Here is a 72089-nt window from a genome sequence, read left to right as displayed (position 1 = left end):
CAAATTGTAACATGATGGTGTTATCAATATTTTTGGTTGCATTTTGGAAGCCCCGAGTAAACAGGCAACATAACAAACGAATCGTCAAATTGCACCGTTTCAATGAATAAGTGGATATCATGCACCCATATCTCGCGAGATCGAAAATGCACGAACTGTCACGAACTGTAGTGGGTATAAAATTGTGGCCAATTCTTGGTCAACAATGCCACACCTAACTCAAATGCAGAAAAACCAGGCTATCGGACGTTTGGAAGCTGGAGAGTCTGTCCAAGATGTTGCCCGTCATTTCAACTTTAACATAACCACAATTTACCGTCTCCTGCATCGATACAATGCTACACAGACCATATATGACCTTCGTCGGAGTGGGCGACCTTGGGTCACCACACCTCGACAAGATGGGCAGATTACCTAACGTTCCTAACTGCAAGTGAAAGTGCTCGACAGACCATAGGAACACATAATCGACACATTAGCCGGGACACTGTGATCCGACGTCTCCGTTCCAACAACCTCAGATGTCGCCGACCAGCACGTCGTCCTGTTACCAACCACGACATCGACAAGCACGACTTCAGTGGGCACAGGGTCATCGCAATTGGCGTCATCATGAGTGGAGGTGTGTCATCTTCTCTGATGAAAGTCGCTTTTGTGTCTCCCATGCAGACGGAAGAGTCAAAATTTCGCGGCGTCGAGGTGATCGTTTCACTGACAGAAACGTTGTGGAAAGGGATCCACTGGGTGGACCTAGCCTCATGATATGGGCAGGGATTGGACTTAATGCGAGACTTGGACACATGTGCTTTCTGATTGTTGGTCAAGGTCGGGGACACGGCGTCAATGCTCAGCGGTATATCGACCAAGTGATCAGACCCAACGTTGTTCCATTTTTGCACAACATCAACAACACATTTTCCAGCAGGACAACGCTTGTCCCCATGTTGCCAGAGCTTCCATGGCCTTTCTGCAAGAACACAACATCCGTGTTCTACAGCGGCCAGCCCTCAGCCCTGATCTGAACCCCATCGAGCACTTGTAGGATGAGGTTCAAAGGCGTCTTAACAATGTGCGCCCAGTATCTACAACTGCCGATGAACTACGCACAGCTGCTCTGGATGTGTGCAGGAGGATCCCTAGGGCCTTCACAAATCGGCTGATCCACTCAATGTACAGAAGATGTGTGGCAGTGATCAATGCTAATGGTGGTCATACCAGGTATTGACTGACATTTTGGGTATTGAACCGAAACTGTGTAAGCCCTTAACATTCAAACAAAAACAATTAAGTCATCTTCCTATTAATCAATTAAACTGTCTTCAGTAAAAGTTTTGTCAATCTTGCTCTATTAGTATTTCTTGTCTTTACTGTTGAAAATAAATAACATGTATACTGCATACTCGACTTGCGTTTCTTTTGCGTGTGAGTATATAATTACTTCTCTCTTCCAGGACCTAGAGCCACGCTAGGATCTTCAGTATTGGTCAGGCAGGGTGTTATACATAGCCCTGTTCCTCTAAATACACCCCTAAAAGCTGTTGCTGTCCGGTTAACTCTCATTATTGAATTTACAAATGCTCATTTTCTGTTCCTCCATCTTCTGTTCAACAAACTGACCTTCAAGCACTCTATGACCAGCTCCCCAAGCCCTGTATCATTATGGGCGACTGAAATGAACATAATCCACTTTGGGGAAGTGTTGATTCAAACCGGAAATGGAAGATACTGGAAGATTTAATTTTCCATTGACCATTGTCCAACTATTCTTAAAACAAAAGCCCCTACTGATGTTCCTCCATCATCAAGATCGAATTTCACAAAAGCTAACTGGTCTTTGTTCGAGCAAATGAAATCCTGATCGTTTTGTTGATGTTTCTGATTCAATAAAAGTGCTCTCTGGTGAACTAAACAAAATATACTGAACCGCAAAAGAAACGTCTCCATGGATAGATATATGAGAAATATTATTTTTCCAAACACTGTAAATATACTTTGAGACATATTTAAAAGATGAAACTTAGCAAAACTGATCCTCAAGGTTGCAATGAAAGTGTCAAATGTTCTTAAAGTGAAATGCACTACGAGTCTCTGAGAAAATGGTATCACAAGTCAGTATCTCGTGTGTCCGCCATGTGCATTGATGACTGCCGTGCCGTGCAACGTCGATACATGGAATGGATGAGGTGGCTGATGAAGGCCATAGGCACTTGAGCCCACACTCTGAGGAACGCTTGACGCAGTTCAGCTGCAGTTGTCGGCCTTGGTCGGACGTCATTCAGCCGTCTTTGAATCTCGTCCCACAGGTGCTCAATGGGATTTAAATCGGGACTGAGGCAGGCCACTGCATGGTTTTGATGCCATTCTTCTGGAGGAAGTCTCTTGTTGCTCTCGCAGTGTGGGCACGGGCGTTATCATGCTGAAACTCGTGGTTGCGGCGACGTGCCAAATGAGGCATGGCGTGTGGTCTCAAGACTTGATCAATGTATCGAGCTGGTGTGACACCATTGCCTCTCCCAGGACCGATGTTCTGAAAGATCATAGGGCCGACCCTCCCTTGCAAGACCAATTCCACCCCACACCATGATGCTCGGACTACCCCACGAGTCTCTCTCAACAACACACGGCGTCGCCAGACTCCCTCGCTGCCATCTGCTGTTAAGATACAGTAACGGCCCTCGTCTGAGAAAAAGACTGGTGCTGTGCTGCCCACTAAAGACTGTACCCACGATGACGTTGTGATAGAATGGGTCCTCGGTGAGGCCTGTGACAGTGGAGGTGTCACCTCGTCAATCGTCGACGCACATCAAAGATCTTATACAAAAGAAGTGGGACACCCAAGTAGGTATCAATAAATTGCATGAAATAAAACCAAATATTGGTTACACCTACAAGTTTGTGGCCCAGTCCACTCAATTTCATTTCCCGACCTGAGATCGTTTTGATTTGAGAGCATTATATTTAAAACGGTTTTCCTATTGGCTCGCGCGATGGCTTCTAGACGTCAACAGTGTTCGTTTTGAATAAGTAGGTTTACCTGGGCTTGAGATCCGATTTATGGCCAAAAATCAACTTCCCGACCAAGTTGATCGGTTATTTACTATTCCACCTTTGACGTCTAATCCTGAAGATACGAGGATTTGTCGTTGTGTCCGTATGTGCCCTTTGGATTTATCCTGATGCAGCAAAACCTCTTTGGCATGCCCGAAAGAGCCTTTTCACCCTGCTCTCCATGGCAGCGGGAATGGAAGCATCCCCTCACACGATTCGTTTGGAATTTGCTCGGTCATAATTTGAACTTACACTTATGCTGGCCTCCATGCTCCAGTTGCTTCCAACTATCACGAAACTCGTGCTGTCGCATCTACGATGGCTTTATATAGTAACTGTTTCTTGGCTACAATTATTGCGGAATGTTACTGAAAATCGGATACTGTTTTCGCGTCTTATTATCGCCGAGACATTTCTGTGACGGACGTCCACCGTCTACACCAATTTGGACCTTGGTACATGTACTTGCACAGCAGGTCTCCAGGACACACCTGTGCAGATAGAAGTTGGAGAATATTTGAGTGTTCCGCGTCTTTTGTTAAGTTTTTTTCTTCTTAAATAAACCTTTAACTATTTCAATGTGTTTATTAAATTTTCGGATTTTTCCCAAAGTATCCGGTTGGAGGATGTTTCACTCGTCTGTGGAGGCCTTCATCACAAATCGCCATATGGTGCGTCCAGTTTAACGATGTCCCAATCCTTATTCCACTCACCCCTGCCTTGAGTATCTGTGTTGTTGAGTACCGGATCGTTTCCGCTTCTCGTCGAACCTAGTAATGCGAATTCGTGCATAGTTCTAGGGTTCGTCAAGCGTTAAAAGGGATGACAAGCAGGTTACCTCGAATTAACGCTGCTTTTAGCAGTATTACAGTTACATCGTGGCGTATCAGCTTAATGTGGGAGGTAAGCCCGAAGTGATGCAGGTTTCAGACGTTTACCACTTCGGTGAAACCATCGAGCACGGGTATGGTGCTGACAAACCTAGAAACATAATGGGGGCGAACCGTGATTCGAAACCACAATCATAGGTTTCCGGCGTGCCCAAGGGACGCAACTCTGCACAGCGAATCGCGGCGCCTTAGTCGACTGAACCAGCCGTGCCCCCATGTGGAAAATAAGATACCCTGATCTTGAAGAAGTGATTGGCTGGATTTAATTCCGAGTCAATTTACTCTTATTTTCGTTTAGCTTTACGACTCTGTTACCCTCCATTGAACATGATTTACATATAAGTACTAAACTTCATTGAATTCTTGTAAAATATAATTATAACTGTTGAGACAAAAAAGAAATTGCCTGCCACAATATTTACATTTTTGCAATGTGTATTTCTGAAGAATGAAGAAATTCAAGCCCATAGTTTCGAACAAACATAATATATTTGGTTTTGTGGCTGCAGCTGAAAAAAATCGGATCTTGATAGTTACAAAATCCCAACCCAAACCTCCTTTCTTTTGTTGTCGTTAATGCGTGACAGATTCTGATTCACTATTATCCAGCAACCTCCGATTAACACAAGCCTGTTTTTTATCGCTTTGATCAATATGTCTCATCTTCGAGTGAGTGAGTGAGTTGGGTTTAACGCCGCTTTTAACAATATTCTAGTTATATGTGCTTGTCAGCGTGTAAGCTTAATGTGGGAGGAAAGCCCGAAGTGATGCAGGTCTCAGACGTGTATCACTTCGGTGAAACCCACGAGCACTGGTATGGTGCTAACAAACCTGAAAACAAAATCGGGCGAACCGGGATCCGAACCAACAATCACAGATTTCTGGCGTGACCAAGGGACGCAACTCTGCACAGCGAATCGCGGCACCTTAGACGACTGGGCCACCCGTGCCCCCTCTCATCTTCGACATTGACCTGCCTATGGTGAGGAGGAGAGGAACTAACTACACACAGCTTTAGTGTGTGAAAGTCGTAATATTTCTCCAGATCATAATCTCCCATGAGCCAAAGTAGTGATTTAACAAAAAAACGGACAATGGGACCGACGGAATTTGAACTTTATACTTACAATATTCCATCGGTACATTTTGGAATCAGCATGGATTACAAATATTATTTGCACCAGTTAACATCAACCAGTTTATAATTCTTCACCGTGATTTAAACGTAAACATGATTATTCTACAACATTTGGACAGTTTTCTCAATGCGGACTCGGCGCCAAAGTATAATCACTGCTGGCTGATCATATTAGAATATATATAACTGAAAGGAGTGTAATAATGAACGTCTTCTCAAGAAGTCAATCATGGAAGGATGGTGCAGTGTGGTAATAATGACTTTCTATAATGGAATCTGTAGGGAATTGTAATTGTAGAAGTGTAAAGATGCTGGTCACATAATAATAATAATTAAAGGCACATGAAGATCGGCATCATTCTCCACGTATAACCGTCTTCAAGGTACAGAAAACAGACATGCGTGTCTGACTAATTTGCTCACTCGTACAGGAGAATTTAGAAACATCGACGCTGATTAGAAAGTTCACATGACGCGACCTCCTTTGGAGGTATCGTATCGGAGTATAACAAGAAAATCCGAATTTAATGACATTGCATCCTTGTGCGCTTTCCACCAACATTAAGCTGACACCTCATGATATGACTGAAACACTGTGCAAACATGCATTTCCAAGCTTTCCTAACTCACTTTCTTTTGGCATGGATGCTATGGCGCTGGATATTCAGTGAGTGTTAAGCCATGTAAGCTGTTGATCAGGTAAATCCACACAATGTATATGGATATGTTTGTGGTACATTCGATGTGTACATTCAGTGAGAAAGATTCATTCAAAATCGATAGGGTCGTAAGATTCAGTGGCGTTGTTAATTGCATGTCACGCCCAAAGACATCGAACGTTGCCAATGCTTTGGGTCTTCATTTTCCTTGTCCTGACTGGATTATTAACAGGCAGCCATGCTGTAGCTGGAATATTGCTGACTGCTGTGTCAAGCAACATTCACTCCATATGCACTCTATCAATGTCTTTGCCTAACAACAAAATGGGTTATCTTTTTAAACCATACCTTTACAAATCCTTCTTCAACATTGCCATAAGTGTTACATTTGTTTTAATGGTATTCAGAGAGTGTCGCCAACCGTAAAGTGAGATCTCAGCGAATATAAAGATGTTATCTAAACTGCAACAAGAGGGCTTCTGGCCATGCCATTTGTTCAACAAATACGTCTTGGGAATAAGAGCAAAAGGGCAAATAAAATTACATGTACCCGAGTCGTATCGGAACGGCAGAAATCATGATCCAAACCAGACTGTTGTTATTTGAGAGCAGACATTGAGACCATGTGTCGTCACTGAATCTGTAGACATTTTGCAGGCAAGTTATGTTCATATATAATACCAGTAATAAAGGGTAAATCACGCATAAACAACCCAGACTTACTGAGATTCTTTTATAAGTAAATGAGTTGGGAAGATAACATGCTTACCGAAACAGCCTAGTGGCAATTATTTACACACATTATACCTATTGATGGACTCAGGGAATATTTTAGGCGACTGTATCGCCACTGAATTCAATGTATGGCATTATTCCGAGTGACACTTCTACAGAAAGTGATCTCTTGGACTCGGATATGTCTTGGGGATACTGTATAGTTACATCGACATTGACTCGCGATAGTTATGATAGGACAGGCAAACACCTACTGTTCTTCCTTGTGAATAAAAACTTATTCGTGAATGCATGTCTGTATGTCTCCATTGTGATTGGTCTCCGTGAGACAGACAAATGAATGTTCTCGAAAAGCGATATTTAGTTTACATTTATTCTAGGTATAATTGTATATCCTTGTACACTATACGACTGTGTTTCAGTTTACGCATTATATGTTTGTTTTTAATGCCGCATTCAACCATATCCCTGCTATATAACGGTATTTGTAAATAATCGAGCCTTGACAAGACAATCATGTGATTGACATCATGAGCGTCGATCTACACAATACGATGACATGCATCAACCAAGTCAGCAAATCTGACTACCAGATCCCGTTAACCGACTCTTACAAGCAAGGTTGAAGTCCAATTCAAACCCGGGGTTTCAACGGTGTTACGCATTATAAAACGCACAACAGTGTTCAGTCCATCCCCGACAAATATTCCATGCACCTTATGCTAGCAAAATTCCTCACATTCCCTTTTATCTGAAGACAAGAGTTACTTTTATTTGCCAGAAGAAACAGCTTTTATCTGTCAAGGAATACATGATTGACTTGATAGGTTGGCGTTGTTATTGAATGTTTCACCTTGACGTCCTGTACAGGCTCTAGTGCCTTCACGGTTTAACGCCAATAAAGTCTATTTCATTTATATCATGGTCGGTCATTTTAATGTTGGGGTGCGTGTTTTTGACCTTTCCAAAATAGGTGAAACCCACGATCACGGGTTAGGTAAGAACACGGAGAGAGTTACTTTGGGATTCGGACCGATGGTTACTCGATCCTGTCATGCCCTGGGACGCACATCTGCAGAGTGACGAGCGAAGGCTAGACAACTTGACCACTCGTGCGCTCTAAACAAGTGAGTTATATTGTAAGTAATATTGTAACACGGATAGTGTAAAATACGTAACGCAACTGGAAGGGATTATTATGTCCGGGAAAGAACGAAAGTACACTGCCAGACCATACGCGATGTCAGCTGCGGTACAATGTAGAATACATAGATAAATTCCGATGAATACAACTATTAGTAGTATAGAACACGACGGTGCTAGCTTCCTCTCTTCCTTTACAAAATACACTCTTTAATAACAATAATATAGTTTTTCAATCGCTCATTAAACGTTTCAACGCACATAATGTAATCATGTTCCAGGCTTTGTTCAGAAATGCTTATTTGCAAAATAAGTATGACATTCGTAATGTAAATGATTATATATTTATATATATGTTTTGCTCATTCATCATCAAATATATTTCCTGAAGTGTACATTGTATATCATATTACCAGTGAAATGTGCTGGCGGAAGATGAGTTGATAAACAAATGGTATATTGAGTGAATGGCATTTAAAATTCAAGTGAGTGGGGAGGTGGGTGGGGAGGTGGGTGGGGGCGGGTATTGGAGCACACGGGAAGAAAAACAAAGGCTTAACATTTCTGTGAAACCTCGAAAAACACCCATTCAGGTAGTGCACTTAAAATCGAGCCACACATGCTTTTATTCATACGATAAGCGGATCCTGTCACGGCAAGGGTATCAAATCTGCACAGAAGTTCTGGCGCCTTGGACGACAAATTTTCAAGAAGTTGCCTTAGTGTTTATATGGTTCCTTAGTCCCTCGCCGTTTTATACAATACTCAAATTGACATTGAGTAACGGAAACATTTCACATAATTTGAGTCACATATCAACATTAAAAGTAAGAAGAGATTTTCATCGCCCTACTGTACAGTTCCCCACCGGTCCTGTAAATGTGATATGCTTTTTAAGGCAATATTTTTAGAATACGAATTGACCCCCCTTTAAAAATGATCATGACTCACTAGGAATACCGATTTAAAGTTTCTTAATTCTTTTGAAGTGTCTTATATATGAAGTAAAAGATAAAAGTGGTAACCTTCTAAAACAGAGAGTATAGCGTTACACAATGTTTGGTGTCGAAATTACTCGTACAACCATATTCTAATCGCAAGACAATACTATACATCGCAAAATGCTGGAAAAACTTTATTGTTAGAAAGTCCTTAATTTGAAGAATAACACATTCACCATCTAATCAATACATTGGTAAATCAGTTCAGGAAGTAATAGAGTTATGCCATTCAAAGGAATGAACTTGACAGCAGAAGTAGCAAAAAAGAACATGAATATATGTAAAAAGGTTCCGTTCTTTTGAACATGGAGGTACAGAACGCATCATATTGTGCTATGTACTTACATGGCGATACCTGTCCCTGCCTTCTAACAGAAAGCTGCGGCGGTTCTGTCAACCAGCGATCGTTCCATCAGACTAATAGAACACTTCTGCCGACTGCCCCGATGTGCAGTGAGAACATCCCTGCAGCGTGTAAAGGGTTCGCGAGTCATTAGTGTTGTCCTGAGTTTTATGTGCCTCAGAGCCACGTGGAAGGACCGTATTAATGTTTTTGTTATTTTGTTATTGGGGATAGTGCTAATGAAAACTTTCCATTAATTGCCAATCTACATAATAATCGTACTTGCATAGTTTTACTTTCAGAAAAGTGATCGATATTTTTTATGGTAATGACCATTCTGATATAGTTAGCTGTTCTCTGCTCCCAGGATTAAGGCTATCGCTGAGTATTCGGAGTAGGATTAACGTGATCAAATATTCCCATTAAGCGCTTTCTTAGAAATTGAACTAATTGTAGTGTTCTTGTTAACCCCGTAAAAAATGCTTTAAAGAAACAACGTTCATACAGTTTGTTCCCGAAATCCGTGCTTGACAGACAAAAAATTGAAAATCATTAATAGTTCTCTTGGTGAACATTATTGAATTACCCATCGCGTTACATTTATAACCATTAGGGATCATGCTTTACTCCCTCTAATGTCATGAGCTCTGCCGCACTTCGGAGCTAATCTTGATTGGATAAAAACAAAGAACAGGAAACTGAAAAAACGTCACTGTAACATCTGTTTCTTTCATGTTATTGATCGAAAATTTAAGTCAACTTGAACGGTGAATGTTTATTTTTTTATGTTTCTGCATTCGTACTTTTCCGAAATTGATTCGTTTTAGTTGGAGCTATTGCCACAATAGTGTTATTCATTAAGTCACATTGTTCGCCATGGTGAAAATGTTTTAGAAATTGAATTTTCCTTTTTGCTGGTAACGGTTGATTCAATGGACAAGTTTATGTAACAAGTATGCCAGTATGCAACCTATTGAACCAGTGCTGTTGTTACATATACAAACTTATTACCACAGTGTGGGACTTGTATATAGGGAACATAAAAAAATAATGAAAGTCGTTAAATGTTAAGCAATTGTCCCTTTTGGGAACAGCGGCAAGTGGCCATGACCACATATTGAAACATGAGATGAGTGATAGGCAAACGAGGTGCAGTGTGTATTGGACATGAAGCCATAGCTCAAAGATGTAAAGCCGGGTTGAAAGAGCAGTGTCACTGACTTGACACATCTTTGAATTCGGATTTTGTGAGTCCTGTGAATGTGCCTTGGTTGAATACGGATCCTACGTGTGTTGACATCAGCATCTTATGACTCCAAAACTTAAACCTCAACACTGGCCTTAGAAAAAAAAAATCTCCTCTGTTTATCAATAATTACCTTAGACTTACCGACATCCGAGACCCTTGGCAAATGCTGTGCCAATAATACCCTTGTATGAATACAATATGAAACAGATATATGGCAGACATACATTGTTTACTCAATAAAGGTTCCTTAAGCACATTTATGTATTCCCCTGTGGGCTCCCGTGGGTCAATTATTTGAAACTGTCGCCATTAGACAGCCCATTAGGCACAACATGACTTTCCCGTGGGAGGTTTCAATCCATCACAAAGCCCTTTGTAATCCATCAACAGTCTCTGTGTGATTTCTATTGGCAAGTGAGAACAGACACTATTACGGTATTGAGTACACAGTTGACATAGTTTACCTTTATCTCTTGACACAGTTGAACTTCATCTCTTGCCAAAGTTGAAACAGTTGAGCTTCACCTCTTGACACGTTTGATACAGTTGTGCTTAATCTCTTGACACAGCGGACACAGTTGAGCTTCATCTCTTGACACAGATGACATAGTTTAGCTTTATCTCTTGACACAGATGACCCAGTTGAGCTTCATCTCTCAACACAGTTCATACAATTGAGCTTCATATCTTGACACAGTTCATAGAGTTGAGCTTCATCTCTTGACACAGCAGACACAGTTGAGCTCCATCTCTTGACACAGATGACACAGTTGAGCTTCATCTCTTGACACAGTTGATACAGTTGCGCTTCATCGCTTGACACAGTTGATACAGTTGAGCTTCATCTCTTAACAAAGATGACACAGTTGAGCTTCATCTCTTGACACAATTGAAACAGCTGAGCTTCATCACTTTGGCACAGTTAAGCTTCATCTCTTGACACATCAGACACAGTTGAGCTTCATCTCTTGACACAGATGACACAGTTGAGGTTCATCTCTTGAAACAGAGCACACAGCTGAGCTTCATCTCTTGACAGAGTTGACACAGTTGAGCTTCATCTCTTGACACAGTTGATACAGTTGAGCTTCATCCCTTGACAAAGCAGATACAGTTGAGCTTCATCTCTTGACATAGTTGAGCTTTATATCTTGACATAGTTGAGCTTCATCTCTTGACACAGTTGACACATTTGACACAGTTAGGCTTCATCTCTTGACACAGATGACACAGCTGAGCTTCATCACTTTGGCACAGTTGATACAGTTGAGCTTCATCCCTTGACAAAGCAGACACAGTTGAACTTCATCTCTTGACACAGTTGACACAATTGAACTTCATCTCATAAAACAGTTGAGCTTCATCTCTTGACACAGTTGACATAGTTTAGCTGCATCTATTGACATAGTTGAGCTTCATCTCTTGACACATTTGACACAGTTGAGCTTCATCTCTTGACACAGGTGCCACAGCTGAGCTTCATCTCTTGACACAGATGACACAGTTGAGCTTCATCTCTTGACACATTTGACACAGTTGAGCTTCATCTCTTGACACAGTTGACACAGTAGAGCTTCATCTCTTGACACAGCAGATACAGGTGAGCTTCATATCTTGACACAGTTGAGCTTCATCTCTTGACACAGTCGACACAGTTGACACAGTTAGGGTTCATATCTTGACACAGTTGACATAGTTTAGCTGCATCTCTTGACACAGCAGACACAGTTGAGCTTCATCTCTTGAAACAGATGACACAGCAGAGCTTCACCTCTTGACACAGTGGACACAGCTGAGCTTCATCTCTTGAACATTTGACACAGCTGAGCTTCATCTCTTGACACAGATGACACAGTTGAGCTTCATCTTTTGACACAGATGATACAGCTGAGCTTCATCTCTTGACACATTTGACACAGCTGAGCTTCATCTCTTGACACAGTTGACACAGTTGAGCTTCATCTCTTGACACAGTTGACATAGTTAAGGTTCATCTTTTGACACAGATGACACAGTTGAGTTTCGTCTCTCGACACAATTGATACAGTTGAGCTTCATTTCTTGACACAGTAGACTCAGTTGAGCTTCATCTCTTGACACAGTTGATACAGTTGAGCTTCATTTCTTTAGACAGTTGAAACAGTTGAGCTTCATCTCTCGACACAGCAGACACAGATGAGCTTCACCTCTTGACACAGCAGACCCAGTTGAGCTTCATCTCTTGACACAATTGACACAGCTATGCTTCATCACTTTGGCACAGTTGAGCTTCATATCTTGACACAGCTGAGCTTCGTCTCTTGACACAGTTGACACTGTTGAGCTTCATCTCTTGACATAATTGACATAGTTTAGCTGCCTCTCTTGACACGGATGACCCAGTTGAGCTTCATCTCTTGACACAATTGACACAGCTATGCTTCATCACTTTGGCACAGTTGAGCTTCATATCTTGACACAGCTGAGCTTCGTCTCTTGACACAGTTGACACTGTTGAGCTTCATCTCTTGACACAATTGACATAGTTAAGCTGCATCTCTTGACACAGATGACACAGTTGAGCTTCATCTCTCGACACAGATGACACAGTTGAGCTTCATCTCTTGACACATTTGACACAGTTGATCTTCATCTCTTGACACAGTTGATACAGTTGAGCTTCATCTCTTGACACAGTTGACATAGTTAAGGTTCATCTCTTGACACAGATGACACAGTTGAGTTTCGTCTCTCGACACAATTGATACAGTTGAGCTTCATTTCTTGACACAGTAGACTCAGTTGAGCTTCATCTCTTGACACAGTTGATACAGTTGAGCTTCATGTCTTTAGACAGTTGAAACAGTTGAGCTTCATCTCTCGACACAGCAGACACAGATGAGCTTCACCTCTTGACACAGCAGACCCAGTTGAGCTTCATCTCTTGACACAATTGACACAGCTATGCTTCATCACTTTGGCACAGTTGAGCTTCATATCTTGACACAGCTGAGCTTCGTCTCTTGACACAGTTGACACTGTTGAGCTTCATCTCTTGACATAATTGACATAGTTTAGCTGCCTCTCTTGACACGGATGACACAGTTGAGCTTCATCTCTTGACATAATTGGCATAGTTTAGCTTCATCTCTTGACACAGATGACACAGTTGAGCTTCATCTCTCGACACAGATGACACAGCTGAGCTTTATCTCTTGACACATTTGACACAGTTGATCTTCATCTCTTGACACAGTTGATACAGTTGAGCTTCATCTCTTGACACAGTTGACATAGTTAAGGTTCATCTCTTGACACAGATGACACAGTTGAGCTTCGTCTCTCGACACAATTGATACAGTTGAGCTTCATTTCTTGACACAGCAGACTCAGTTGAGCTTCATCTCTTGACACAGTTGATACAGTTGAGCTTCATTTCTTTAGACAGTTGAAACAGTTGAGCTTCATCTCTAGACACAGCAGACACAGTTGAGCTTCACCTCTTGACACAGCAGACTCAGTTGAGCTTCATCTCTTGACACAATTGACACAGCTATGCTTCATCACTTTGGCACAGTTGAGCTTCATATCTTGACACAGCTGAGCTTCGTCTCTTGACACAGTTGACACAGTTGAGCTTCATCTCTTGACACAATTTACATAGTTTAGCTGCCTCTCTTGACACGGATGACACAGTTGAGCTTCATCTCTTGACATAATTGGCATAGTTTAGCTTCATCTCTTGACACAGATGACACAGTTGAGCTTTTATGGATTTGGGTACAGTAGACAAACCAAATGTAAACAGGTATGTATTGATGGGTTTAAATCTACCATCCTGTTTCTTGACAGTGAAGCGTTTAACAGAAGTGACATTTAGGTCTTTAGGTTCGGCAACTATTTCTTCCTCAGACATGTCCACCAGACAACGAGCTCTGTCTAACAATGCCTCTGCTAGAGTTTAGTGTTTTGTGCGCTGAAACAGCAATACTGATGTTTGCAAATTGATGTTGTTTTAACAAATTTATAGATTGTTGCCGTTTGGCACACTCAGCAAGGAGCAAACCACCTCGGAGACGTGAAACGTTCTTTACTTCACCACAGATAGACTGAATGGTCTTTGAGATAACAAAAGGATTGATTTTAAGTGGATCTCCATTTGTAGATTCAATGAATATAAACTTGGCCCAAGTTTCTGGTTTCTGGTTTTGAAACTGATAAGGGGGCACGGGTGGCCCAGTCGTCTAAGGCGCCGCGAATCGCACTGCAGTGTTGCGTCCCTTGGGCACGCCAGAAACCTGTGATTGTGGGTTCGAATACCGGTTCGCCCCGATTATGTTTCTAGGTTTGTCAGCACTATACCCGTGCTCGTGGGTTTCACCGAAGTGGTAAACGCCTGAGACCTGCATCACTTCGGGCTTTCCTCCCACATTAAGCTGACACGCCGTGATATAACTAGTATACTGTTAAAAGCGGCGTTAAACCCAACCCACTCACTTACCCACTCAAATAGTTTCAGCACGACATGATCGATATAGCTGCAATGTTGCTGACAGCCTCATAGCAGAAGAAATAGAACAAAATCATGGAGTAGTACTGAAACATTACCCATGTATTTGTAGCTCTGGTGCGTCCATATACTTTAATAATGCCCATCCTTATAATTATGCTGTCGTGGAACCAGTTTTATTGGTCATATACTCATAAAGGTCCGGATTGGAATTGGTCTTCAGCAACCCATGCTCGTGTAGAGGCGACTGTCGGCATCGGGTAGTAAGACTCCTTGACTAGCTTGATGGCTGTCATCTTATCCCAATTGCGTGGATCGATGCTCATGATGGCACTCACTGGATTGTTTGGTCCAGACTCGAATATTTATAGACCGCCTGTATATATATAGATTATTATTGAGTGTGGCGTTAGATAAAAAATAAACAAAAAAAAATATTGGTAATGAGGGTAATGAAGTACTATATATCTTTACTTTCTGTGAACAGTGTCACGCTTGGTCATTTGTAAGGCCCAGCCATTGTTTTACCCTTAAACATTAGAAAAAACAACAGATTTTTAGCAAAATGCTTCAGGCATGATTTTTATATATTCCGTTATCATTTTGTGCATTTTAACAATTACCCTCAACTTGAAACCATGTCCTAGTTTTAGCAATCATGCATTATTACATTATTAATATTTCACACCCACTCAGTGTGAAGTCCCTGTATGTGTCAAGGAACTGCTTTCACCGCAATTTCCGTGACTATATCCTTGTGTCACATTGACCTAATTATATAACGATCCACAAAGTAAATTATTCGTTTTATTATCCAAATATAGATATAGATGTTTACATAGTTTTTGCAATTAACAGTTCACCCTCAAGCCTTGATTATAATTTGCAACACATATAATAGAAGACACTGACTGTGCACTTGACCTAAAATGATAGGTCTAAAGTTTATGTTCCCTTACTCTGACATACTGAGAAGGAGTGAGTATTCCAGTTATATCAGATGTTGAAAAAAAGCCCGAAGTGAAGCAGGTCTCAGACGTTTACTTTGGGGAAACACGCGCGCATGGGTATAGTGCTGCCCAAACTAAATACATAATCGGGGTGACCTGGGATTCGAACCCACTACCATTGGTTTCAGGCGTGCTCCGAGGACACAACTCTGCTGCGTCTTTGGCGACTGGGACACCTGCGCCCCCATTCTGCATGACATCCACCATCATCAAATGGACGTTGTCATTCAGTCATCCAAATAATGCATCCACGTATGATAGTAGCGGGCATGATAGTCAACGTATCGTTTATGTATGAGAATAGCTTCTTCTGACGTCACACGTTTTTATCTTTAAGTTATTGCTCGCACTCTTAGAAGGTTAACAGTATGTGTTTTTCAGAATCTCAATATTGCTCAAATGAAATAAGTAATGAATTGAATGTGGTATCCATGTCAAGTCGCATGTTACATTTTGCAAATTTGTGATTGCGAAAACATACAAATATTCATATGCAGTGTAAAGTCCAATAGCACGCACTCGGATGCAGTTTACTGTAAACTATGAACATTTGATATTCCTTAATTATTGATATGCCGTATTTGGGACTGACTATTTGACATTCGGTCGTGTGGCGCGGCTGAAATTTTGGCTGAGGGCTGGATATTTTTGTAACAAATCTTGCGACAATGTTATTTTTTGTTGGCATGCAAATTATTGTTTTCAACAGTCTGAAAATTGTGTTTTCAATATTTTCTCTGACAATTGCTTTTTTCGACAACATCCCAGCACCATGGGAGAGGGGTCTGGAGAAACAGCCGTCCAAGGCAGTACAGACATGTTATGCTGCCTCACAACACGTGGGCGGTAATGTTCCTGCGTGACGTAACGGTGCGTCCCTGCACAAAGGGCAGGTCATGATCTCAAATGACGTCGTCCGGGTCGGGAACGAAATTCAAATCAGCATTAACAATGATGAGTAGTGTTCTCCCATGGCAATTATTACTGCCCTGCTGTCCACAAAGAGATAACATTGTGTTTCAATGAACTTAAAAAAAAGTCTGGCAACATTGGTGTTTGCAGTATACCCACGGCACTTAGACGTTGATTTTCAGCAGGTCGTGGCGTGAGGGTTATTTGCGGTTAAACAAAAGTGTTTTCATGAGCACCTGATGGCTGAACAATCACTGTGTGTTGTTCACATTTAAAAAATACACGTTCGTGAGTATCATGCTCCCATCAAACACACGCACACATCTAAATTGTTGTCCGTGTTTGAACATGCATGTGGAAATTTTGAATCATTACCTAGAAGTCGAGGAAATGTCTGCATGCATATGTATTGAAAGATGCATCTTTTAATTTCAGAAGAATTTTTTTTATTCCGATAGAAGATATTCACTATCCACACAAATGCTTAATACAAACAAGCCCAGGAAATAACACGACTTAAAGGTGGTTCCGATGATTGATGGTTAGTAGTCTACGAGTGTAAATGAGCTTGTTTTCTTATTCTAGATCGGCTCTCTCCTTCATGGGAGACATATCTGTCACATCACTCAACATATTCTTAAACATACATAGAAAGTAGCCGCTTTAAGTACGCAATCCTTTTTACTTAAATTCGAACAAATCAATTCTGAAAAAATAGCAAAAAGCCAAAAAAAATAATAGCACAATTCTATTCAGATGAATAACAATGACATTAAGTCGTTAATTGTGCTATATGTGTGTACAAATGGTAGTTGTATATTTGAGTGCTAGTGGGCAAATCTACGTTTCATCGTCAAATAATGTACATCATCAAAAACAAATAGATAGATAGATAGATAGATAGATAGATAGATAGATAGATAGATAGATAGATAGATGGACATGAAGGTCAATTATGTCAAGAAATGAAGGTCAAATGTGTAAATTGTGTAAGTTTTATCGTTACATAACATAACATATTGAACAAAAACAAATAATACTTTAAATAATTAATTATACACTGGCAAGCTCGGTTTATAATATTGTACCTCATACTGTAATTGTATATGCTATCACGTTCTCTGCAACTCTAATAGTCTCCACTGATTATAAAGGGATGTGTGATAGATTGAAATCTCCTGCATGCAAGTCATGTTGTGCCAAGTAGCCTGTCTGATGGCGACATGTTCTAAATAATTGACCCATGGAAGCCTCCAAGGGAATGCATAATTTTGCTTAATCACCCTTTATTGAGAAAACAATGTGCTTCTGCCAAACATGTGTTAAAATGTATTCATGCAAGGGTATTATTAGCTCGTTGTGTAAGAATTTGACGAGGGTATTGGATTTCAGTTTTCGTATGTGAGGTAATTATCTCTAAAAAAGGATAAAAAAAACCCGTTATTTCTCATGGTAAATATTGAGGTTAAGGTTTTTCAGGTTCAGATCATTAGCAACTAATGTCAACACACGAACGATGCGTATTCAATCAAGGCACAACATCACAGGACTCACGTAATCCGAATTCAACGATGTGTCAAGTCTGTGACATTGCCCTTTCAGTCATCTCTGTGCTGAGGTTGCAAGTCAAGTACGAACTGCACCTCGTTTACGCATCACTCACATCGGTGCATGCAGTATTTGCATCTCTTCATTGTCAAGTTCCTATTTGGTCATGGCCAAAAGGGACAACTCCTTCACACTTGTTTATGTTCCCCACCTAGTGACCATCTACTACACACGCCGGATGGCACCGGCAGAGCAGATTCTCTCTCACCCACGTAAGACATTGTGGTGTCGTAATTCATATGACATTGAGCCACGAATGTATATATGTGAATGTTTTTTGTAAGGGCACTGTGTAGCAATTTCCATTTCTATAATGATTTCAATTTTGTTTGTGTCGGTCACGGCTTTCGGACAGAGTTTGTCCCCATTACGGGAATTTACTGTTTTGATTAGAAGGCGAGTGCTATTCTTCAGATTAATGATTTTCCAATAATGAAGTTTGTTTACGATGCATAACTTTGTCTGACGATTAATACAAGGCTGCAATACGAGTCGTGGCGATTCAATGAAACTCGAAACCGAACATTGTCATTACCCTATACTGTCTGTTTTAAAAGGTCACGACTTTTATCTTCTGCTTCAAATATACAACGCTTCAAAGAAAAATGTGGCATGATCATTATGAAAAGGGTTCAAATCGGTTTTTGAATTACTGCCGTAAAAAACACATAAGATTTACAGGACTGTGGGGAACTGTACTGTAGGACGGTGTGGAACTGTACAGGATGGCGATGAGCTGTACTGTAGGGTGGTGAAGAACTGTACAGGACGGCGATGAGCTGTACTGTAGGGTGGTGAGGAACTGTACAGGATGGCGATGAGCTGTACTGTAGGGCGGTGAGGAACTGTACAGGACGGCGATGAGCTGTACTGTAGGGTGGTGAGGAACTGTACAGGATGGCGATGAGCTGTACTGTAGGGTGGTGAGGAACTGTACAGGACGGCGATGAGCTGCACTGTAGGGTGGTGAGGAACTGTACAGGACGGCGATGAGCTGTACTGTAGGGTGGTGAGGAACTGTACAGGATGGCGATGAGCTGTACTGTAGGGCGGTGAGGAACTGTACAGGACGGCGATGAGCTGTACTGTAGGGCGGTGAGGAACTGTACAGGACGGCGATGAGCTGTACGGTGTTTGGGAAGCCTAGTTACGACCCACCGAAGATCCGGGTTGAATGTTCAGGTACAATTTGTGAAGGGCTTGTCGGAAGCCCATTTCATGAATATTGCTTAGAGCAATGACAATCTCTAACTTACTTGTAAAGTTGATATTATGTTAAATGACTCCGTTACTCAGTATCAATTTGAGTATATATGTATAAAACTGTTACGGACTAAGGACATAGATTAACAAGATAAACACTTTGGCTTGCATCTCGCTAGAGAAGAAGAAATCGTGATTCATCGCTAAACCACACTCGTCTCCAGTTTCTCAAATTTCAAGGCTGTAAGGTACGGCACCAACGCAAGCGTCGCTGTGGATGGATCTGTTGCAAAACAGAGACGATAACTCGTTTTGGGGGTTGGATTCCAGCCTCGCGAAGATGGTTCCTGACAGTCTGGTCCGACATCCTCCTCAAACCAGGGATGCGTCCTGCAGTCGCCGTAGCTGTGGCATTGCGATGACGTAGGTGGAATAGTCGAATGTTGCGATCCTGTGCAAGGGTGGTCACTCTTGGTCTCTTGGTAACGTGTTCTCGGACGGTCTGCAGTGAAATTTGAACTGTGAGTATCGGTCACAATGGCAGCAAATGTCGCTTGATGGACGTTGAAGTGCCGTGCAACAGAAGACTGCGATTCCCCTTTTTGGATACGTCCTATGGCGATGTTCTTAGTCTCGGCATCTTCGAACTATTGACAAATTATTGAAAAATATTGACAATTGAATGACAAATTATTGGCATGTGCTCGCCTCTTTATAGCCGCTACCACGAGTTACGAATGTCATAACTTGCACGTGCATTTTGCTTTACTGTTTTCGTCCATTGCATTTTTTAACAAATATGAAAACAATGGCGTTCAAGACATTGCAAATCGACAATGACAGCGTTTTATCCAATTCCATACATCCAATTTATATACCTGATTGTTTGCGTAGTCAGGTTTCCTTGAACTACATACTGCCAGTGGGTTTCTTTGTCTTGAAGAGTGTATTACTGCCATAGGAGGTAGCGTCATGTGAACCTTTCTAATCAGCATCGAGGCTTCTAATATGTCCTGCACGAGTGAGCGAAGCATCCAGACACGCATATCTGTTTTCTGTCTCTGAAGACGGTTAATAATTGGGGAATGATGCAAGTGATCTGTATGTGCCTTTGATTAATATGTGACCAGCATCTTTAAACTTCTACTATTCCCAAAAGATTCCATTATGGATAGTTAATATGACCACACTGAACCATCTTTACATGATTGACTTCTTGAGAAGACGTTCATTATTACACTTGTTTCAGTTATATATATTTTAATATGATGAACCAGCAGTGATTTTACTTTGGCGCCGTGTCCGCAGTGAGAAAACTGTTCAAATGTTGTAAAATAATCATGTTTAAGTTTAAATCATGGTGATGTCAACTGTGCATATATTACTTGTATACCATGTTGACTACCAGATGTACTAGTGTATATAGTGTACAGTGAATGCGTCCTGATTGTATAAAGTTCAGTTAAATTCAGTAGGTCCGATCCCTTCGTCCGGTTAAATCACTATTTTGGCTTCTGGACGATTATGACCTTCAGTATCTGGGATTTTGTATCGAGAATGGATTTTTCTAGGAACAGCTTCCAAACCAGATATATATTGTTCTTCAAAACTTTGAGCCTTGATTTCTTTTGTAGAAGAAAAACATTGCGCAAATGTATTTTTTGTTGCAGCCAATGTCTTTTCTCTCAACACTCCGAAGCATATTAGATATTTGATTTAATTTCAAGAAATGTCGGGAACAATTTTGTTTTGGATAAAATCCCTGCCCACACCCCACAATTCACCCAACCCCAAGAATATCTATTGGTCGGTTTCTAAATCTTACTAAAGCTGTCCTACCAGATAGTTTACAAGTCAATACTTTGAGTGTACTGGTCACACATCATGTGGCGATGTCTGTATGCATAATGCATAACCCATATAGGGCAGAAGTACGGATCCAAATGGATTTGTGGTTGTCAAATTTATCATAAGGATATCGGGCTTATTGAGCTTCTGTTCAGTACAAACTGTCAAGTATTCATATTCGTGACCGATATATTTCTGTGCCAGAAAAAAAATTGTCATATCATGACGTCGCATGCGTTACAATCGATAATGGTAGATGTGAGTTGTGCTGAAGTATCTGAATGAACAGTTACTCAATCATCAAACTAGAGGAGAATATCAGTTCGCTGAATGATATATTTGGTGTTTAACTTTATATCGTGCTTATTTCAATCATTCCTCTACTTGTCAGCTTTGTGTGGTAAGAAAGTCCATGACATGACACAGCTACAGGTTGTAGCCGTTATATTACCCACTTTGTCACACCCATGGTGTTCATCATGAACCTGAATGTGTAGAGACCACTTTATATTGCATCAGTATACAAATAAGACCACGAATATTTCCTTTGAGATTCAGTTATTCATCATAAACAATCGAAACGTTAACTATACTTATTTAATGTTAATTCATGGAAGTGTTATAAAAAACAGTTTGATTGAAGGGTGGTGACAGTAGAAAATGATCCGTTGACAGCACTTTCATCACTTGTATGTTGGTTGAACAGGGAATCCATGCGCTGCACTTTTCCGTTTTGAATGTCATTTTACATAATAACCCACCAAATGAATTACTATGCTTTGGATAATGGACCTAATAAAGTTTTTCTGCGATGAAAAAGTGCCTGCCTGATATTTTTTTCTGGTAAATATTAAAAATGTGCCACTTAAATTGGTAAACGAAATTTGAAGTGAAACAGCAAAGCTGTTACCTGATCATAATTATGAATTTGACAACGTTGATGGCAACAAACCCTTCATCATTTCTATAGTCACCGGAAATCTCTGCTGTAAGAAGAATCCGTTGTCTGATTCTTATATGAAATAAGCATGAATTTATGAATCACTTTTCTGTTGATACCAGCTGTTTGAAATTATGCAACTATTGTCACCGTTGTAAAAAAGGTGCCGAGCCACATCCCGAGCCACTGTTTATATTACCCTTTCGGCTGTAGTTGACAAGTTCAAAAACATAGTTTTTCAAAAAGAAATTGACGAACTGAATCCAAAGATATATGTGTATATTTCATCGCAACCTATAGTATATTTGCAATGCTTCGGGGTCACGGGTGGCCCAGTCGTCTAAGGCGCCGCGAATCGCACTGCAGAGTTGCGTCCCTTGGGCACGCCAGAAAGCTGTGATTGTGGGTTCGAATCCCGGTTCGCCACGATTATGTTTCAAGGTTTGTCAGCACTATACCCGTGCTCATGGGTTTCACCGAAGTGGTAAACGTCTGAAACCTGCATCACTTCGGGCTTTCCTCCCACATTAAGCTGACACGCTGCAATATTACTGGAATACTGTTAAAAGCGGCGTTAAACCCAACTCACTCACTCACTCACTGGACTCATGAAGTCACTTTTTAGAAATTGTCGCGAAGACATGTTGTAGAAATAGTAAAAAAAGGTGCTGAACGAATTTATTTCTGTAACAAACTATAATAATTGACATTCTGTTATTCATTTTAAATGTATTAGCCTTATAGTCAGACAGCATACATGTATATAAAGTAAATGATACAAATTCAAATAAATGCCTCTCCAACCTGAACAGGGATGTGGCTGAACTTAATCTAAATCGCAGTTACTCGTTACTGCTGTCAGTGGCTGCCAATATTGTTGACAGTCTTCGTGCTTCTAAGAAGCGTGTATTAATTTCGCGCGAGCCGATGTCCTGGCATGTATTAGAGGCCGGCGTCTATTGTGGCACTTACTTCATTACCTAATGCAGACATTTTGTATGGATTGATATGCAGGCTATCGAGGCATTTATACGCACAGTTTTTGTAGGAATTAGCTTGATATTTAACAGAGGTTTCAGTAGGAAAAAGAATACCTCTGGGTATTTTTTGTCAAAGTTTCTAAAACTAACATAACCTTGTCCGGAAAAATAAAATTTGATGATAAAAAAACAAAGCAGATGACAATAAAACCGATCGCTCAAACGCATCACGGCAACGGCCATGGTAACCCGATGCACGTAAGTTCCGTGCAAACTGAAATGGACATGCGTTCCCCCATTTCTTGCCCTATAAAAATCCACCCAGATCGGATACCATTCATTCGTTATCAAATTGCTACCACAAGCCAAGATTGACAAGAAATCAGCGACACCAAGCTCTTGGAAGATTGCATGCTGGACAAACCGCCCGGCAAGTAGCCAATGCATTTCAAGTCCACGTAAGGACCATATACAGGCTCCAACAAGGTACTAGACCACCAACACTACAGATGACAGACCACGTAGTGGAAGACTAAGGGTCACACCAGCGACACATTACTGTGGACACCGTGCGTTGACGAGCTGACACCTCCACTGTCACAAGCTACGCCGAGGACCCATTCTGACACCACGTCACCGCCGCGCCGGGACCGTCTTTAGTGGGCAACACAGAACCAGCATTGGCGCCACAAGCAGTGGAGAAGAGTCCTTTTCTCAGACGAGAGCCGTTACTGTATCTCAACAGCAGATGGCAGAGAGAGAGTCTGGCGACGCCGTATGAAACGTTTTTCGGATGCTTGTGTTGTTGAGAGAGACACGTTGGGTGCTCCGAGCATCATGGTGTGGGGTGGAATTGGTCTTGCACAGAGGGACGGCCCTGTCTGCACAGAGCATCGGTCCTGGGAGAGGCAATGATGTCACAGTAGCTCGGTACATTGCTCAAGTCTTGAGACCACACGACATACCTCATTTGGCACGTCGCCGCAACCACGAGTTTCAGCATGATAACGCCCGTGCCCACACTGCGAGAGTCCAGCAGAAGGCATAAGAACCATGCAGTGGCCTGCCTCAGTCCCGATTTAAATCCCATTGAGCACCTGTGACACGAGATTCAAAGACGGCTGAATGACGTCCGACCAAGGCCGACAACCGCAGCTGAACTGCGCCAGGCGTTCCTCAGAGTGTGGGGTCAAGTGCCTATGGCCTTCATCAACCGCCTCATCCATTCCATGTATCGACCTTGCACGGCAGTCATCAATGCCGTTTTCTAGTGTTGTGTTTCACTTTAAGAACATTTGTCACTCTAATTTTAACCTTGATGATCAGTTTTGCCATGGTTCGTCTATTTAATATGTCGCAAAGTATGTTTACAGTGTTTAGACAAATAAGTTTTCTCATATATATATCCATGGTGATGCAGGGAGTGACAGTTTTGTGTCCTCAAGGTTAGATAGAATTAAAATGTAACACTTTGTTGGTTGATATGTGTACGTACATGTGTATGTGTCCCATGATATGCAGTTGTTACTTATAAGCAGCAGAATCCATGCACTTGTACACAACAGACGTACATGTACATGCAATTTAAATTAGACACATTGTCTTTTGTTTCAACAGAATCAGTAAATGCGCTTTCGTGTGACTGGATTTCTTGTCTATCACTTTTTGTCTGTGTTTTTAACATGCCGCCGACGCGGCATCAGTGTTTCGCGGCTTGTTTCCGAGTCAAGACGTGTTATGTCCAGCTGAATAATTCCAGGCCTAAGTAATGAAATATTGAAGCAGTATATAATAATGCGTGCCGTACCTTTCGTGGGTTGTGTGATACAACATTGTGTGATCATGATATTCAACATGGCTGAAGCAGCTTTGAAAAGTTCGAAATCGGACGACAGCAGTCTCACTGCACCTAGCACTTCCAGTTCCAAAAGAGGGAAACACAAGGCAAAGAAGTTTCCATCTTCGAACTCTAAACCCACTAACGACCATGCGTCTAGTGAAATGTCTGACATGTCGTCAGCATTACTGAACGAAATTCAGAACATGAATGCATATCTCACCAAAGTTGGTGAAAAGATGGACGACTTGGGCAGTGTTAATGAGCCAGAGGGACATTATGAGGACTGTGAATTTGACTATGATGACGATTCCATACAACCCAGTCAAGCGTCAAGGCCCTCCTCATTTTAACGTGAATATTGCCACCGATTCCGGCTTCGCTTCGGCAACCGGTGCGCCTGCACATGCACAGGAAGTTGTGCATGATATTCTGCCGCCCAATCAGCAGACGGCGAGCCACTCGATGATAAACAAGCCGAACTTCTGCAGCAGTTGTTCGAGACGAGACACGGCGAACGCTATCGTGAGACCAAAATTGAAAAAACATATAGAAACCGGCGAACTGTCAGGTTCTGAATACCCCATATGTAAATAAACTTCTGTGGGAAAGCTTACCTGCAGAAACGAAGTCAGGTGTCATCAAGACAGCCTTTATCATCACGAAAACAAACGGTTTCATGAAGAAAAAGGACACAGTTCCCAGCAAGGTATTTTCGGCGATCGTCTCCAATTTGAGCGAAGCTATCACAATGAATGCATATTGTAATAGGGAGATTATCCTCCGACGGAAGGAACAGATTAAGCCTCAGTTGAAAGAACAGTTTAGAGCTTTGTGTCCGCCCTGTGCCCTTGTTTCACATGAGTTTCTTTTTGGAGATGATGTGGCTAAGAGCATGAAAGATGTCTCAATGGCAAGCCGACTGGGTCGCTCAGTTGGCAGAGGACGTTGTCACTCATTCCGATATCATCCCTATTCGTATGGAACTGGCCATCAGGAATATGGACATAACAATTCCCGCCCCAGGGCGTGGAAGACCCTCCTACAACAACATTTTTTTAGGACGAGGTCGCTGGACATCCGGAAACAAGTGTCCGGAAAAAGAGGAGAGTGGAAGCATTATAGTCGGCTACCCAGACGGAGGATTCGAACCAGGTAGGTCAGTACACCTTCGAACATTTATGCCTGCAAGAATACTTCTATCACAGGTGGTACTTCAACACGTTTATCAGAATGGCAAAAGTTTACTAATGACCCATTTATTCTAGAAACAACAAAAGGTCTGAAAATAGATTTTTTAACTCCACCTCAGCAACCTGAGGAACCCAGACAAAATCCTTTTAATAAGCAGGAAAGAAAACTTATTGAGTCTGAATTAGAAGAATTATTGTTTGAAGGAATAAATGAAAGGACAGCCAAATCTGTTGATCACTTTTATCTCCAATATGTTTCTTAGACAGAAGAAAAATGGGGAATTCAGAGTGATTTTGAATTTGAAAGAGTTGAATACTTTCGTTAGATATCGCCATTTCAAAATGGAAAGCCTTCAGAATGTGTTACACATGATTTAGCAAAACGCCTTCAAGGCATCTATTGACCTTACAAGGGCCTATTACTCGATCAAAGTTAATCCTATGTTTAGGAACTCTTAAACCTGTTTTTTCCCACTTTAGGTGTCTTGGTCACCTCTGCCTTGGCTACATTGATGACATGTACGTTCAAGCAGAGACCACTGAAGCTTGCTCTCATTCCGTAAATTATATGACAAGTTCTTTTGAGTCATTGGGGTTTTCAATCAATTGGGAGTAATCCACTGTTTGTCCCTCAACATGTATAACCTTCCTAGGTTTTCACATTGATTAAGAAAATATGGCAGTGAAACTACCGGAAGAAAAAGCAATTTCTTTAAGAAAAAAATGCAAAGCCATTTAGGTAGTCCACAATGGTCAATCAGGTCTATTGCACATTAGGATTGACAATTTCAGTTTTTACCGCAGTCAAACTGGGCCAGCTGTATTACAGGCAGATTGACATAGAAAACAGAGGCACTGACAAAAAAATCAAGGGAATTTCGATGCAATGATGTGTTTATCTGAAACAGCTAAGGCAGAAGTACAATGGTGACGTAAGTCTGCCCATGGGTCAGAAAAGAGTTTTCAGCCTTCAGCAAACCCAGACATGGTCATATACACAGATGCTATCTGGTTGGGGGCCCATTTGGAAGGCCAGAGTATTGGAGGAACTTGGTCCACAGATGAGATGAATTTACACATTAATGCACTAGAGATTCAAGCGGTATACCTGGGACTACAAGCTTTTTCATTAACATCAGAGTTCAGGAGTAAACATATCCATGTCAAGTGTGACTTCACTACAGCAGTAGCCTACCTTCAGAACATTGGGGGTTCTAAGTCTAAAACCTGCAACCTTCTGGTGAAAATAATTGGTTATGGTGTTTGAATAGGGATATTTGGCTAACTATTTCCCATATACCATGGGTACAGAATCTTGAGGCAGACAGGGCATCAAGGATGAACAGAACAGAATGGTCTCTTGATCAATCTGTTTTTGATAAGTTTGTGTCTCAAGTCAAGTTTCAACCTACATTTGATATGTTTGCCTCTAGGTTGAAAAAAACACTGCAGCGGTTTGAGAGCTGGAAACCCGAACCAGAGGCAATGGCGGTGGACGCTTTTCACCAATCTTGGGACAAAGAATTAGTTTTTTTTTGTTTTCCACCTTTCTGTTTGTGTTTATTGGCCAAGTGTATTCAGAAGGTAATAGCTGATAAAGCAAAGGCATTAGTAATAGCTCCACTGTGGCCTACTCAGACCTGGTTTTCACCATTACTTCATCTTATTTGGGACAGGCCGAATGTTCTCCCAAGGATGAAGCGGGTGATCACCTCAGCAGAAGGGAAACCCCACCCCATCCCATGAGGAAGAAGTTGAAGTTAACGGCCTGTCGTGTTTCAGGAATACTTACAGAAAGAGAGGCATTCCTGAGGAGGCTACGAGTGTTATCCTCTACTCCTGGCGCAAGACAACTCAAAAACAGTATGACTGTTACCTCCGGAAATAGGGGGAGTCTTGTGTTGAGAGACAGGTTAGCCTCTCTGAACTATCTTTAGCAGAAGTGCTAGATTTTTTGGTTGACCTTAATAATAAAGGTGTTAGTTATAGTGCTCTACATACAGCAAGGTGTGCTTTATCAACTATTGTGTTCTGGAATAACCAGCCATGTGGGACTCATCCTACCACTTATCGCATTCTGAAAGGTATTGTCCAGACAAACCAACCCAGACCGCGATACACAGATATCTGGTCAGTGAAGGTGGTATTAGCTTACCTTAAGAAACTTGTACCAGTTAATTTTATTTCTCCGAAGGATCTTACTATTAAGTTAGCACTTGCCCACTTTGCCCAGAGAGATGGCAAACCTTACACTTGTTTGATTTGAACAAGTTATCAGTTAATCTCCAGAGATAAATTTAATATAATTTTTGTCTGGATAAGCATTTGAAATAGTCAAAACCCGACAGGATGCCCAAGCCCTTGTCATTACAGGCATACAAACCAGATACGAGGCTCTGTGTCTTTACAGCCTTTAAGGTGTATGTTAAGAGAACAGCGCACATCAGGGATACAGTTACAAAACTGTTCATATCTAACGTGAAAACTCAAAAAGAGGCATCACGTGATACATTTGCCAGATGGGTCAGGACAGGTTTAGCTAAAGCTGGGATTAACACGAGCGTGTTTAAACCACATAGTGTGTGAGAGCTGCAGACTGAAAAACTGAAAAACTTGCTCATCGCGTCATTGAAAACTGGATTTGATAACAGACGAACGAAGTTCACCAATATATAGCATATATCATGTATTTTTGACAGATGTTGTCTTTGGACGTGACAGTAGGGGCACCGACACAATTTTACTGGACGTTCATTGGTATCAGACAAACTTGTCTCACCCCATTTCTTTGAATATCTACTGCAATTGATAAAGGTAAAGTTTTAATGCAGATCAGTGACAAAATAGTTAACTCGTATATAATGCTGTCATATATCTTACCCAAGGGTGAAAAGGAATAATAACTACAAAGCACTTACATTCACTTTAATTGAAAAAAGTTGCATGTAATAGTCTTTAAAGTACAAACTCAGGGCCACCTTATGCTGAGATAAAATCTACCTCTCTTTCTTGTTTTATCATTGTGGATGATGAAATGAAATAAATAAAAAAACAGTTACGTTTGGCGACGGGTGAATGCAAAACCAAATGCATGCTATCTGTGTACCAAGAACAATAAATATTATCGATATTGCCGGTGGTGTCATAAACAAGGTGTTATTGTTTTAGGAAATGTCGTTCCTATTGCTGAGCACATACAATCAAATATGAATACTAGTATAAAGATTAACTATAATGAGACAACCTTTTACATGTACGTGTTTTCCAGTCACTATGTAAGTCATGCTATCCTCAATTCTTTGAAAGTAGACATTGAGTTCGATAATGTTGGACATTGGTCACTAACAGATAAACAGGACATTGAAACCTAATTCGGTCAATGGTTTTCGGAAATGATTGAACGTGGTCACTAGATATCACTGTTCAGGGATATTGTTAGCTAGGTTGTACTTGTACTATCTGCGGTAATTTAACTTGAGTATATTGTCACTCGGACAGAGAATACGTTGGCAAATGGCAACTACCATACCGAAAACCCATAGCCAGTCACTTAGGAGATGACAATAATGTGTTTTCAACTGTGTTATAAAGCGTTATAATTAGTGAGAAAGGGCATGCCTAGACTAGTCTTGGCTTCATTGGACCAGAAGGTTTCACAAGACCGAAATTTATCGACGATGTCACATAACTGAGGACGGACTAACAATCTGAAGCGCTCTTCGATCCCAAGGAGTAACAAATGATCCAAACACACTATTCTATGGACAACTTTACAAAGTAAGACAATGTTCTATTGGCTCCACTAATAACAAGTAGGATATGTCTGAAGTGCAGCCCAAATAAAGTTTAAGGGACTACCCACATATTGTACCATAAACATGGTCAGAAGTATTTGAAACGTATCACATCGACAACAATACAATAGTTAACGTTATAAGAGCTACCTTTGATCCATGGTAAAATGGTTCACAGACAAGCTCAAATCATACTAAAATCAATTCTGTACCGACATACATACACATCCAATATGGATCCTGATTGATGTATTGAGACCAGTTAAAAATTGACATAGCTCACAGGAAGAACTTAACACCAAACTATCTAAATAGTCCTCTCTGCCTGCACTGATCGTGATGAAGGCAATAAAGACATTGACGTCTCATTAGTTGAGTGACTATTCGAAACATGCCTCTTTCCCTCCTAAGCAGTAATTTGGTTTCCGATGAGATGGTTATGTAAAACAAACGAAGCTATTTGAGGTCTATACATGGCATTGTATTCCTCGGTGATTGGGGGGAGTGACGATGTAAACGAGGCATATTCAGCCATGCAATAGATTGTAAAATTCTGTTGAGAACAATATGAGTGGAACTATTCTTTCTGTAAAGTTAATCTACTGAGCATGTTAAATATGTTCGTGTTTTGACCATAATACAATTTCACATTTGACTGGTAGTCAAGTGGTTGGAATAGTTGATCACGTATACTAGAACATGTACTGCTCGACAATGTATTGTTTGAATCGAAAGCTTATTGGCAGTGTAAGTGTGTGTACAAAATGGGGTTGTTTGGTAGTTTTGAATGAATGAATGAATGAATGAATGAATACTCAAAGAAAGTTGGGGATAATGAAATATAAATATTATCATCGAACTTCAGAAGAAATGTCAGCTTGGAAATATGACTGACAAATCTAGAGAACCAAAACCTAACATCCTAAGAAACCCGAAATATTGCACGTGGGTCATGCAATTTCTTTGTGGCCATTCTTGACTTTGACAGTTCAGTGAAATATCGTGAAATCGCTCTGAGTCATTGGTATTGCTAATGTTCATTATCTGCCACATAAGCTCTTTACTCCTGCGTTAATGCAATGTTTATGGTCAGATTTGGAATGCTTCGTCTACAAAATGTGAACGTTTAAGGGAAATTGGCATGCTTCAAAGTGGATGAACTCAGCGAGAGGAAGCCAATATTTTCATATATTTTTATTTGTACGCCACTGCATCCCGGCCTTGGAAGGGTTGCTGGACAGTACTACCGAAACCAACACGCTGACGTCAATAGTTGTGCCGTCTGCGCGACCTGCTTTAATATCTCGAGCACAAACAGCCAATGAAATCCATGTTTACATTCGCGAGGTCACGAGAGTTCAAGTTACGGACCAGGCGATTAGAACGTTAACATATGGTAAAATTAACAATTTGGGATTGGGTTTGTAATGATATTGGGCGGGATCACCATAACTCCCAGAACGTCACTGCATATAGTCGACGGGCGGGCACGTAACTGAACATTACAGGCTAGACAACATATTGGCGCCAATAGTTGAAACCCATTAATGGTCAAGTCATCTTTGACTACATGGTTATATTTTGCAAAAGTAAATTCGATTAATGCACAACTGCTCATGGCTATCTTGGAATCTCATCTTTGAAAATCAATAAGTTTGCTTATTTCGTCACATATTTACGGTCAACATTTCAAAAATGGTCGGGCTTATGTGGCAGAAACTTCATTTCGTACTCGAGTCTTCATTCAACAAATCTAATTATATACCAACTTTCTCAGCCGCAGATTATTTTTTGAAAACTGTTCAAGGAATTGGTGAAGGTAAGATAGACATGCAATTTGACAAAAGTTGCTTCAATTTTCAATCACATAAAATAGACCTCGGTTTACTTTCTTTTGTCCATCAGTTTAGGTATGAATGGTTGAGTAGAAACCGTCCTGTTCAAAACATGGAATAAAAATACGCCCAAAGTAGACACAATGACCACTTGAATATGAATCATTTTGACATAATTCATGATTCTTAATGTGAACAAATATAAAAGATACAGCAGCATGTGTAAACACTGACCTAACTGGAGGTCATAACAGCTACCGGAGACAAGAAGTTGTCATTACACAAATATAGTTTCCTATCTCAGTAAAAGTATCAGATGACAATAGGAATTTTAAAAATTGCGTGAAATACTACGGACTGAAAATTGGGTCATTGGGATGGATGCTCCTAAAGGGCGATAGTCAGCGTCAGTATAAGTGGCACTTTGTAATGTCACTCAGAGTGTCAGGAGGAGACCACAGAAAGAATTGCATGAGCTCACAAACTGGAGTGATGACACAAGTTAAAATACTGACTCTCAACAACGACCTAACTGACTGCAGTTTGTGTGAACATGGTGTTACGGGGTACCCTTCGAACAGCTCCAATCACTGGCTTCCTGTTGAAGTTATCACTACATAATATCACTTTTCATTCGTAATGAATTTAGAACTGAAACGCATTTCTTTCGTTTTCAGCCAAAGTAGCATAATATTTCTGAAAGTTATTTTCACTTGAATATCATATTGATAACCCTTCAATTTTCACCTCTTCTGGCTGACGTCACGATATGGCTGAAATATTTCCGATGTGACGTAAAGCATAAACTCACTCACTCACTCTTATAGCTGAAACTTCTATCTTCAGATCAATGTATTTTTATTCGGAAAGAAAAACCGTTCAGATATGTCAAATTCTTACTTTTCAAAGCTGCAGTCGTATTACTCGTATGTGTTCAAATCTAACAAACTTAGTGATTTTTGGCTGACCTGTTTTGGACACATGGTTTGTGTGTTTGTTGTTAATGCCGCACACAGAAATATTTCAGCTAGATGACGGCGGTCTGTAAATTTGGATACGATGAAATGCATCAAACAAATTAGCGAGACTGAACCCCCGATTCTTTTAGTAACCTGACAAGCATAGGCAAACCCCATGAGCCTCAATCCATATTGTGAACACGTAGTTTACAGTTATTATCGATCTGGTATAAAGCATGTGCTATCTGTTTGAAGCGTGTCTCAACTGCCCGGAGAATGTATTACATGTGTGATTAATGGGGAATAATGTAGGAAACGTTATTTTGATACACATCTTTGCCCAATAGCAACTCGTAGCAAATATTTCATGACGTCACCCAAGGTTGGTTTCAGTGTAGTCACACAACAGCAAAGTAGATTGTTTGTGGAAATCATCAGGGATAGTGCTGTGTTTTAGCTTTTTTGCAACCTTGACCTTTGGTAACAATAGGATTGTGAGATAGAGTATATCAAAGTTTCAACTCGATCCAGCACTTTAATATTGTCTTTAATTTCAAACTTAACAAATTCCATATAACATAATTCCATAAACTCATTGAATATCCACACAATGATTGAATAATATATCACACACTCCAAGAATAAGTCGTAATATAATAAACAGTTGCAGCACAGTTGCAGGGTAGTGGCTTTGACAGTGGCTCGGACAGAAGCTCGGACAGGTTGAAAAACCGTATGTCCTCTATTCCCTTAACACAATCTTTTTACACTCTCTTAGAAACATGTCTTACTTCTTTCGTATCTTAAAACTCTCTGCCTCTTTCTCACACATATTCGCCCAACTATATATCTGCTTATCGCGGTTGATCCGGTCACGACCTCTAAGACTCCACACAAAACATTAACTTTTAAGTCTTAGCTGCAACATTATACTATTGCTGTCACCAACCCCTGGGGAAATAGCCTGAAACGGCCACTGGCAGGCTGTTTCTAATGTTTTATCTTATAACTATACTGAACACATGCATCCACGTACACATACAAACCCTACAAAGTTCCAATTAAAAGGATTTTCAGTGAACTAAAAATACCTAACATTCGGCTCTAACAAGGATGTCAAGAGTGCAAAATGTCACATTTTCTTTCAGAACATAAATAGCATTTATAAAGTTTGACATCATATTTTCTATTAGAAAATAATTACAATTTTCAATGTTTACATAATATGATAGCTAACAATCTCGACTGGATGTGTTTGAAGTTTTCCTCTCGCCGAGTGCAAAAACATGTCGTTACAGTACTCCATATAGATTTATCCCTGCAGACAATATTGTACATAAAAATGAAAAGATTCAGAGCTGCGCAAATCATATTATATTCTTCATGAACAATGAAAAACACCTCTCAATGAATAAATGTAAATGAATGTTTCCTTAACACATGTTTAAGTCCTTAATATGTATCTCAATGAATACAAGACAATCGAGCACGTTTAAAGGGAAATAGTAAAAGCCAACAGGTTAGAAAATGTACTTTGCTTTTGTCACAATGGGGAGTTACCTGTGATGATATTGTGGTGTTGAATTCATCAACGTCTTGTTTGATACATGTTGATAAATGGTGATAAGTTGATCGCATGACCTCAGTTATCGGGAGGACACACATACCATTGCATTCGTGTGTAGACGAGCTCAAAGTGTCAATACTCAGGATGAAATACATAAATCGTTTCGTGGACCATATGGCTGTGTTTCAGATCATGTGTTCAAGCACTCTTTTTAATGGTGGTATGTTTCATTTATAAGTAAAAACCATGAATAATGCATTCATTTTTTGTAACGTGTTCAGCAATGTTTCTACAGACATACATTATACATGAGAAACTAGTAAAAGACGGTCAGTTATTTTTCTGCTGAGAAACAGCTTGAATTCAAGTTGCCCAGAAAATACGTTACAGGTGTTTCTCATTTACTCCTCTAGAACGTTTATACTGATAATTAACACAATTTTTCAAGCAAGTTTTCTTTTCACGTACCGATCATTTGTTTTTTCAAGAGTCACACGTTTAACAAATGTTCCACATCTTTATTGCCGACTTCTATTAGTCCTATTCCCAGAGGTTGTTATTGGAGGGGGGGGGGGGGGAGGGGGGGCACAGTTGGCCCAGTCGTCTAAGTCGCCGCGATTCGCTGTGCAGAGTTGCGTCCCTTGGGCACGCCAGAAACCTGTGATTGTGGGTTCGAATCCTGGTTCGCCCCGATTATGTTTCTAGGTTTGTCAGCACCATACCCGTGCTCGTGGGTTTCACCAAAGTGGTAAACGTCTAAGACCTGCATCACTTCGGGCTTTCCTCCCACATTAAGCTGACACGCGATATAACTAGAATACTGTTAAAAGCGGCGTTAGACCCAACTCACTCATTTGTTTGGAAATAGCCAGTTACGACTGTTGTTTTGGCATAGAAGTAAAACAGTTTAAAGTGACAAACAAGTTTACCTGTCCTTAGAGTGTATGTCGTTCTCTGTATACCCCCAAACACCCATCCCCCCTCCTACCCGCATTGGTTTTGTTTCAGAAAAATGTGCTTGTTCGTCTTTCAGATACAGCCATCAGTTTATGTTGGCACATATTTACTCGTCAGTTAAATGTCGTCATTTCGAATCTCATTTAACTTTCTACATGTCTTAACACAATGTAACTGTGTGTATTTATATGGCTAGAAGGTTCTTTAATCTGTGATTTCATCTTGTGTCGATACCCTGTTTGTTTCGAACTAGGGAAAAGCCGCTTCGCCCCGTTCCACAAAGCCAAATCTTCGCGCTAAATGTGACCGTAACGCCTATATATTTTAGGCTTACGATCGTCGTAGCTCAAAGATCGATTTCTGGAGCGGGGCTCTATAGCTAATCTGGTCCTGAGGCTTTAAGGTCTGGAATTTTCCTGTGTGTTAATGTTTTCTACTCCCGTAGTCTCGTAGTCTCATGTCTCTTCGTTACAACATGTGTACAAGGAGTAATTATGGAATTTTCAAGGCTGTGATCTTCTTGCTTCAAAACATTGCTACGAAGAATTAATACGCAGTGCTAGGAGCGCCCAGCTATCCGCACCAACTGCTGTGAACTAGTCATCGTCTGTCACGCAAACAGTGCATTAGCTCATCGCCTGCTCTCGAGTGAGATTTAACGCTGGCGACATAAATGTCAATTCTACTTAATTAACAACACTTTGTTTTGGATTTGTTCTATCTTTTCCTTACAGTCCTAGCTAGAGCTTTTCATTTTCTTCAGAAGAATTGTCAATACATCACAGCCCAAATTCGAACAGTCAATATTCGTCGACACTGGAAGAAACATCCGTTAGATAGAGGATCACACACATGATCCGGTCTTTCAGCATCACACGAACAGTCAATAAATATGATAGTTTACCCCATCTGCATTCTGTAGAATGTTTTGGGTTCATTGATATACTAGAATGTATTTGTATGATTGTTATGTTGTACAAGTGCGATACATTAGCCATAGCGACTATATTCAAAATTCGACGTTCATAAAGTTCGGTCCTGTATAGTATGAAGGTTCTTGCAACAACGATGTTGCTCACAGGGAAATTCATGTCTAACCTTATCCTTATATCACTATACGGGGTACGGGTGGCCCGGCCTTCTAAGGCGCCGCAATTCGCTGTGCAAAGTTGCGTTCCCTGGGGATGCCAGACACCTGTGATTGTGGTACGAATCCTGGGTCTCAAAGTTGTATTGTTCGGCGTGCCAGATCCCGGATTCTTCCTGATTATGATCCTTTACTTCGCAGTACCATACACGTGCTCATGCATGGGTATCACAACAGAGGTAAACGGTTCAGACCTGCATCATTTCAGGCTTTCCAAATACATTATGCTGACAAGCAGTGATATACACTCTTCAAAAAAAGAAAGAAACGCACTGGTGGTATATAGTTCATTGAACCTGACTACACAAATAAATCCGGTATATATATTGGATATATGTTATTGGAAAATGTTCGTGGCCTGATATTCGACAAACGGTGCGTCAAAACGCAGCCAATGTCGATTTGCAATGTCTCACACGTCATGGTTTTCACATGTTACCTAAAGAATAGATATAAGAGCTCCTTTACTTACAACATTTCGTCACAATTCCTTACTGCTTTAGAAATCGTTTGGTTCGTCTGGCTATGAAGCTTGCTGTTTAATGCTGCATTTGCCTGTTCATGTGCTGCATTTTTGAGCGTCTACACCGATACGGAGCATACTGCGACTTAAAGAGGTTCCTTGTGGCCAAATGTGCACTGTGTGCAGAATTACGTTTTGGTAAGGCTAAAAGGAGGCCTGATATTATATGTTTCAACATTACAGTATGTAGCCTCTTACAAGGTATCACTTTGCACCATTGGTCTTAAAATGTGTGTCTTTCTTGGGGTTGAATCCTGACTTGTATAAGTACCATTTATTTAGAACAGAGGCAGCCAACATTGGTGTTCCATTTGAAAACATACATAAAATGGGTTTGGTTCAAAATAAGTAGGGGCTCATGGAATATATATATTCATACCACCTACAACGAGAAAGTAAGCCTTATAAGGAATATACTAACTTCACATTTTAAAAACCAATTATGGTGCATACTTTTCTCTGAGGTTTATTTTTCAGGTTGGATGTTGAGTCTTTAGAACTTGATGTCTTTCCACAGCTAGAAGTACTTTCTGTCCTATGGCCTTCGGGGCGGTAATTTGTTCAAACCTGATCCCTGACAACTGTGTTAGCTGTTCCGAAACATCGCTTTCTCTGTAATTTAATGAATAAAGCCGTGGACAGGTTTCCCACAGGACTTTACATTTCAAAAATTGTTGTTTTTATTTTTGTGTTACAATAAGCAGTCGCTTGAAATAACATATTCATGATCACCTAACGTTGGCAATACTTGTATTTTGTTAATATGCATTGTTATATGACCTATATATAGCCTTGGTCCAGTTTAGTTACTTAAAGTGATGTATTTATTGTTAACAATTAATATCTCTAATATCATACATGTATTCCATTGGTATACAAATTATCTGTGTATGTATCACATATTTTATGCGATCACTGTAAACTTATAAATTTGAATAAAAACGAGTTGAGTAACAGTCAGCTAACAAACCAGACCTCCATGGCACCGCCAACTGGAGCATGTAATCTGTTTCACAATTTAGTATTTTTCGGGGTGGGGATAAGTCTCCTAAATATCGATTTTATCTGACATTGAAGTTATGAACTGCTTGCTGAGCCTCGTGTCATCTTGTCCTTCTGTTTATGTTGAAATAATCACTAACACGTACATTAATGATAAAAAAGAAACACAAGTCGCCAGTACAATAACATTTCAATATCTTTCTTCTAATGTAGTTCAGACCGCCTCCGTGGTCTAGTGGTAGAGCGTCCGCCCGGAGAGCGGAAGGTCCGGGGTTCGATCCCCGACCGCGTCATACCAAAAGACGTTGAAAGATAGTACTTGTTGTTACCCTGTCTGGCGCTCGGCATAAAACAAGGACTGGTCGGCTCGGAGTCGGTATACTGTGTCTGAGTGGGGTATTCATGTTAATCTGCGGCATGGTATCTCAGTGAGCTAGCACTATAAATCGGCATCAGTCCGGACTAGTACAAGCAGCCACACACACACACACACACACACACGCATGCACGTCGCTATATAAGTGCAATAATCTTGGACGCGACGTTAAACCCCTCTAATGTAGTTCAATAATGAGTGAAGCGGATTTGATGCCCCTTATTAAATTATTCCAGTCATATCACCGCGACCACACCAAGATTGGAAACCGACCGTGTGTCTTTGGCGCTACGAACCAACGTTTGTACACCAGGCTACACCACTGCCCAACCTAGTTATGAATGAAATGTACGTATTGTAAACTCGACTGTCAACCTCGTCATGCAATTCTGGCACAACCGTGAGGCAACATCGAAACAATGAAAACCTAAGCTTCCAAATTAGATCGGTTAACATAACATAAGAGCACTGGCATGAAAACGATGAACGTTGAAATCCGTTTGCCCAGTACTACACTGATAATGACGGGCATTTAAGACCCGTGGTTACCTAGTTTAAAAAAAGGACCTAGGAAACATGCAACTAAATTCGATCGGGGGTCAGACTCGGTGACTTGATTGATGTTATTGTACCACGACGACATAGGATGTTTTTCATAGTCTCAATCACTGGTTTTCCGGCCCAGACTCCATTACTGTGATTTGTCAGAAATATTTCTGAAGGCGGCGTTAAAACCTTACAAATAAAAACTAAAGGCTATTGAATTTAGTTATAATGGGTTTTCGCAGGTTGGAAGTAATTTATTTAGGCTGGAAATGTAGTTATTGAAAGTCACATAGTTCTATAGTAGGTTTGGCGTTGTATTGTAATAGGCAAGTATAAAACATCCTTTGGAAAAGTAGATGTGCATTTAGAGAAAGCACTAATAGTCAAATGTTGACAAATACCTGCAATATTAATGAAAGTAATCCGCGAAGCAAGTTGTGTTGACAACAAATCACCAAATGAGAGAGTTATAGAATTACTGTATGCTTAAAAAAGCAGCCCCCACGACGCTGGACCCGAGTATGAGTTGGCATGTGGTAGTTGTGTTCTTTGTGTTGTAAACATATCACCAAATGAGACAGCCATAGTGCTGTAATGCCTGCAACTTTCACCTGTATGCAATACTGTATGCTTCAAAAAGGGGTTTTGTGGACATAATTGCAATCACCACGCCCTCTGGACGAACGCAGCACGTGCTTCCCTCAACTGTATGTGACCTCGTTGTTTTGGACATAGATGGTGGTGCATGAGAGGAAAATGCAGAGAATGGGTCTTTATGAGCAGATTTGCTAGTTGCTCGTTATGTCTTATGTTTAGATTATATCCATACATTATCCATACAGTTTGTAATTACTCCGTTAAATAATTGGATAAACAATGACAAAACTATTGTATTGTCATAACTTTAACATCTCACAATATTATGCAAGTTATTTATTTGGAAGTGGCAATTTACACAGGAGGTATCGTTGCGCATGTCTCGCCCGTTGTGACGTTCTTGATGCTGCCTGCTGCTTCAGGAGCATCGATGTGAAACACGTGACTCAGAGCTGGGGAAGAAGCTACGAAGTCGACGGTAGTGTTGTCCGATTTTGCGGTGACTGTCACCACAAACACTTCCGCTTTAGCTTTCAACTCATCAATGCTACTGTTCACATCTTCATCAGCGCTGCTTTTCCCGTCAGTGAAGAGGAGTACCACGTTTTCGGCGACAGACCGATCGCCATTGGTTTCCGTGAAGACTTCTGACGTTGCTAATTCAATGGCATCCCCGAGGAATGTGCTCCCACCTGTGTGTTTTTGAGAACCGATGGCTGCCATGACGCTTGCCTTGTTGTCACGGTATGTATTCAAGTGGAATACGACTTCAGCTGTTCCCGAGAAAACCATGAAAGCCACGTTAGTTCCAGCTGAGCTTATGTTTATCTTGCTCATGGCATCCACCACAAAGGTCTTCATTTTCTCATATTCACTTTGATTGACAGAGGTAGAAATGTCCTCTATGATGAGCAGGTCCAGTATTTTTGGGGTGCATTCTGTAATATAGGACATCGTTATGTATAACAATATAAAACACTCCGAACAAACAATTTAATATAACCCAATGAATGGGAGGTCAAGGCAACTTTGAAGGTAATTCGGAAACTGAAAGAGTTATTCACTGTTCAGACTGTGAAGTCTGAGACATATGACTAAGTGATAGCAAGTTGTTTTATGTCGCAGACACCAATATTCCAGGTATTTCAAGGCGACATGTCTGATTCTGATTTAAGATATTTCGTGATATTTATTACATACATTTAATACGTTTAGGAGCAGTCCATAAAAAACACACAAGAAAAACAAGTGGGTTTATTGAAACTCCGTTAGTCTGGATCCCGTTCATCTTGAAATATATCTTGACGATTATCTTTGGGAGCTGTTACTGATTAAGTGGAATACTTCGACCTTTAATCTTTAATCAGGAAATTTGTATATCAGGACGATTTCACTTGGAACCTAAGCATATATATTGTATGAGCAATGTATTGAAAACTGATTTGAAATATGTCTACCTGTTTCACATTCAGTTCCCTTAAAACCTGGTTGGCAGATGCAGGTAAAGGTGCCACCATTCGCTTCACAAGTCCCGTTATTCATGCAGGGTTTGTTGATGCATGCATCTACATCTGGAATATAGAGAAGCACGGGTTAGAATTATAGGTTTTCAGAACTCTGTTGCTTACAGTTAGAGGCTGGCCAGGTTCGGTGACACGGCTGTCTAATACGTTGCTAATATAACTAACTATTGGTTATACAGCTGGACTATGCTGACTGTAGCGATATTACTTAGAACGGTGATATAGCTGGAATATTACCAGCTGCGGTCATATAGCCGGAATATTGCTGACTGCGTTGATACAGCTGGAATATTATATTTCAAAGCTACAGTGATACAGCTTCGGTAATAGAGTTCAAACTTTACTAACTTCGGTGATAGAGCTGAAGCATTTCTAACTGCGGTGATAGATCTGAAACTTTACTAACTTCGGTGATAGAGCTGAAGCATTACTAACTGCGGTGATAGATCTGAAACTTTACTAACTGCGGTGATAGAGTTCAAACATTACTAACTGCGGTGATAGATCTGAAACTTTACTAACTGCGGTGATAGAGCTGAAACTTTACTAACTGCGGTGATAGAGTTCAAACTTTACTAACTGCGGTGATAGAGCTCAAACATTACTAACTGCGGTGATAGAGCTCAAACTTTACTAACTGCGGTGATAGAGCTCAAACTTTACTAACTGCGGTGATAGAGCTCAAACATTACTAAATGCAGTGACATAGCCGAAATATTGCTGACTGCGGTGATAGAGCTATAGTAATACTAACTGTGGTGATATAGCTGAAAAATTACTAACTGCGGTGACATATTTCAAGATGTAGGATGCATACTAATATCAAAATATGCTGCTTGACTTGTTCTTAACGTCAAAATATGTTGATGGGTTCGAGTGCATATTATCCATAAAAGTAAGTTTATGTTCAAATCCACGGGATATATGGCTTCAGTGTTATCAATCATATATATATACATATCACAGAGCATTTCCCCCATTTTGATTGGTCACATGACCACCCATTAATGACCAAATCAGATTTATGCTTCTTTGGGAATCCCCGACGTTAAAGTATGGTGTTTGTTGTTACAGGCATATAGGGGATAAAACAAGTACTGGTCGGCTCGGAGTCAGGATACTGTGTGAAAATGGGTTATGTATATTGGACTTTGGTATGGTATCTCATGCAGTGGCCTAGCACTGTACAACATGCATACGCCCGGACTTGTACACGGAGCCACAAACAAACGTGCATGCACGTCGCTATATTATCACAATAAACTTGAACGCAACGTTCAACCCAATTTCACCTAACCTACCTAACAAATGATCAACAGACAGAAAATGTCCTACAGAACGCCAAACGTTTGACGCCAGGTGGGGTTTCGACGGATGGTCTGGAATTGTTTGTTCTCCTGCTTTGACAATATATATTAACATCAACTGTACGCTTTGACATGGCAAGGACGAACTGAGTTTTCTTTCGAACATTATCTTCACATTGTGATGTTTATGGTTTACCATATTCGGTAACCCAATAGTGGATTACGTAATGTCATGACGTCACGATGTAGTGGTACATGTACGTATAAGCTAAACGTGATGATGAAATAAATGAATCCCACACCAGCCATCTTGTCATATAGACGTTACGTTTCTCCCGTTGATGGAGCCAATACAAGGACATTTTACAACTAGATGTATGTGTGATGCTGTGATAACTCGGTCGTTTTACAAAACAAATCAAGTTAACTCAATGTTATATTTAATACTGCTTTGAAACTGAGAATTTCTTTCACACATCCAATTAAATTATTCATACTCAGTTAAATGTAGTGAGGACTTCGAATCACATTTACCAATAATTTCATTTGCCACACAATATTTGTACAACATATGTATGCTTACCATAACAATACGAACTTGCCCCAATGAGACTTGACAGCCTGTACACTTGCCTACCGTCGCTGCAATTCTGGGTCGGTGTATCCATGAAGGCGAAATAACAATCAGACCTCCGCGAAGCCGCACAAGTCACTGCTATGTCGCCTCTAACCTCTGCAAAACATGACAACATATTATCGTTAATAAACGAAGATCCCAATATTTAAATTGTAGGTCTCTCTTAAAATAAAACTATATGTGGCAAGACCTGAATTGAATTTCAAATATTCATGTTGATGCTTCTTCATGCTACTCTTTCATATTACTATAGTTAATCTGTCATTTCATGGAAGATCCTTAACTTCTTTTGAGATATGAGTATTCCAGCCATTCTGCTCACATCAGAACACGTTGGCCATCTCGCACAGCGGTGTCAGGAAACCATATTGGAACTCGAGTCATCAGCATCACTAACTCGATTTACAATACACACTTTGGTTGTAGTAATTGTATACCTAATTTCTATAAACCATAAAAAAATTGTGTCTTGACTTCTTTCAAAATACTCCATACGATCTTAATGCTGTTGAATCGGTCGGTATTTGGCTTACACAGAAATATCACTACTCCATCACTACAAGAGGTATATTATGCAAGAAATGGAATATGTCGAGTGGATCCGAAATATATTCCAGAAAATCAACATTCATAAGACACTCATTAGCGAAGGCGGGGCTTTGGGTACAGATCGATTCCTTCCGGGTCTGTTAGCTGAGAGGACATCTCTGTGGGTTTGTGTTCTCGGGGCTATAGATGACAGTGTAGATAAAGTTTTATCCAATCAAGGAGTCAGTGCGCATTTATATGGAATTCCCTCAATTCCTCGATTACAGAACATTTACATACTACCAACTTCAAATATTGTAACTGATAAATTGTATGATGATCCCTCAGCAGACAAAGTTAGAGATTCATCCGAAGACAGGGCCATGTTTATTAAAAACGGCAATGGCTGACGAATATGAAAAGTCGTGTAAGTCACAAGGAAAATAAAGACGTACACTCTTTTGAAACGATACATTTAAGATTTCGTGCTGACGAACAGTGTAAAGTTTCAATGGTATATGCATATGCTACATCTTTCATTATTGTTCTTGTACAAAGGGATATACATGGTCGTACGTGGTATGGATTTAAAAACATTAGCCAACTTTATGAAATGAAAATATATGTACACTGTCTTTGTATTTGTTTCGGTTTTTGCGTTGTAATCAGCAGTAAATAATACGGACACTTTGGCACATATTGACGTCACATGCAACCGTCAGAAATGAAACTGCGCGTGCTAACCTCTGACATAATATGGAAAGGTGTTCCCACATGCCGGTCCAGTTACAGGTTCGGTCAGTATTCTTGTGTCGTTGAAGGAGTCGTACCACCCAGGCAATAGATTGCTACTATCTTGGACTTGTCCCATAATAGCATTTGCTGGTCCTCTTTTCTCTATCTCTGGTATCCTTGTCGAAACGGTGCAAGGGTCTACAAGCATAATTACATCAAGTTTGGTCAAATGTTCGTAAGCAGCATGGATGGATAATGGATAACTCTCCCAAATCCGAAATAATTGATCCAATATGGTGTTACAAAGTAGGGTTGGTTACACGTATTAAACACACGCTAAACATATCTCTCTTCATTGATGTTATTTCTTTATCTATATTTTTATCATTAATAACGGAACACATCCAGAACTGCTTGAATTACACTTTTGAACTTCGTTGTATACCTCTTTTCCACACAACAAACTTGGGGAAAGGCTTCATTCCTTGATCCATAAGGCATGTGTCACTACACGTGGTAGCCATGTACATCTCAATTGTCGAGGTTTAGTACAATTTTTCAAAAATACAAGCATCCGTTTACTTAGAAAACAATATGTGAAATGCTGGACTTCCTCATATAAGAATCAATGTGAAATTTCGACTATAACATTTAGGCAAGAAGTGGGCATGCCTATGGGCGCAAATTGTGTTCCCCTCCTTGCTGATCGATGATGCATATGAATTGGAGATTGTGCTTGGATGGACAGAACACGGGAATTTGGCTAAATTATTAGCGTAAGCTTCAGGTATATAAGGTGATCGTTCAGTAATGGTCAAATAGCCCAAACCCTTCCACTGATATAACATGACTTTGCGGTAGTCGTAGCCTTAAGATCACTTTGTGGAATTGGGCCCTGAACAAGAAATAAAAGAGACCAATGAAACTCTCATCCTTTGTCATATTTCGATCTATACATGAATATTCAGAGTGACAAAAGCCTATTATCGCGACTGTATGACAAGATGCATGACTTCAAATTTCCAATAGTCAACTAGCCCTATGTGTATATTTACTGAGTGAGTGAGTGATGGGAATACCAGCCATGGGCTTCATACATTGTACCCATGTAGGGAATCGAACCCGGTCCTTCGGTACACATGTCAACAGTTTAACCACAAAGGCTACCCGACCGCTCACTTGGGGTTTGATTTAATAGGACGAACAAGACATAATTACATTGGTTATTGTGATTGAAAATACAGAAGTACTTACCACCATCACACGTACGACCTGTATATCCTGTCCTACATGCGCATGTGAAACCGTCACGGACTGAATAACATGTTCCTCCATTTGCACATGGCTTACCCCTACAGTAGTTAGGTGCTGAAACAAAATGAGGAAAATCGTGAAGATTAGGATGCAGCAAACACTATGAACATTACACTACCCTGACTAATACCCTTTGATCATTATCAGATGGGACTGATCTTATGACGTACTGATCGTCAGCCTAATCTGATTTCTAAGAACCACGATTGAGTTTTTGGAGAACATGGTTGAGTTACGTAAACGGCGTGGCAACGTCATGTGGGCGGAAAGACCAATGTGTCGCAGAACGAAGACCACATGATTAGAACCTACAGCTATCGATTCCTTACATGGCTAAAGGACGCTAACGGAACACGTTCACATGCGGACAACGGAAAGAATATGTAAAGATCTTTACAGTCATGACATGCTTCCATGAGGGACAGAGTTCGGCGTAACACAGTTTTGAACGGTATTTCAGTTATATCACGGCTCGACAAATTCTTGTGGGTGGAAAACCGTACTCTGGCAGTGTACATCACAGGGCCACCCCAAGAAAACATGAGCATTATATTCTCGATGTACAACTAGACCCATATCAAAACACTTATTAGGATCTCACCAAGGCAGAAGACACTCCTTGTAACACTGGTCTCGATCCGGTAGGCTTCACCGTCATTGGGGCATGCGAGTGTTTCAATTTCAAATGTTGCGGAACATGTGTTGGTTTCGTTTTGCACACATACTACTGAGACATTGCTTCCTTTTTTTTCTACAAGAAAACATAAAAAACGATATATCGAATGCAAGCAATGCGCGGATGCAAAGGGGTTAACATGAAGTAAATGGAATACACCAAATGTATTAGTTTTTCCACTTTTTTTAATCTCAGATCTATGTCTGTACAAAGGAAAGGTTGATATTGAAACTGCTAACACAATTCACATTTCGAGTTTCCTCAACAAATGCCCTTGTTCGAAATTTACCCCTGTACACCAAGTAGCGAATGGATATCCTAGTAGAATGAGAATGTTCAATATAAATAGTTGTAGCACCTAAAATGCAGTTGAGGTTGTGTAGTAAATGTAATTGGAATGAACACTGATCGGGTTAATAATGACATTCTTTTTTTGCATACTTACTGTGGGGGTTTGGGCTGGATTAGTAGTAGCTTATTATTATAATGTACAGATTGAAATAGAAAGAGCAAAGAGGGTTTTGGTGATCCTGGCACAGTCAGGTTGGTTAGACTCATCATCAGCTCAGGGCCCTTGCCCCCTCTACACGCAGCCCAGACAGCGAATGGGGCTTCTCCTAGGAGGCGCTGCCTAGTCGAACCCATCCAGAACTTTTCGGAGAATGTGAAGACTCCCCTAACTGCAGCCTTCTGCACTATCCAGATTGTTAGAGAGAGTTATTTTTCCTGACAGCAAATCCGGGTACTCTGCCATTGTCAGTCAACAGATTGGGCGGTACCAAACATAAATTCATTGCATAATCTACATTTCATAATTAAAAAGTGAAACAGAAGGCTTTCTTTTTGCTGCTCAAGACCAGTCACTTCCCATTCCGTTTTATTTTCAGTCAACATTATAGTAGTTTTGTAGAGGCAGTATTGTTGGTCACTGCTTTAAAACATGAAAGGGGGTCCGTTACCTTTTTTATACAACTGTTTGCAAAAATAGCAACAAGGAATATTATTTATATTTGCCTTTCCTCCAAATTGGATATTTTCCTCCACAGGAATCTACACCAGGTGGATAATCCAACATAAGCCCATTATCCACTGCTTTCAAGACCTTTCCTGTGTTCTTTGAATCATCTCTTCTTAGGTCTCCAAATATTGGCCACCGATAGAAGAGGTAAGGATTCTGTCTGACGCAGACTTCTGGATCTACAACACGTGATAATGACAATTAATCCTCAATGTTTGTCTTCAAAAACAAACTTATACAGTGGACTATGTATTACGGGGATGAAGATGATGATAATAATGATCACAAGATGTGCATTTCAGAATGTGCATGAAATAAAACAAGAATGTCACAATTTACTAAATGTTTGTCTGACAAATTATAATTGACAAAGTCTTTGAAGTCTGCTCCTTTAATTGACATCCATGACCAATATAAGTGTTCTTTTCGTACAAAGAGCGAGAAAAATATATATTGCAAATATTCATAAAACGAAATACAGACAATAAATATTCAAGAGCTTCTTAATTGTAAACTTGAAACACTGGATTTAATTTCAAACCTCTTTGATAACAGTAATTACTATATCAAACACCGTGAGGATTTCACACAATATTGATGACATATTTCCAAAACATTTCTGAAATGTTTTGTACAGTGCTCCGCTGTGGAAAAAGAACGTGGCCTGAATTGATTGACACAAAATATAAACAGCACACCGAGGAATTAAATAGCATTTGACAAGTTCTAATATGATGCCTGAAGTAGCTTCTTTAGGTATAGTGAAAGTACTTTTACCAATCACCAGCTAAATAATGTATTTGTTCTTTGCTTCTAATGTCACAGAAAGCAATATGCAACCTATAATCTGGGCGAGTGAAAGTCTTTCCCCCACCTCCCTAAAGCCTAAGTGACGTTCTTTGAAGTAGACATGGTGCCACACAGTAATAAGAAAGGGGCGGACTATATACTCCTTTATTGTCATCAGACTGACCAGAAGTGCGAAAACAGTAACTATTGTTTGAGAAAAGGAGGCTGTATCTTCACAATAGCTCTATGAACGTGCATGGATGTGAATGCGTTTGCTAGTCGTGTTAAATCTATTGGAACTACATCTCAATGCAAGTTGTGATAGTTTTGTGATCCATTAACATACAAGCCTGATCATCCGTACGATTTACAATGTATAGTTTAGTATGCTTCAAAACGTAGCGTGGATCCACACACCATGACCCAATCTCAGGGTACAGGTGGGGTTTATATCATGGGAATGTTAACAGAAGGTGTCATTATCAAACATTATGCAGTGTAGGAATTGACATCTTCTCGGTTGTCGCTAAATGTGGCACTCTTGTTAATTTCTGAAAGTTGTTGTTTTCTTTTGTTATGATCTTTAACATAAAACAGTTTCAACCTAGAAAAAATAACGTGAACGGTATTTCTATTCATTTACTCTTTATGAAAACATGACGAAATAATGTGACTTACCAATTGTACAGTAGACATGTGAAGGAAGAATTAGAAGAATGACAAGGATTTGTCTGGTCATTGTCTGCAAGAAAGATATTTCACGATAGTTAACTTAACTATTTCATTATCTTCTATAGATTGTGTCTGTGTTCCTTATACTACCGCTCGTCATAAATAAATAAAAGCAAAAGAAAAGATTTTAATATCCGACCATTCGCCGACCTGTTGAATGTTTGAAAGTCGTGATGAGGCCTTCATTGGCAGAATCCTCAAAGTGGAAAAGAGGAAACAAAATTGGAATAAACCCATTATGTCCCAGCCAGTTGTCATCTAAAGTCTGCATGTACTACAAGAAACATGTGTAGTTGTTACCACTGACAAGGCGTAACATTACAAAACCGTATTAAGTAATTATAAGTATCACTTCCGTGATGCTGTTATTGAGGAACGTGGTAAAAGTGACATATAAAAAGGCCACAAAAGCGCCAGTGCGGTACCTGAGAAGGAAATCGGCCAAAACCACGTATCAGTACCATCAAGTGTTGACTTAATTCTAAAACCCGAAAAAATGTCTATTCTTCTTCAGGATTGGATTACAAAACTCAATAAACATCCATACAGAGGGAGATATATTGCTGGGTCCTGCAAATGTTCCACCAAATCATAGTCACAAAGATTAGCCAGAACTCTCAATACAGCCAAGGAAGGGCTTTCATTATATTCACAGAAAGTATTTGAGGCAAATGGGAGTAATGATATGTGGATTCTCAAAAACTCAAAGGAATTTCTTGAAGTTCTACAGTCTCTGAAAAGAAAGTAATGTTTACCACATTCAAGGCCTCAGTAAAGCTTTCATTTTTTATGGTAGACATGTGGAGGATATTTCCAAATTTTAGTGACAAAATAGATATCTGATACAATTTCACATTCTCATTTGTATCATCTGTTTTTTGGTTTTGGCGAACAATTGACTTTCCCTTGCATGTGTTTGTGACGGGTGCCATAGGCGAGGCAGTGTATGCTAACCTTTTCACAAACGCGTGGTATCATCACAATGTCATAGTGAGTGAGTGAGTGAGTGAGTATGGTTTAACGCAGCTTTTAGCAATATTCCAGCAATATCACGACGGGGGACACAAGAAATGGGCTTCACACATTGTACCCATGTCGGGAATCGAACCCGGGTCTTCGGCGTGACGAGCCAATGCTTTAAACCACTAGGCTGCCCGACCGCCCCAATTTAATAGTGATTCATAAACACAATGATGTAATCGAAACCTTACAATGGAGTCTGCTTTTAGCAGACCTTTCCAATGTTTATGGGAATGGTTTTGTCACGTATGCTTACCATGTGATCTTTGGAAATGCATGTACGACCTTCTCATAGACATTCAAAAAACAATGTAATGTAATAGACTTATTTAGACAATTAAATCAGATACAAATAAAATGCACTATCTTGTTCTGTATTTGTCAATGAGTCAATATCACGTGGCTATATTAGTAGTTGATACCTTGTCTTATATTCATATAGTTCCAACTGAGGATTTTGATGTCTTTAGAAATGGAGGGATAATAGCTCAGTACATCTCCCCGAGGCAAGAGAGTTAACTGACTATAAACGTCCAGTTTCCACCCTTGCCGAACTAGGCTGGTATTATGGAGTTACATTTTGGCTGGACTAACGAGTCTATGCATAGTTCAATCAAAAAGTGATACGAGAGGTGGAATCTGATTGGTCCATAGGAGAGGCTTAGAAGGGACATAACTGGTAATAGCCAGTGGTGGCGTTAAGATCGAGCCCAGTAATTCCAGCCTAGTTCGGCGAGGGTGGAACTGGACTTTAACAGTCAGTTAACTCCCTTGCTTTGGGAAGATGATCTCAGTATGAACCATGAACAGTGGATAAAAGAAAGCTAAAGTTTTACTTTAAATACCAGGGAATTATGTTCTCCTCGCGCTAAAGCATGTAAAACTCTTGCTATGCAAACCCGTAAGGCAATGAGCACAGTTTTAAAATCATTTAAAATGAGGAAGAAAAGTTGTAACACGCTGGAGAAGTGGCTTAAAATAAGTGGACTGAATTACAAAATACACTTCATAGACTGATTGACAACGATCGACGCGTAAATACCGTCAGGTACCACATTATCACAACACGGTCTTAAGCTTAATTTGCTCATACTGTGGACCTTTTTCCCAGAGACAGAACATCCCATCGACCAGTCCACCAAGAATAAGATGAGTTAGAATATATATACTCAGCAACAACAGTTCCTTTGACACGATGTAAAACAAGAACCTGATCAAAGTAGACGCACACAAGTTTATACATGTAATGACTCATGTCTATCACAGAAATGACGTTATGACTAGAGAAAGATGCAAGAACAGAATTATCAAGTTCTTTCAAGTTCTTTATTAACTCAAACCGCCGACCGGTGGCATATGAGCAAAATAATAGCATACATATATACAAAAATACGATGTGATTAAGTGGCAACAGTGCTTTACTTTAGTGCAGAAAGTAATATTTTTACAAATTTAGATTGTAAGTTCTCATATTTGACATCAAATGCTTAAAGGAAATAATGTTTGACCAGTTTAGATATCTATTATCAATTAATGTTTTTCTTTGCTGGTCAAAATATTCACATCTAAAGAGGTAGTGGAACTCGTCGGCTATGGCAGGGGAGGTACAAAGCTTACATGTGCGATATTCGCGTGAGATGTCCTCCCAGCGGCCAGTCTCAATCGGTAAATTATTATTTAGGGTTCTTAATTTTAAAATTGGAGTAAAGATTTCTGGTGATAAGAGAAGATATTGTTCAAGTTTGAAATTTGTTTTGTAAATTCTATAGCTGCAAGCTTTGGAGCTTGTAGTTAAATCGACATTCCATTTTTGACTAAATTGATCTTTTAAAATGTTTTCAATTTTTGGGACTAACCAGCCGTGACTTACAGAATCCGGTTGATTAAAGACTACAGAAAGACCCACCTGTTTAATAAGCTCTTAATTGACTCCACCCAGTTGCTTCTATTGTTATTAATATTATTTATGTAATTTATGTATGTATTTCAATATTAGGGTTGAAAATTTTATAACAGGTCGATTATTACTTATATGGTTGTGCCAAACTGAGATCATTTTTTTATATATGAGTATACTTATTGGAAATCTCCCAAATTCACCATACAACATATAATCTGGTGTTGAGGTTCTAGGATTGAAGGCAAGTTTAATGAATTTCAAATGTACTCTCTCCAATACTGAATGCTTTTCGTATCAAGTTTCAATACCATAGGTTAGAATAGGCAAGATTAGAACATCAAAGGCTTTGAGAAGGCAATCAACAGGTAGATTTAAATTCCGTGCTCTTTTTAATAAGCAGAACATGGCTTTTGTAGTTCTGTCAGCGAGGTTTTTAATTGCACATACAAAACGACGGTTTTGATGGAATAAAATACCAAGATAGACATAACTATTTACAATTTCTAAATCAACGGAGTTAAAATGAAAATTCAAATTCTGGGGTAGTTTGGTGCCTGATCCAAATATTAATATTTTAGTTTTGCAGGTGTTTACCTCTAATTTCTATTTTTGGCAATATTTGTGAAATGAATCAAGGGACTTTTGAAGTTCAGGTGCGTTGTCACAGAAGAACAGAAATATCAATTCACACGTCAGTACCGTGCGTGTCCCCTTCTCGCTTTGATGCATTTAATGCATCTCCTTCGCATTGAACGGATCCAACGCCTAACACAGTATTGTGGGATGGCATCCCATATCTCCACCAGCCTGCATCTCAGTTCCTGACTGTAGTCGGAACACGTGATAAACCTCGGAGACGGCGGTCCATTTCATCCTACATCCTACTGGCTGTGTGTGTATCTCGATATCGAGTTTTTGAAATTGTGGTAACACCTCGCAGGAGGTATTACAACGATTGTTAAACCTCGCAGGAGGGCTTACAATCATTGTAAACCCTTGATAGAACAAAACTACGAACAGCCTACGAGACGCACGTGCAGATTTCGTGCCATTGCGAGACGCACGTGCAGATTTCGCACCGTTGCGAAACCCACGTGCTGAGGTCACCGGTTTCATTGAACCGAGTTCACAACTGCAGGCGATATTTCATCTCCGATACAGGTTATACATTTGATAGTTTTTATTACAGTTATTTAATTATATACGTTGTCTATGCGATGAGTCGATTTATAAGTTGAACAAACGATTTCCCCCGGCCCCCGAGGTATGTCACCGAATGTCAGGGTTTACAATCGCTGGTAATCCCTCGTAAAAATGGTTTCTCCTATACGAAAGTTCTGAGCGTAACGTTCACCGCGACGGCAGTATACTGGTATTCAGCCATCGCCACGGGAGAGGTGAAAACGAAACTCGTCGGTGAACAGAACCTGTCTCCACTGAATTGCCGTCCAACGCTCTCGCTGTCTATACCACTGCAGACGCAATCGGTGGTGATTGTTGGTCGGACAAGCAGAAACAATCGAACCCAATCCCTAACCAATCCCTACAACACCCTGGTTTACATCATCGACTTGAACACCGGAATGTTTTCTCTTGTATGCTACCGATTGGCAAGGGGTGTAATGGGAACTTTGGTTGCTGAGTATATTACAGTTATGTATTCTATATCTTAACGAAGATTGAATTACGAAAGTACATTGAAGGCATAGTTGAACAAAACACTGTTCAACAGAGCAAAACATTCATACTTACCTTCACCTGTGTCCTACCGTTTCTTTGGGTTGCCCCTGTTCTCAATAGGTAAGCTTGAAGCTCAGAGAGTTCTGGAAAAATGCGCACAGGATATCTATTATATCTTCCACTTCATTGAAGGTGGTATTCCAGATCATGTGTTACAGTGGAAAGTGCTCAGCAAGGCCAGCATCAGGAACCTATCTCTATCTAACATACCACTTGAGGAGGATTCCAAACAAGAAGAACCGAACATAACACCTCCGCAAGGTGAGTTAGATACTGTTGCATAGGTAATGAGTCACCTTGTACAGTTGAAACAGTGCGTAATGGATGGGAATGAGTCTCTACGAAATCAAATTAACGCCGTAGAGAATAAATTGAACAATGACATTGTATGTAATAATTCGGTGATTGACTCTAAGACAAAAAGAATACATGAGCTTTCTGTACGTCAAGATTACTTCTGGCCTGAGGACATTGTGTGTCGAGACTATGTGCCAAGGCAGCGTCAAACTGATCCGAAACAACAAAAACAACTACAGCAAGAATACAGAAGGAGCATCTACTAACAAAACGGCTATGTTCATATTGACTATGTTGTCTTTTGTGATGGCACTAAGCGTGTTGACCTGGAATGTGCGTGGTGTGTCTCATCAGACCGAACATATCAGCTCTATTTTACCGGACTTACTCGATATCATTGCTGTACAAGAACACTGGCTAAAAAACAAGCAATTTTCAAAGATTCAAAGATCTTAAATGTTGTAAACTTCTATCCTACAAATCTGACGATGCGTGTACCTCCACAAGAGGGTCCGGTGGTATAGCTCTTCTACAGAACTCTCATTCTAAATGGAGGACGCAATGTTTACATTCGTCTTCTGACAGTAGTATTGCTGTTAAGTTCACCCACCCACGTGCTGCTGTCATGTATGTGATTGCATGTCGCCTTCTGTCCATTAATGCCCTTCACTCTAGGTATAGCACGGCTCTAGACGAACTATCTGACTTATATGATGAGTTGTGTGTGCATGGTGACACAATTATCCTAGGTGATCTCAACTCGGATATATGTAAGCGTCTAATGTTACCACCCGACAAACTTCTGTCTTATTTTGTTAGCATTCGTTATTTAGTGAATACTATTCAAGCCATTAGCTCATATACTTTCAGGAGCAAAGATAACATAAACAAGTCTCTGATTGATTATATCCTGATTCCTTCCCATTTGCTGAGTAACGTTAGCTCAAGTGAAGTGCTATTCACTAGTTATTATGTATCAGATCACTGCCCATGTGTAGAGTGACGTTAGCGGAAGTGAAGTGCTATTCACTAGTTATGATGTATCAGATAACTTCCCATGTGTAGCTACCATACGAGTAGATGTAAATGATAATGTAAAGCAAAAGGTTAAAGAAGCATGTTTTGTTAAACGGGACAAGGCTTCCAATATTGAGATCTCTTCGTACAAGGTCTGTCCTGATACAGTGCTAAACAATGCAGAGTCTTGTATATCAATAGATACACTTGATGATATTGAATCATTTAATACGGGGATCAGTAAATGTATGATTGATGCCAGTAGACAGTCTATACCAGTAGGTAGTTTCAAGCCTCATCTGAAGCCTTACTGGAAACAGGATGGGCTACATGTACACCAAGAACATTATAACATGCGAGTTGCAAGGCGGATAATTTCCTTTCTTATACCTCATACAAGCAGTCTAAGCGAGAATTCCGACGTCGTCACAGACAGTCAAAGCAGGCCTATTCGAAGAAATTTTGTTGTGAAACTGATGTGAATAAGTTTTATAAATCTGTAAGAAAACTACGTAAGCAGAAGATCGGAGTTGAAAACTTACATTTGATGACCGTAATGTAACAACCCCCAATGTCATATGTCAGCTTTGGGGTAGGTAAAAACCTATGGCAAAACCATATGACTTGACCAGTGCGATCAAGACTTTAACGATGGTATTGAGAAATAAGCCTCCAGTAACGAATCTAACTCATGTGTTGATAATGTACCATGTGCTGAAATATCGGTTCAGGAAGTGACTAGATATGTACAGACACTGAAGAGGAGCAAATAACCTGGCCCTGACAATATTGATAATGAACATGTGATGTTTGGTGGTGAGCTGCTAATAGGGAAGTTAGCACTATTATTTAATGCTATTCTTACACTTCAGTGCACACCTGCAGCCTATAGACACGGGTAATTATACCTATTTAGAAGGTTTAAACAGATAAATCAAACCCTGTAAATTATAGAGGTATTACGCTAACATCTTGTCTTGGTAAGCTTTTTGAGAAAATTCTCCTAGAAAGATTAGAAACGTGGACATCCCGAAATGCCTGTAATTTTCCCGATTTGTTGCAGTTTGGCTTTAGGAAGGAGCACGGTGCTGTTATGTCGCTATTTACCCTCATCGAATGTGTACAAAGTTATGTTAACAGGGGATCATGTATCTACACTGCATTTTTAGATAACGAGAAAGCTTTTGATCGAATATGGCACTCGGGTCTCTTTGTAAAACTCTATCATCTTGGTATTAGAGGTAAAATGTGGTCTCTGTTACACCACTGTTATACTTCCATGTATGCCTGTGTTCAGTATAAGGGCATCCAATCTGATGCAATTGCTGTTAGACAAGGTATAGGTCAGGGTAGAGTTATCTCAGCTTGGCTTTTTGTTGAGTACATAAATGACCTCATAACTGAGCATCGGCAGTTAGATACAGGAATATGTATACATAATGTTAGTTTACGATGCGTGTTACTTGCTGATGATACTACTCTTAACAGTTACAGCCCTAAAGGTCTGCAAACAGCCTTAGATACAGTTGTTAATTACGCATCCAAATGGCGATTAACTTATAATGCATCGAAAAGTAAAATTGTGTTTAATAAAAAGAAGCAATTATTGTGTACGCATGCTTATCACTTATTATATGTAAAATATGCGGGTGTTGTTCTACACTACAAAGCAATCTTTCTTTCAAATTATATATTGAAGACAGCTGCACAAAAGCAAGGCGTACTATTAATTCTCTCCTCTCTGTTGGTCTACATAGTAGTGACTTACATCAGTATGCAAGTATTGAGATATGGAAAAGAATGATCTTAACAACAAGTTTTTATGGATGTGAATTACTACCTCTTCTGCATGGTAAAGATCTTGAATTAGCCGAAAGCACCCGGCGTTACTTTGCAAGGATTGTACAAGGTTTTGACAAACGTTCCCCCACTGATGCTACTATTGCTAGGACTTTGGAGCATGGTTGGCTATATAGATAAATGTAGACTACAGCTGCTGGGGCGTCTCTGCAACAACTCATATGTCTCAATTTGTAAAACTGTTTTCTGCGCATCAACTTCACTCTATTTCTTTCATAAAAATAATTTACACAGTTTATGTGGAGTGTTGCTTTCAACAGCCAAGAAATATAAGCTACTTCATCATGTATTTCACTACGTTCGCACAGGGGAATTCCCCGCGAAGACTAAGTGGAGAAAGATTGTGTTAAATGAAATAACTTCCCACGAGGAAGAAGTGTTGAAATATAAACTATCATATAGAGCTGACCTATCTCGATATTCTAAAATTCACACAATACTTACTCCTCATGTGTTATACAGCATTGTAATGTTATATCCAGAATTGAGAGAAGAAATACAGTATGTCATAAGTAGTACAAAACACTATTCAACAGAGCAAAACATTCATACTTACCTTCATTTGTGTCCTACCGTTTCTTTGGGTTGCCCCTGTTCTCAATGGTTAAGCTTGATGAACGCATTCTTTTTATACTCTTAACTCGGAGAGTATACTATCACAGCTGGCATGTGATTAAAACAATTTATCTGACAGACCACAAAACACCCACCTCTCCAAGGTGATATGAAACTCAACACTAGCAGAGCAGATGTCGAGCTTGTGTAATAAATTTGTGTATTATATTTCTTCTATTGCACATCCTGCTATAGACAACACTTACCATCTATTGGTATTCTCTGCAATAATACTATATCATTACATTTTGATGACAAATTGAAGGTCTTTCTCTACAGAACTGTCAACTCTAGTAAAGCTTATTATTACATCAGCTGTACAATATGGTCCTGAATACCCTACAACATGCAACAAACATCCATCTCTCTACGTCATAAGTGTAAAATATATGATAGTGAATCCACACATAAATGTCCAATCTAAGATCTTTATGATTACGATAAGTAAGTTGTACAAGATCTTTACGTTGTGGCACTTAACATTACTCTGCAGGCTGATACAAATTCTCAAAAGATCCAAAAACGCTATCCTATGCATGTAACAACATCGCTAGCACCATGGTGTGTAAAATAAAATGCCATCACAAACGTACCAGGATCACAGTCGAAACAAATAAAAAAATAAAATACCCTATATTTCCTTACCAATTCCCATTATAATGACATCTTGGGGCCAAGGAAAACTTCATAATTAAGATTAAATAAATGTGGCAAATCTAACATTTCTATTTATGATATTACTCATGTTTATTGCATATTGTTTCAATTCCACTTGTATGTGTTTTCTTTATGAAGGTATTAATATTTCTATATAGTACCTTATTCGTAGTATTGTGCTGACAGTTACCTCATTTAATTTTTTTTGACCTATCAGTTCATTTGATAAGAGTCAATTGACGTAATGTTTTTATAGTTATATTTGACATTGATGATTAGATGATAAACCTTATCAGTAGATTCATGGAGATTCTCACACGACCTCATGTGTTGATTGAAGATTCTCACATAACCTCATGTGTTGATTGATGGAGAGTCTCACATTATCTCATGTGTTGATTGATGAAGTTTCACATGACCTCATGTGTTGATTGATGAAGTTTCACATGACCTCATGTGTTGATTGATGAAGAGTCTCATATGACCTTCCCTGTTGATTAATGAAGAGTCTCACATGATCTCATGTGTTGAAAGATGAAGAATGATGCTGATCAGTTAACTTAATATTAACGCAATTTTCCGGGTTGAGAGCAACACTTGATGGCCAAATGAAGAAACTGGTGTAGGAAATTAAATGTAGTTAAACAGGCCGAGCCCATTTCACAACTGGAAGAAGAGAAATTATGGGAGACTGGTACATTCGGTATTGACAATTCTGAATCTGTTCAACACAGTTTACACAGTTCTTCAACTGCAAGATATTTGGATGAATGGCGACTGATGAACATTCTTCACTACGTGTAGATCAGTTTGTTTTCGGCAAAGACGACGAGGGAGAATTTGTAGATTTACTGTGAGGAACTTGCAAGAATAACCAAGGAGGGCTAAAACAAGGTGGCAAGGTTCCATTCAGGTAAGTACTTATAAATTAGTTTATAAAATGCTTGTGTCTCATATCGCGAGATATTTCGCCAGTCATAACTATTTCCAACACACTGTACAACACAAATACGGCAGAAATATGGAGATTATCGTTATTCTGGTTTATCTTATTGCTAATTTACAATAACTTTCCAGTTTCATGTTAACATGTCTTGAACGTAATATCACATTGTGTCAACTGATTCATGCAGCTGTCTAAATAACGCTTACTATGTATTTTCAGACGTGTTCGCCAATACATCCAAGAGTCAAACCCAAGATGCTATGTAAAAGTGCTACGAGAATACATGGAATCCATCCCCCTAGGAGGACCGTTCTATCGACGACCTTTGTCGGTACGTGACGGAGAAAACATGAGGTATTCTCACCAGAAGGTTGGCGTGCACACGTTTGAGAAGCTGTTTAAGAAAATATGCGATAAAGCTGGTATAACAGGACATCACACTGGTCATTCTGGCAAGGTAAATATTATTACATTGACATCTCATTTAACCGTTGTACTGCTGGAATAATTTTTAGTGCGACGTAAAACTCCAACTTCTCCTCCACTCCTCCGTTGAATACATTTTACTCTGAATTTAATAAGAGTAAATCAGCCTTCAGCATGACAAGGACTAAAATTGCATTTGCATGATCGTATTATATAGCGCCATAAATGCGTATATGTCCATTTTTCACAATTAATCTTAGTGTTTCAGGTAACAACAGCAACTCGCCTGTTCCAGAACAAAGTGGACGAACAGCTGGTTCAAGAAAGGACGGGCCACAGAAGTCTAGCTGTGAGAGCGTACAAGCGCACGAGCGAAACACAGCAGAAAGAAATATCGGATCTCCTCCAGCCAGGAAAAGCCCAAGGAATCTCGAAAGTTTGCTCGTGAAAGATAACGACACACAATCATAAAACAAGCAGATGGCATTCTTTCTTCATCCATTTACTTCATTCACAGATATCTTATACTCCCTATTCATAGTTAATGATTATCTGATGTGTCAACTTTTTCTTGCACTTGTCCGATCACATAAGAAAACAAGGAATACAGTGAAAATTAAATTTTATTCAACAAAGACATCAACATTTCATAAATGTAAAAATAATTATTATTAGGTTTTTAAATCAGTTCAACAAAAACAGGATGAATAATTCTATTGAACATGTTTTCAAGCTGAATGTGTGCATGTCAGCAGAGTCAATGCATATTTCAAATTGGTATTATTTATATTTATCGATGTTCAATATCCATCATCTTTTGACCTATGTTATATCCTGCTTTATAGAATTGTTAGGCAAATATACCTAAGACCAAACTATACATATAAACATTTTCTGAAATTCAAACCATATATTCCACTGTTTATCAAATTCAAATGTCTTCCAAAAAGGACATTGGAATGATAACTTTACCGGGAACAAATACTCAAAATGTCAGCATAGAAAAAGCGAATATTTTGAAAAAGCCTAATCGCAAATTGAATGGGTCTATCTATCTATCTATCTATATATATATACGTGTGGCCCAGTCGACTACAGTTGCGTCCCCTGGGCACGCCAGAAACCTATGATTGTGGGTTCGAAGGCCGGTTCGCCCCGATTATGTTTCTAGGTTTGTCAGCACCATATCCGTGCTCGTGGGTTTCACCGAAAAGGTAAACGTCTGAGACCTGCATCATTTCGGGCTTTCCTCCCACATTAAGCTGACACGCTGCGAAATAACTGAAATAATGTTAAAAGCGGCGTTAAACCCAACGCACTCACTCACTCATCCACACGAGTGAATTGGCAAATTAGTATGTAAATCATTCCCTCTAAATCCATAAAATGAGATCTTGTGACTTTATGAGATAATTGCTGCAAAAGTTAAGTAAGGCCACATCAATCCATGAATAGAAATGAATAGTGTCATAATATATGATTATTGTTATTATTTGAAATATCCGATACATCGAGATCAGCCAAGATAAAATATTAAAATCATAAAGTCTTTTCGCAAATATATACATGATTTGTCATCAACATTTTTAATTTTTAAGGAATCTGGTAGAATCAATTGTTAGTTTTGTGTGTGTTTTTCGGGATACATTATCTTTGTTTCATTATCTATCTAGTTATAACTACCTGTGTCTGTGAGTATTTAAGTTCCGAATTTGGATTTATAATAATAGCGTGGACAATATGTAATTTGCGCTGGCAAACACTAAATACTAAATGACTCGTGCTGTATTATTTCAATGACAAATGTGGAGGTCTTGGTGACTTAAATATATTTACACTACTGAAAACATTACCGTCAAAGCCTCGACCTTACACCAAGGTCAATTTACCCATGGGTGATCAGCAGATGTTGAGGTATTGTTAGACCTCGCACAAGCAATATCTCATGTGTGGAGCCAGTATTTAATAAAAAAAAACAAGAGGTGATTATTTGAAAAAAGCATTCCAGCAATTGTAGTGATATTTCAAACAAATTAACATTAAATACAATGCATATCCCATGTGCCTTTCTCTCTTTAATATGACATCAGGGAGTTGAGGGGTAAGGGAGTCATATCAGTCCATTTCTATCAGAGTAACATTCTCTCTACCAATGACATCCACAATATCATCTGTCAATGGACTACATGCAACAGGGATCGGAGACGACCCGCCTCCTGTAAATGAATGGTATTATATTATTTAGAATAAAGGTATACAAGTTCTTTGTTTGTCTTAAACACTGACATAGGTGTATGTCTAAATCGTTGTGTTGGGAAATAACAACAATATTTTGTTCACTTCAAGACATAAATCAGCAATATCATTAAGGTCAACTGTTTCATCACATTGATTAATACCTTATAACATGTAACTAGATCAATATTGTTATAAAGTATATTTAGTATTACAAACACAACCAATAAATCTATATATCAGCAGCTGGGGAATAATTTAGTTTAATTAAATCATACATTTATACCACTATTGGATACCAATGAACAGCATTGCTGGTTTAGCGGTTTTCTGTTGTGACAAGTGTCCTTGAAACACTGTCATTGACACATTATTAGTCATCATTTCATTACAACATACATATTTAGATACATAGTCTGACGCTAAATGAAGAATTGTAAGAGGTAAGAACTTCATTTACTTCTATCAATGTCATGCATGGTGTTATTACTTCACGTTACATTTGTGCGAGTGCTATATATGGTGATATGTCTTCATAGTACCTTTCTATAAATACTATGTATAGTATTATTAATTGATAGTACCATTGCTAGTGTCAGTGCTATGCATGGTATTACTGCTTCCTAATACATTTGTGTCAATGCTATGTCTGGTGTTACTGAATGATAATACATTTGTGTCAATGCTATGTATCGTGTTATGTTCTCATTATACGTGGTGTCATTGCTGTGTTACTGGTTTAAAATACATTTGTGTCGATGATGTTCATGGTGTTTTGGCTTCATAACAGCTGCATAATAATTTGTGTCATTGTTATGTATGGTGAAATCCTTGATAATACTTAGTGTCAGTCATATGTTTTGGTTTTATTTCTTCCTAATACATTTGAGTCAATGCTATGTATAGTGTTACCGTATCATAATGCACTTTTGTCGATGTTGTGTATGGTATTGGTGCTTCATAATAGCTTCATCATACATTTGTGTCAGTCATATGTTTGGTGTCATGATGCATGTACATTTGTGTCAATGCTGTGAATCATGTTACTGCTTTATAGTACAGTTGTGTCAATGTTATGTATGGTGTTTAATAATAACTTCTGTCTTGAATAACTTACACCAATACTGACGTACTAGCACCACTATGACAATTAACGTTAAGTAACCACTTGATCATGAGCGAATGAATAAACATTTTTTGCATCACTATCCCACACGGCAAACGTAAAAGGAAAACTGATTTTTGTTATCCATGTGCCTTTTGTCGCTAAACGTGGTGACACAGACACATGAACACAGTGTATCTCTTTGTACAAATATAAAGGTGTAGGACAATTCCCTTCTTCTGATATACCCACCTGAACTAGACAGAGGTCAGTGAAAGCGCCACATATTCTGATATACGAAACATTATACTTATTCTCTTTTATTGGGTTGTATGTCCGTTTTTGTACAACACGGTAAAATGAATGTAATATTGCCCGACGATGTCTGTGTTCGTTCCAAAAATAGCAAACATTTACCTTCTTCCATATGCCTGTCATAGTGAAACTATTCATGGTAAGCACAATATTTATTTCTACTTTTTTATATTAATACAGCCCGCAGGAGTCACCATATGGCTGCTGATGCGACATAAATGTTAATTCACTTACTACTTCCACGAACTGCTGGTAAACGAAATCTCCCTACCCAAGAATATCAAAACGAGACCAAGCTAATATATTTACAGTTGAGTTATTTATGCAAAGGTATATTTAAAAACAAATTATAGAACATATTTGAGCATACTAAAATTATCACTTTAGCTACTGGTGGTTGGGTACAATACTAACCAGTATTAAAAAATACTCAGCAATGAGTTGGCTTAAAACACTGGTTGATGATAGTTACATCGGTTATACGATTACGTGTCACACAGGGGGACAATAATTTTACGGTACTTTAAATCTCCTGGACAGATCCTTCAATAATGTCATTTGATAAAGCATGACACCAAATTTAAACACAAGCATTAACTTATTCACATACACATTTAAAATTTATTATTCAGACCAATTTCTTTCAAATAGTTGATAATGAGGTGTCCACTGACACGGGAAAATACAATGCAGATCTTTCAGATTTACGCTTTGATAATGCGAATCCCTTGCTGTTGAAAATAAATGCTTGACGGTGAACCAGGGATACACTTAGGAGGTTCGTCCTCATCTGTTTTAAACACATATTCGTGGGTAAACTGACTGTGGCCAATACGACATCGTCGTAAAACAACCTCGTCATGTCTTGACTGACAACCCAAGTAGGTATGACCGATTGTTGTTTTTTAATTCGTGAAGTTTCTTTCTTCGTACATGAGTGTCCCGAATCTTTTACATGGGATCCCGACTATAACTTTTAATAGCTGGTTTGAAATCATTGTACAGGATAAGTAGTGACAATGAATCGGAGAAGATGACGAATCTTTTAAATTGGTTTTGTTGTTTAATATAGGTCAAAGCTGTTAGGATAGCTTTGGCCTCAACAGTAAAGATAGAACGAGTATCTGGGATTCTTGAGGTGACAGCTCTGGATCCAATGACGGTGGCACTTGCAACTTTGCCACCATCCTTTGACCCGTCTGTAAAAATGGATCATTGAGAATCTTATTTTGAGGCTAAATGGTTATATGGTTTCGGATTTTTATAGCTGAATGATGGTAAGGTCAATCCCTGGCTTCACGGGAGAGGTCCTAAAAGCTCCAAAACAGAGCCTTAAGTCTTGATGGTGTATTGTGTCTAATTTTTCTAAACTGTTCCATAGACAATGGAAACACAGTCTAGTTTGGAGCGTATTAATGATCTGTGCAAGTGAAGAAGGGTGGTTTGATTCCCTTCCCACTCGGAATTTGAAACGACTTTTAACAAGCCGAGAGCCTTCAGGTACTTTGCCTTGAGATATTTGATGTGTGGTAAGAATATGAGATGACAGACAAATATGAGGCCCTGGAATTTGGCCTCCTCTACTTCCTTGATAGAAGTACCATCTAAACATAAATCTGTATCCTTATGTGGTTTGTATTTACGACAAAAGTGAAGACAGTTTGTTTTGCATTTTGAGAAATTGCAGTTCACTGTTTGTAAGTTTAGCAATTTCTGGTTCTGGTTCTGGTTCTGGTTCAGGCGTTGGTTTAGGAGTCTGAGACTTAACATTTATTACAGTTTTGCGTTTGGGAGTGAAGCAGTAGGAAGTGGCTGGACATGTACAGACTTGACCCATGTCAGATCAGTCTGGCAGTCGATAAAGGCAGTAGTGACAGGAGGACGAGAGACAGCAGCAGAGTAAGAGAGAGTAGAAATGGTTGTGGTACGACCTACAACCCTCCTCTTAGCTTCGTGGTACGAGACATTTTGTTCTGTTTTGACTTTAATGATTTGGGACTCGCGTTTCTACACAGGAGAGGAATTTGAAGAAGCCATATGGTTCCCACCGCAGTTTGCACATTTCACATCCTTCCTGCAGTCAGTGGCCTCGTGTTTGTCACCGTAGCGGTGACCAAACAGCATAGGCATGGCAGGACTTAAATCCATGTCCAAACGCTTGGCAGGTGCAGCACCGGAGTGATGGGGATTTACACATTCACTCCAATACTGCAATAACCTTCTTTGATCGATTGAGGGACAGAAGTTCGGGCGAAAGTCAAGAGGTAGGTGTTGGTCTGAACAACTACATCATCCTTCTTTACGGTGAATCGTTTGACAGCTGTGACGGACTGTTAGTCAAGTTCCTTGGCAATTTCGTCTTGGGTCATGCCGGACAGACAGCGAGCTCTGTCACAGCCAATGCCCTCACACGAGTTCACTGTCTTGTGCACTGAGACAGCAACCTTGATATTGACAACTCGTTCAGATTGAAGATTGACAGATTGCTGTCTCCGTGCACATTCTACATTTGTAACCTCTCCGCAGATACCCCTGATACCATTTCAATTTTATTGGTTCTTTGTCCAAAGCTTCGATTATCAAGAAACGTGGCCAAACGTCAGATCGAGCGGGTGCAGTAGTTTCATCAGATTCGACCTGTCGTCTTTTTGAACCAGGGTGTTGGGAAGCCATGTCGAAAGGAAAATAACTCTGCACTTCTTTTCCCCACCCACCACGGAGTGTCAACAAGGACTGTCTTATTCTGCAGCGGATGTCCAAGCTGCAAAGACCGAGGATAAAGGGGTGGTATACTCTAGCATATTTGACGCGAAAAGCTGTAACTATCTACCAAATTAAGGGTCAGGCTTGTTCGGCCCATGTCAAATAATTGGAGACGTACAGAATTCGGAGGTATACATCATCAGATTGGCCCATGAGACACCACCTTCTGGGCATAGTGCTCTAAGCAAGTTTTATAGTTTGAGACATATACAAGACATTTAGAATACATTTATTTTTAAAGATCAAACGTGTGCGTGAAATGTTGTATGCACAGGGCATGACATGACCAGCCGATTGATTGACCCCTAATTTATTTGGACTAGCAATAGGTTCATATTCTACCAAATCAATTTTTGCAGTTAGTATGAATAACTTCACAACGTTCCTAAACTATGACGTTATGTTTATTTAACCTTGTTGTTAGAGGTATTACATCCTCATGAAATAAACGCGACCAAAACCCTTTCCATATTCACAAGAAGTCTCTGCCCAAAGCACAGTTGATTGTACAACTCCGACAATACCATGAGTATGTGTTTATGAATCACGATAAAAAAGCGATGATACCAGGTGTTCGCGAACAGGTGAGTGTATCCTGCCCACCAGTGGCACCCGTTACAAACACATCCCACAAACGTGAACATATGGTAAAAGTCAAAATATGGACCTGATTCGGACATCAGTTTTAGCAAGGAACATCACTGTCCTTTAAACATTTACTGAAATACAAGGTACGAGGGGTGGCTGAAATATTCTGAGCCTAACTTCGAAAGATATGAGATAAAGCTGTAACTTAATAGTGGAAATCAGTAAATAACCACACACGATTAATGAATAATAAGCCAATTATAAGGAAACACGCAGGATTAGGTCTGTAATCACAAATGGCAATCAATGAGGCAAGATATGTGGCCGCAGCAATAAATAATAGGCTCTATAAAAGTGTCAGTGCACTGCTTACGAATGTCTAAGGAATAAACTGGGCATGACATTTTAGCACGCTTGGGTCCAAGTATTCTGACTCCTGATCACAAACGCTCCAGGTTCATAATTTTGCGTGAGAATTTACGTTGGTTTGAAGTAGACACAGCTGATTTTGTTGAGCGATTAGTCACGCTGGATGGGACAAAGCAACAGTCAAAGCAATCGAAATATCGAATTCTGTTCGTTGATGGCTTCAGTATTCTGTGATTCCAGGGGAAGGGTCTCTAATGGTCTATATTATGCCGGGTTCGATTCCCCACATGGGTACAATGTGTGGAGTCCATTTCTGGTGTCCCCAGCCGTGATATTGCTGGAATATTGCTAAAAGCGGCGTAAAATCATACTCGCTCACTGTATTATGCCAATCTTCTCAGGAAACGTCTTGAGACTATCAATGTTAAACGTCGTGCAAAATTCACACCAGGCGTGTTGTTCCACCAGGACAATGCACCGTTACACAAGTCTATTTTATAACTATAACTATAACTATAGATATTAAACATTGGGAGACAATTTTTAATCATCATAAACTGAGGGGTAAAAGAAAGTATACCGAGATTTTTATGCAATTGAAAACTGAAAGAACTATTATCAAATTTGATTATGTCTGTTTAACCGCCACCCATTCCTGAAATAGTTTGCTGAAGTAATCGGTGGCGGGGTAATTTGGAGAAAAAATACATTGACTAAGCAGCAGTACAGTTTATGTTTTTGATATTCTATCGCAAACTCAAGATATTTTCAATTCAAAATGAAACATATGATGAAATCAACTAATAGGTATAGTTTCTTTTGCCTCTCGGTTTATAATGGATTATTATTCGTGTTGTTAACGCAATTAAGACTGCTAATTACTGTTAAGTGACCATTTTATACACAAATGTGATTGGCTTAGTGGTTTATATTTGCTCCAGCCACAAGAAGAATGTGTAACAATCTGAGAGAAAACGCCGGACAATAGTATTACGAACAAAGCTATCATCTGCGGTAGAATAACTCTTCCAGAATCATGATTGACTCTCAGATCCAATATATACTGAACCAAATTAAAAACTTCACAATCCTAAAATTTTAACATTTTGACCAGTTATCATTGTGGGACCTTATTGTGTATTTAAACAGTAATGGCCACGTATTTTCTTCAGATAACACCCGTTTTGTGCAGGTGAATCGATCAAAATCATGTACACAGCAATATAGTGGCAAAAGTGGTTTGTCACGTGGCCATAATACCGCACGTGTTTTCAGCCATACTTGTTAGCAGTCATTAACAAAAAAAAGAAAAACACTAGAAAACAAAAGTCTTTACGGCCATTTGTCATGCCACGCCTTTCAAATGTGCAACGTGAACGTGCCATCGGCATGTTGCAGACGCGAACGTCCGTAGCTGAAGTCGCAAGGACGATGGGTTGTAGTCGACGGACTGTTTATGATTTACAGACGCGTCTACAGCAAACGGGTACCACCGCTGATCGCCCTCGGCCAGGTCGACCACGTGTGACGTCACATGCAGAGGATCGTCAGATTGTCTTACGTCACCTCCGTAACCGATTTTTGACGGCTACATCAACCAAAAATGAACTGTTAAGGGGTAGACAGAGTGCGCAAACTGTTCGAAACACGTCTGACAATGTCCCCAAATCATTTCGAGTTAGTTGTTGATTTAATTAATTCCTGTAAGGTACGTTGCTGGTACTATCTGTGCCCCTCCACCACCTGATCTGTTTCTCAGTACGTACGAAGGGGACAGTTTGTCTACTTTCTTCAAATGAAAGAGGACATGTTGCCAAAAATGTTCAATCTTAGTTTCAGATATACAAATGATTCTATTTCTTTCGGTAAAACCAATGTAAATGCGCATCTTTACCTTATGTATCCCCACAGTTAGAAATCAAAGAAACAACTGAGAAGCTATATTCAATGTTCTATCTGCATCTATGCACAGAAATTCAAAATGATGGCAAACTCAATTGTACCCAGATGTACGACAAGAGGGTTCAATGTATATTTTGTTTGGTCTCTGGGTTCAATGTATATTTTGGCCTAAAGGCCTGGTGAAGTCAGACTTTTTATGGTTGGGGATCATGGAAATCTACTACGAATAATACTTCCATTGTCGTCATAGGACGCTTTAATGGATCGGGTGATCAGGCTTGGTGATTTGGTTGATAGTATGGATAATTGATCATGATACCAATTATTGGAGTGTCTGTTCAACACTCGATTACTTACAGGCAGCCGTCGTATAAAGGATGCATTATTGATGGTGCGGCATAAAGCAGCTGACAAAGTTCTAACTGTGTGAGTGGCGGGTGCTACCGGTAGAGCAGGTAGAGCCTCTGTTTCGAAAGCCGGTGTCACTACTAACTTCAGGATTCCAGCAGAAATATGGGTGATCTATACGCCACGATTCCCAAACACTGAAATATGGGTGATCTATACGCCACGATTCCCAAACACTGAAATTCGAGTTATATATATTCAAGTCAACATGCATATTGTTTGTTATTTGACAGACACGCACGATAATTGTTGAGTTCAAATGCAAATTTATGTAACTAAGTGAGAAATAATTTTCCATTACACCAATGTATTAATTTAGAATTGAGTTTTTTAAAAGTTCTTTTGTTTGTGCATGTAACAATATTTATGTTTTTCATAAATAAAATATGTTTATTAGGCCTAATCGACACAATTTACTCCTTTAATTAACAAACACTTCAAGAATCATAAATCGCTTTTTCCGTCCAGATAATTCTTCACCGGGAACTAACTAGCTTTGGGCATGCGCTGTCTAAGAGAGGCACTTAAGATGTTTCACTGTGTAGATAAAGTTTCAATCCAAATCTTTTTCACAGGTGAAAAAACAGGCACCTTTCATTTATTAACATTAGAATAACACAAAGTATAAAAAGGAACAGGCAGCAGCATTTCACGTCTTCAATATGTGAATTATGTGGATTATAACGTCGCGTCCAATGAAATGCATTATTCTTCCGTGTTGTTTTACAGCCAAATAACTATATATCTAAGTAACATGTGCAATTGTTCATCGCTCTTGGTCTGTGCATAGTAGTGCAAACAGTATTGTTTGGTATCATGGTTGATATTATTACTTTGAAAATGTATTCTGCTTGCAGCCTTTGCAAGTCGAGAAGTGTGAGAAGAGGCCATGTCATGAAGTAGTACAACTCCAGCAGGCGATGACGAAAATCAGCATAGTAAGCACCGGTTATCGTCATTTGCCTTTCTAAGTAATCAACAAGCTTAAGGATCACTCCTATTTGCGTCCCAGGATACAATGGCCATAACTTTCTTTACTGATCTTGAAGACATGAATTTCGTTTGTGCCGGAGAAGTGGAATGGTGCCATTCCATGGATTGACGTTTTGACCCGGGATCATAGTGGTAGACCCATGTTTCATCACCCGTTACCAATCTCTCTTTATATTTGACGAAATCCTCCTCAATAAGCTCGAACTTTGCTCTGGCAATGCCAGTTCTTTTTTCCTTATGATCAGAATTTAGAAACGTTGGCACCCAACGAACAGATATCTTGTTTATCTGTCAATGTTCATGAATAGTTTCAGTGGATTCATGGCTTAGACCTGTGTCTTCCTGAAGTTCTGCAAAGGTAATACGTCTATCTGTGAGTATAAGTTTTTGCTATCCCCTTGATTGAATCTTCATTTATGGAAGTTGAGGTACGTCCAGACCTAAGGTCATCATCAAGGCTGGTTCTCCAAGCCTCAAACTTAGCTGCCCAACTTTAACAGTGGAATAGATAGGGTAGGTATCCCCACACACTTGCGACAAGCGATCATGAATTCTTCAAATCAAAAACTTAATGACTACTCGACACTCGTTCTTTTCCATTTCTGTGTCGAGTTGGACCCTTATCACGCTCAACTGGCTGTCACTAATATACAAACGAAATCGACAGAACAATACACTTGAATGAACTACTCAACTACATTGACTAGTTAACTTTGTTATGACCCATTGCAGAAAGTTAGTCAGGCTAAGAACTTTTTGACCAGCCCTCGTAACAATTAATGTATATCAAACCATTGCCGATACTTATCAACTTGTGAAACTCTCTAGTATTCCACCTGCTTGTGTTCATATACAATCGAGCAGGATGTGCCGCTCGGAAAAATGAGGAAACGCTAGGAAGTTGAGCAGGAACTCCGCTCACCTGTCAAAACAGGTATTCCGCGCAATATGTATTTGTTCTTTTTGGTTTATTTGTTTTGTATTAAATGTTCCGGAAAGGCAATGCCCTCGAAACAGCATTGTGTCAATATTTTCTGTCATACCAATTATTGGTAAAGTTAATTTTAGTTTGGTAAAGTTAATTTTGGTTCCATTTTGCTTCCATATATTTGTATTCTTAATACTAAGCATGCATCAATAATATACGTGTCGTCACACACTGACAACTACACTACTGCCTTGATCATGATACCTGTGAAGATCCGGGTTAGAATAGGTCTTCAACAACCAATGCTTGTCGTAATGGGCGACTTATACTTGGTGTTAGAGGCGAATAACAGGATCCTGATGGTCAGATTCGCAGTCAATCACTTGATTCTCTATTCCAGACTCGATTATCTACAGACAACCGTCATAAAACTGGAATATTGGTGAATGCGGCATTAAAAACAACAACAAACTACTGCCTTGGCTTTTCTTAATGATGGACGGCACATGGGTGTTTCAGGGTTTGATGCCCATTGCTTGCCTCACGCATTATTTCTTGATTTATATTTCTGTCTGTTTTCAAATAGTTTACCATTGATTAGAAATTCATTATCGAAATAAGATTAAATGTGTGATTTTATTCATGTAATTAATGAATTATTCGTCTGTGAAATATATTTAATACATTGTTCACATCACCACATGATTTAAAGAGTGTGTTGAGGACTTGTACCATAGAATTCATACATACATACATACCTGATGTTTGGCCAAAAAGATCTAAAGTATCATCGGAAATAGACCTTAATTGATTCTTGGCCTTTAATCTAAGCACTGAAAGTTTTGAGTACAAGTAACAGACAAAAGTTATTCTAGCCTTCTTCATAAACACCATTGCTTGGCACATATGCACTTAACAGTACAGAGGGGATGCCGTAACACTAGACAAAAACAGGGGCAATGGAAGGTCAAATACCAAAAACGTAATGAATGTTGTTCCGCATGGGACGGCCTCCGTGGTCTAGTAGTGGAGCATCCGCCCGGATCCCCAGCCCCCAAAATACGTTAAAAAACGGTACTTGTTACTCTGTCTGGCGCTCCGCATTTAAGGGGCTAAAACAAGGGCTGGTCGGCTCTGAGTCAGTATACTTTGTCTGAGTGGGGTATTCATGTTAATCTGCGGCATAGTATCTCAGTGGGCGAGCACTAAATATCGGC

At 39.7% G+C, this 72089-nt stretch overlaps 1 protein-coding gene across 1 annotated transcript; it reads right to left on the bottom strand.

Moving 5' to 3' along the window:
- Positions 1-39883: 39883 nt before the first annotated feature.
- LOC139469999 (uncharacterized) lies at positions 39884-48795 on the bottom strand. Its single transcript, XM_071252289.1, has 8 exons — positions 48735-48795; positions 47264-47446; positions 46175-46324; positions 45514-45627; positions 44269-44457; positions 42943-43092; positions 40987-41100; positions 39884-40467 (listed from the first exon to the last, which is right to left on the bottom strand). Exons 1-8 carry the CDS (start codon positions 48793-48795, stop codon positions 39884-39886), a joined length of 1545 nt encoding a protein of 514 aa, XP_071108390.1.
- Positions 48796-72089: the final 23294 nt, after the last annotated feature.

This window comes from Haliotis cracherodii, unplaced genomic scaffold (assembly GCF_022045235.1).
Source record: "Haliotis cracherodii isolate W230 unplaced genomic scaffold, xgHalCrac1.p SCAF_20, whole genome shotgun sequence".
Taxonomy (NCBI): Eukaryota; Metazoa; Mollusca; class Gastropoda; order Lepetellida; family Haliotidae; genus Haliotis; species Haliotis cracherodii.
This window is presented reverse-complemented; position numbering and strand designations above follow the sequence as displayed.

What these genes read in the sequence shown, in the direction of transcription:
- LOC139469999 (XM_071252289.1), bottom strand. Translation starts at nt 48,795, where the DNA reads ATGACCAGACAAATCCTTGTCATTCTTCTAATTCTTCCTTCACATGTC. An exon ending in ATATCCAATTTGGAGGAAAG is followed by an intron (nt 46,325 to 47,263) that starts GCAAATATAAAT and finishes GTTTTCTTGTAG; the next exon opens with AAAAAAAAGGAAGCAATGTC. An exon ending in GGCAAGTTCGTATTGTTATG is followed by an intron (nt 41,101 to 42,942) that starts GTAAGCATACAT and finishes TCTATATTCCAG; the next exon opens with ATGTAGATGCATGCATCAAC.